The sequence below is a fragment of the Lemur catta genome, chromosome 13 (assembly GCF_020740605.2).
Source record: "Lemur catta isolate mLemCat1 chromosome 13, mLemCat1.pri, whole genome shotgun sequence".
Classification (NCBI taxonomy): domain Eukaryota; kingdom Metazoa; phylum Chordata; class Mammalia; order Primates; family Lemuridae; genus Lemur; species Lemur catta.
Genome location: NC_059140.1, coordinates 36,224,099 through 36,296,187, shown reverse-complemented (window position 1 = coordinate 36,296,187; position 72,089 = coordinate 36,224,099). Strand labels below are relative to the sequence as shown.

The 72,089-nt window shown below is 38.0% G+C and overlaps 1 protein-coding gene and 1 non-coding gene across 3 annotated transcripts; one reads left to right on the top strand and one right to left on the bottom strand.

Moving 5' to 3' along the window:
• The first annotated feature begins 13,542 nt into the window (after positions 1-13,542).
• On the top strand, positions 13,543-13,669 carry LOC123649574. The gene has a single exon (XR_006739074.1). It is a non-coding gene; the product is annotated as a small nucleolar RNA SNORA11 (small nucleolar RNA).
• Positions 13,670-30,272: 16,603 nt separating this feature from the next.
• Positions 30,273-35,807, bottom strand: SPRY2 (sprouty RTK signaling antagonist 2). Of its 2 annotated transcripts, none has more exons than XM_045567031.1 (2): positions 34,929-35,807; positions 30,273-32,042 (listed from the first exon to the last, which is right to left on the bottom strand). In XM_045567031.1, the coding sequence occupies exon 2, from the start codon at positions 31,989-31,991 to the stop codon at positions 31,047-31,049; it is 945 nt and encodes a 314-aa protein (XP_045422987.1). In that variant the 5' UTR covers positions 31,992-32,042; positions 34,929-35,807; the 3' UTR covers positions 30,273-31,046. The 2 variants fall into 2 exon arrangements, with proteins under 2 accessions (XP_045422987.1, XP_045422988.1); XM_045567032.1 differs by lacking the exon at positions 34,929-35,807 and adding an exon at positions 33,151-33,949.
• Between the last annotated feature and the right edge of the window lie 36,282 nt (positions 35,808-72,089).

Below are 72,089 nucleotides of genomic sequence, written 5' to 3'. Positions count from 1 at the left end.
TCTAACCACAATGGAATGAAACTAGAATTCAATAACAGAAGTAAATTGAAAAACGCACAAATATGTGAAAATTAAAGAACATATTCTTAAACAAGAGATAAAGAAGAAATCAAACTCATGGGATATAGCAAAAGCATCAGAAGGAAATTTATATGCCTACAATACAAAAGAAAAAATATCCCAAATTGATTACCTAACTGTACATCTAAAGAACTAGAAAAAGAAGAGCCAGCTAAACCCTAAGCTAGCAGAAGGAAGGAAATAATAAAAGTTAGAGTGGAGATATATGAAATGGAGAATAGAAAAACAATAGAGCATTAACATAACCAAAAGTTTGTTTCTTGAAAAGATCAACATCGACAAACCTTTAGCTAAAATGTCTATGAAAGAAGAGAGAAGATTCAAATTACTAAACTCAAAAATAAAAGAGGAGACATTACTACTCATGTATAGAAATAAAAAGGATTGTGAGAATACTATGATTCATTGGCAACTGCATACCAACAGGTTGGATAACCTAATAGAAATAGACAAATTCCTAGAAATGTACAAACTAAAGAACCTAACTAAAAAAGAAATAAACAGTCTGAATAGACCTAAAAAATGTAAGGAGATTAGATTAATCAAAAACCTCCCAGCCGGGCGTGGTGGCTCACACCTGTAATCCTAGCACTCTGGGAGGTCGAGGCAACATAATGAGACCTAGCACTCTGGGAGCCTGGGCAACATAGTGAGACCTTGTCTCTCTTAAAATAAAAATAATAATAATAATAATAATTAAAAAAAAAAAGACATGAATCCTAAAAGACAAGGAGTTGAGTGAGAACAGGCCTTGAACTTCAAGGAGGTAGAGAATTTCAGGAGATGAGGCAGCTTTATAAGTGGGTTCAGTCTGGGAAGGCCTCAGGAGCAGTGCAAAGGGATTGGGGATTGATTTTAGAGGTAGGAGGGGTCCCCCTGAGCTTTGTGAAGGGAGAGGGTTGTTTTATTTGTTATTTTTAAAGATAATGCAAGGGCCTGGGGCAGTGTCCCAGGCCTCTGATCCCAGCACTGTGGGAGGCCAAGGTGGGAGGATTGCTTGAGGCCAGGAGTTTGAAACCAGCCTGGGCAACATAGTGAGATGCTATCTCTATATAAATTTTAAAAATTACGTGAGCTTGGTGGCACGCGACTGTAGTCCCAGCTACTCAGGAGGCTGAGGCAGGAGGATTGCCTGATCCCAGGAGTTTGAGGTTGCACTCAGCTATGATGATGCCACCATACTCTAGCCTGGGTAACAGAGTGAGACCCTGTCTCTAAGCAAATAAGTAAATAAAGGTAATGCAGGCAGCAGTGAGAGGGGTAGACTGCAGTGGGAAAGAGAAAGGAAGTAGGCATGCATTTGAAAGGGTGTCATAATTGCGTAAATAAGAGTGAATGTAAGACAGAATCTTGCTATGGTGTTAGAAGGGTGAGCAAACAGCATTGGACATGGTGTTCTGGTTTATTAAAAAACCTTGAATTGTAATTTGAGATATTCATTTATGTGCTTTTCTCCTTGTGAAAGGACAAGTAACTTCAACATGTAGTTTGACTCATACCATTTACCAGAAACACTCTCTGATATCTTTATTCCCTTGGGGATCAGGCCTTAGATGTACTTGAGAACAACCTTTGTTGTGTTCAACCCTGACCAAGAGATGTGTGTTAAGAAAACAAAATAGCTCATTTTCATAAACTTTGACAAAGATTTTTTACTGGACCAAACTTTGGTCAGGCTCCTGAACCTTCTCCTAGGACTAACAGTGCACTTACTTGTAAGATCCTGGTTCAGCAAGAGCCCTGATAAGTCAGCTTAGCAAGAATCTCCATTCTCCATTTCTGCTCACCCTTGATATCTGATCAGTTTATCACCCTGGCCTGTCTTCAGTGAGAATCCTGTTAGGCTGGTCTAGTTAGAATCCCCCTTACCCTTGGTGGTACCTCTTAGTAATTTTCTACAGACTGACTCACATTCTGTTCCTTGGCTATAAATTCACACTTGCCAGTGCTGTGTTTGGGGTTGAGCCAAGTATCTCCCTCCCACTGCTGTGGTCCCTACATGCAGGACTATCGAGATGGTCCTGACTAAAGTCTGCCTTATTGTGCTTTAACAAGAATCAATGAATAATTTTTGCTTTAACAAGGCACTTGAAATCATGCACAACCAACTCTAAGATAGCCATTTAAAAAACGAAACCTAACAATTTTTAAAGAAAACACCTATTCTCTGTTCTTGCTAGTTCCTCTAATATATTTGTTCTTAGGGTGAGGCCCTGTAATCTCAGGGATCATAATTTCCATATGGGAATGTCCTAGCTACTAGCTTCAGAATGTTCTTTGTCAAACTTTGTCTCCAGAGTTTTGGGGGTTTTTCGTTTTCATTGTTTTATTCTTTCCTTATCTTTTATCTAAACTTCCATAGTTTCTTAGACATATGCCAAAGATTTTGCTTATTAATCTGTAATTGAATTATCTATGTGTCTCCTCTGCTAGACTGCAGTGCTATAAATGTGTAGTTCTTCCCAATATAATACCTGGAACAAAACATGTTAATGAGTATTTTTTTAAATGAATAATGGAATAAATAACAAATGAGTAGAATGGTCAGTTTTCAGCTCCTTCAACAGAGGAAAGGAACAAATAAATGCCAGACCCTTGGACTGATCTGACAGAGAAAAAAATCTATCAGGAAATTTCCTAGGCTGGAATCCCAGGGCAGACTGGGATGCTCAGAGAAGAGGCACATTTATTTCTGGGGTTCTTGAAAACCATGTTTGTCAGGTTAATAAGAGACTTCAGACCTTAACATTATTTGTTTCCATCCATCGTGAATTCCTGTATTTGTTGTGTACAGTGCACGCTTACTGCAAGCTGAGCCCATCGACTGTGTTCTCAGGATAAAAATAAACACAGCTTGCCAGGACAGATATTACTAAGTTAGGAAAATTGCAGAGGAATTAGGAATAAATCAACAAATACTTTTTGTACTATTAGTAGCAAGGCAATAATCCCTTTTTTGATATTTTTTTAAGTTATTTAATTTTTTTTCAGTATTTTTGTTATTCCATTTCTTAGAAATAAAAGTACTTAGACAAAGAGTTCAAGGATATGCTGAGTCACAGAGACAAAGTTTGTTTGAGGGGCCTGTACCTAGTAGATGAATGCAACATTTGAACAATGATCTCTGTTTCTGGCCTCTTACTTTGGAATGCTGTTTGCTGATTTGCTATATCCTGAATGAATGCCTTTTTCCCAAGATTCTTTTGCATTCTCCCTAAGGGTTGGATCTTAATTTTTTTGTGTATGTTGAATGATTTTCTCTCGTTTTCAAAAAGGGCCATAGAACAACCTCTAACAATTACTGATCAGGCAAAACCAATGATATTCTATGGCTAGAAGGTTGAATTAGAAGGTTGAATTTGGATATAAGTCTGGGAGAAAAATGAAATTTTCTTCTAGCTCATTGGTTAATAAATACATCTCCAGGTGGTGATGGGGGAGGTGGTCACAGCTGCTCCTTCTACCAGGTATTTTTAGTTAATTAAAAGCTAGATTACATATGCTAATTATTCATAATGGGGCTGTCTTCTTTGCACTGCTGTTTATTTAGTTATGAATATGAGAGTACATTGTTGTTTTGTTTAACAAATGGAAGATCGTATTTCATTCATTTAGTTAGACTGAGTTGTGCTCTCACAAACAGAATGAAACATTGGGTAGAACTAAATCAGGTTACTACTATTTGTAAACTACAAAGATCTCTGATAAAATTATTTTAATAAAAACGATTTTTTGTGAATTTTTTCTGTTTGCCATATTCTACTAATAATGAAGAAAAAGATACTCTCCCTTTATCTTGGTAAATATTTATTTTCCCTAAAAGCAGTAAATCTATCCCTTTCATGACTTGCAGGAGCTCTCTTGCAGCCACCATATACTTTCAAGATCTTGCACATTATTATGCTTTAATGATTATTATAATAACTAATTTCTCTAAATCCAGATTTCACTTTTAGCTAACCTATTTTGTTCTAATGTGCATATACACAGGAGTTTTCCCGGGGTGTCCTATTTCTCACAATCAGGAAGGCATTTTTAGAGGCTCTAGAGAGGCATTTAAGGTTGAAATGCAGCATGACTCTCCCGGTGAACCTAGCACCTTCACTCCCACCCCCACTGCAGCCCTCGTGAAGTCTCCTCCTTTCCCCTCCCCCAGAAAAGGAAGCTCATCAACATTAGCACAGAAATGCAAAATAACCATCCCGGCCTCTTCCTCCGAATACAAATTAGGGGCAGGTAGTTGAAGAGCTTAGAAAGCTGAAATCATTCACTATGAAAGGCTGAATAGATGAGAGACTGAAAGTGGGGTAAAGTGTTTAGCTTTTGTCATTTAAAGTGACATCTTTAACTCTTTGCCTTCTAGAGACTCCCCCTTACCAAACAATAGAGCTTTGCAGTCAAGAGTTCCAGGGTTAAAAAAAAAAAAAAAGGAATTGAGCTTCCTTTTATAAGGTATAATGATAAAAATTAGATATTGGTTCTACTAGGGCATATGTCTGACAAAAATATTAAATACAGTCAAGAGCCTGTGGCATTGGATAATTTATTAGCAGATTTTTTAATTTTTTTAAAAAAAGGTCTACATTAGCTGACTAGTGTGTTTCCCTTTTTTTTCTTTTGGTCACTACTTTTAGCTAAATGCAAATCATCTTTTACTACATTTACACTTGGCTGAGTTTTGACTTGGGAGATGAGTTTGGCTGGAAGCTTGAATCTGATTTTCTATTTAGATCTATCTTATCTAGTGATCAATGGCATAGCCTTGTCACGGCTTTTTGTAATAATTATGAGATAAATGGCCAAACAAGTCTTTTTCTAGATTGCTGAAGCTTTGGGTTTGTACCTTGGATATCCAGAAAACAATATTGCAGGCAGAACAAACAGCAATGTGCAGACACATTCTCAAGCTAACAATCTAAATATTTAAGCACAATGCTGCCTCAGTGGTTAAAAACAGGACTTCAGAACAGGAAGATGCCCTAGTGCCTTATTGTAAGACAACAGAGGAACACAGAAGTATAAGGTTAACTAATAAAACTCAGGGTTTCTACTACAATAGCATGTTCTTACCTGGAGTTAAAATTTTTGTTTAATTTGTTTTTATTAAGAGTTCATTTCCTATTTTGGATAGACCAATCTTTGCTTTAATGCTGATGTTAGGTAAACAGATAGGAACCTCCAGCCCCTCCTGGGGACAAGGCGGGAAACTGCCATACCTAGGAAAGGAGGGAATACCCTACTAATCTGCCAGTAACAACATAGCAGTGCCAACTGCAAAAGAATGCAAAGGACTCGGCTCATGGGCCAAGCAGCATAGGAACAATGGAGTCTGGAAAGTGACCTAGAATAACCAGCTCTCAGAGAGGCTCACGAGAAACCCGCATGCTCAGTAAGACCCAGGTCATATAACTTCCAACTATCTATCAAAGTGGTTCCATGAGGAAGTCTGAACCACGGGGAAGTCCCTATCCAGACACTATAAAACAAGACCCAGACCATGTTCAAGGTCTCTTTTGCTATGACAAGGGGTCTGGTTCTCATCTGTGGCATATGTATCTTGCTCTGTAAACCCATATCTTGTTCTTGATCTATAATTTCACCTCATGCTTGCCTTTCTTGGTGTGCCTGGTCATTCTTTGGCCAAGAGCACACCAAGAACCAACAACACAGGAGACTGCCAAACCCAACACTGATAGAGATCATAAATCATGTACTATATTTATTAAATACCTTCTGTGTGGTCCTTCAATCAGCCTTGTGCTTATCTCTAATCCTTAAGATTTTGGTGAGAAGTTTGGACAAACAAGTTATAGTTGCTGAAGAAGATACAATGTCATTGAAACACAGAGAGGATATGTAAAAAATAAATCCTACCTAAGATATTTAAAATGGTTATTTATATGATGGCATTAGGGGGTGGCAGGGAGATGGACAGGTTTTGGGGGCTGTGGGCGGCCATGCATACACTGAGTTTTTATATCTATTGTGGCATTATATTCACAATATTTCCATTGCAGAGGAGGGGAAACAGAGCCACAGAAAGTTTTGTTTTTTTGTTTTGCTTTTTTAATGACACTTCTATTTAAAGCCAATCCATATCTTGTTAGGTATTTTATTTTCTTTGTAGCTATTGTGAATGGTATTGAGTTTTGATTTGACTCTCAGCTTGACTATTATTGGTGTACAGGACTGCTACTGATTTGTGTATGCTGATTTTGTAACCTGAGACTTTGCTGAATTTATTTATCAATTCTAGGAGTCCTTTCATGAAGTCTTGGGGGTTTTCTAGATATAAGATTATATTGTCAGCAAAGAGGGATAGTTTGACTTCTTCTGCCCCCATTTGGATGCCCTTGATTTCCTTCTCTTACGTGATCACTCTGGCTAGGACTTCCAGCGCTATGTTGAGTAGAAGTGGTGACAGTGGGCACCTTTGTCTTGTTCCAGTTCTTAATGGAAATGCTTTCAACTTTTCCCCATTTAGTATGATGTTGGCTATGGGTTTGTCATATATGGCTTTTATAATCTTAAGATATGTTGCTTCTATTCCTAGTTTGTTGAGGGTTTTTATCATGAATGGGTGCTGCATTTGGGCAAATGCTTTTTCTGCCTCTGTTGAGATGATCATATGGCCTTTGTTTTTCCTTCTGTTTATGTGGTGAATCACATTTATTGTTTTCCGTATGTCGAACCATCTTTCCATCCCTGGGTTGAAGCCCAATTGGTCATAGTGGCTTTTTTTTTTTTTTTTTTGATGTGCTATTAAATTCAGTTTGCTGGTCTTTTATGGAGAATTTTTGCATGGATATACATAAGGGATATTGGTCTGTAGTTTTCTTTTTTTGTTGTGTCCTTTCTTGGCTTTGGTATCAAGGTGATACTGGCTTCATAAAATGAGTTGGGGAGAATCTCCTCCTTCTCGATGTTATAGAATAATTTCTGTAGTATGGGTATCAGCTTTTCTTTGTAGGTCTGGTAAAATTTGGCTGTGAGTCCATCTGGTCTGGAGCTTTAAATTTGTTGGAACATTTTGTGTTACTGCTTCAATTTCACTGCTCATTATTGATCTGTTCAGGAGTTCTATTTCTTCCTAACTGAGTCTTGGGAATTTGTGTGTTGTCAGAAATTTGTCCATTTCCTCTACATTTTGAGTTTATATGTATAGAGATTTTCATAGTATTCACAGATAATATTTTATATTTCTGTGTTGTGAGTTGTAATATCTCCTTTTTCATTTCTGGTGAGCTTATTTGGGTCCTTTTTCTTCTATTTCTGGTTAATCTAGCAAGAGTCTATCAATTTTGTTTATCTTTACAAAGAATCAATTTTTTGTTTCTTTGATCCTTTGTATTTTTTGTTTGTTTATTTTCCATTTAATTTAGTCCTGCTCTGACCTTAGTTATTTCTTTTCTTCTGCTGGCTTTGGGTTTGGTTTGCTCTTCTTTTTCTAATTCTTTGAACTGTGTGATTCGATTGTTGATTTTTGATCTTTCTGTCTTTTTGATGTAGGCATTTAAGGCTATGTATTTTCCCCTTAGGACTGCTTTTGCTGAATCCCATAGATTTTGATAGTTTGTGTCCCAGTTGTTGCTCATTTCAAGGAATCTTTTGATTTCCATCTTGATTTCATTATTGACCCAATAATCATTCAGCAGCAGGTTGTTTAATTTCCATGACTTTGTGTAGAATTGAGTGTTTCTCTTGGAGTTGATTTCTAGGTTTATTCCACTGTGGTCCAAGAAGATACATAGTATGATTTTTATTTTTTTCTCATATTGTTTAATAAACAACCCCAACTCATTAAAAGTATATTCTTTGCATGCAGTATCATTGGTTTCACCTTATGCTTATACCAAATTGAATAAAAGCACTTTGCAATCCCCTGTGTATCATAAAATTGAATTTTTGGCTTTATATACCAAATGAGGAAACAGAAGTTCCGAGGTCTTTGAAGGCATATTCTTGAGGGAGGGGATCATGGCCTATTTATTTCACTGGGCCCATCACATATATTGTTTAATAGATACATTGAATACTCAAAAAGGGAATATATTGACGGTACCAGATGGGGCCAAGAACTTCATCATTTTTTGCACAGGTTAGTGGAGTGTGAAACTAGGTACCTCACTTATCTCCTTTATCTTCCCCTACTGCCTACTTTGAGTATACCTATATATCTGTTCAAATCTTAGATAATTCAATATCTTGGAAGTATCAAAACAGGAGTACTTAGGCTCACTATTAAGATATTAATGCAATTACATTGAGGCCCTACTATGGACAAAATATTATAATAGGACCTCTCAGAAATATAATGATAAATGAGATATGATCTTTGCCATCCAGGAATTGACAGTCTAGTGGGGAAACTTGTTTGGAAGTAGCTCCAATAACAGTCAGTTTATAAAATAAGTAATAAACATCTCTATGGTATTATTCTATTCAGCAAAGATCCAGTCAGTATCTATATACTCAGTGCTATACTAGACGTTATTTGTACAAAGATTAGTGGTCCTCAAGACACTAGTGATTAAACCAGGGAAATCTCAGATACATAAAATTAGTTATACTATGATGTGATTTATTCATGTATGTGATGAATAAAATGCCATGCGGGAGTCCAAAAGAAAGTTGTGTCTGGGTAGAGAAATGAGTATAGTTCAAGTGACCTGGCAGATGATAATAAATTCAACTAACACGGAATGCAGGCAAAGGAGCTTATTTTTTTAAGGCTAGTCAAGTGCAGTAGTGAGAAGAAGGAAAGAATAAAATAATAAGTTTGATCTACAACTGATTGTAAACAGTCAGTTGCCATAACTCACTACCTTCGGACCTGGCCAAATGAGCTTGTGTTAGTGGTATGCTCAGAGAAGTCGTTGGAGCTGCAGATGTAAATTTTGGAATCAGTTTCTTTTTAGTAATAGCTAAAACCTTGGGGGTAAATGACCTGGCTCGGGTATTGAATCTGTAGGAAGAAGATATAAAGAAACAGGCTAGAATCCTGGGGCAAATCCAAGCTGTAGCAAAAATCAAAACAGGTGTGAGAGTTTAAGGAAGACAGAGTTTCATTCTGACTGAGGGCATCCAGAAAGGTGTCTTGGAGGAAGTGGAATTCACGGTGGAATTTATAGATGCAGATGAGGAAAGTAGTAGAAGATGAAAATTCCAGGCTAAGACAACAGTTTGAATAATAGTCAATAAATGTTGTTTTAGGAACTTAGGTTATACAGAGGAAAAGTGAAGTTGAAAAAGGAGATAAATCTTGCAGTGATTGGAACAGCTGGATCTTTTAAGGGGTCCACTTGTAGAGGGTATGTATTACTGTGAAAGAATTTTGAGCGGGAGAGTTTCACAATCAGTTCTGAGTTTCAGGAAGAAAGCTTATAGAAAGCTCTCCATGGGAAAGTAAGAAGCTCTGTCCTTTCTAGGCCAGATCTCCAAATGTCCGTTGTGTTAGGGAACCAGGGAGAAATATCTTTGTCTTTCCTAGCAGAAAAAGAAGATGGAAGGATATATTTTCTTTCTCAAAGACCCTAGGAAATCTCTAACTCAGACCCCTATCTGACCCATGAACTAAAGAAACAGACTCATTAATCATCTAATTATGAAAAATCTGGCTTTTAACTTGAGCAAATTTATAAACTAGTTATGACAGCATTGCAGAAGAAAAATATCTTTCATCATCTCTTTAACTTAAAGAACAGAGTCTTAAATTATATATTATTTACAGTGTTGAAAATTTGGAAATTATTCAAAAGTTTGTCACTGAAGAATAAATTATTTGTGACTTTATAATTATTTATATTTCAGATATGATATATTTGTTCTTACAAGTAGATAAATTAAAAAACGATTTTTTTAAGTCCAGGAAGTTCTGTAGCTTCCTTTATTTACACATCTCAGTGATTTATGAAACACATTTTTATGCTCTGTTTTATTTTTTTAAAAAGGAGAAAAATGCTTGAGAATTATTGTTATTCCTGGAAATAGTTCTGTTTATTCAAGACTATTAAGTTTTTTTAAAGCAATTTAAAGAGGTTTTTCCATTATACTTTGCTTTTCGTTTTATATTTTACATATTTTTTATGGAACACTAATATTTAAATGCTTTTGGTTGTGAATTTCCAGGGGAATATGGAAATGATATTGTAGAAAAGCATAAAGGAGAATAAAAAGTACCAGACAAGAGTCAAATGACATTTTAAATAAGGCTGTTGAAAGCTTCTTCATGTTATTTGCTATTTGCAAGAGGGGTTAGAAGTTTTTCTAGCTAATGTTGACAATTGTTTAGAAAAATATTTACAGGAGATTGGAAGGAAATGTGACTTTCCCATGAGGGTAGGAGAGCAGGTATTCTGTTGGGCTGACTTTAACCTTAAGCAACAGAGATGGAAATGGAAACTTATTCTTCTGAGAGAGTTCACAGTAGTGTTCAGTGCTTTGCAAAAACTCTCCCTGGAGAATCTGTTGCTAAATTTGTGCTCAGTAATTTTCATATTGATTCATGCTCTACAAAAGAGAGGTCAAGGGATATTAAAGTTTATTTATTTTAACAGCCTAAGAATTTGAGTCCAGTGGAATTAGAATCCCACCCCCCCCCCCCCCACCTCTGTTACGAAGCTGCGGGGCTGTTATTTCAGTAAGTTGTCCTGGTGTCTTTTGGTTTCTGTAATGCACTACAATAAGGAGAGATGCTATGATCAGAATCAGAATTCACTTACTAAACACATGCTTTCTTTGGACATGGACCTAGGCACTGAGTATTTCTATGAGCTGGCTTGAACTTTAATATTTATGACATACAGACAACAGGAAAACATTAGGACAAGACATACATAATCAGAAAAGCAGTCTTCCCAAACTGTTTTGAGATATGTTCCTATACACTCCTTTAAAAAATGAGTAAAATATCCATTCAAAATGAAGGATGGATCAATGGATTTTATTGTAACAGAGTATGAAAAGTTTATTGGTATGATTTTGAATTCTACATTACAACTAACTTTTAAGAAACTACCAGACGCCAAATTTTGGTATAATATTGCAGGAAAATCACAATTTCCTAAAAATGCTATTAAAAAACTCCTACTTTTTCCAACTACAGATCTGTGTAAGGCCAGATTTCCTTCAACTACTTCAACCAAAACAACATTTCATCACAGACTGCAATAGCAGATATGAGAATCCAGCTGTCTACATTAAGCCAGACATTGAAGAAATTTGTAAAAGTGTAAAAAATTTCCACTCTTCTCACTGAATTTTTTTGTTTGTTAAAACAGTTTTCATAAAAATATGGTATTTATGTTAGCATGCAATGAATTTATTACAGTTATTTTAAATTAATTAATTAATACTTTGTAAATTTAAAAACTGCCTTTTGGGACCAAATGCTTTTGAGAAATGAAGAATTAAATAAAGTTGAATGAGTTCTCTTACTTCAAGAAGTCTCAAAACTATTTGCACAGCAATGTGTTTAACAAATATCCAAGAAAAGGTAAGAATATGCAGCACTGGTCAAAAGCATACAGATACTTTTTCAGAAAAGCGTGCTGGAACAAAGTTTGGGAAATGCTACAGTAGCAACAATAAATAAATGAATAAAATCTTACACATTGACGTTTTGCATACTGACAAGCACTTGTAAAAAAATATATACACACACACATACTTAATCATCAGAAAAATCTTATACATTAGGTACCATTATTATTGCCATCATACAGATGAAGAATCTCAGGTAGTTTCCCAAAATCCCCAAAATAGTAGAGACGGCTTCCTCCAATTCATATTCTGAAGTTTTCTCTAACTCCATGATAACCAAACGAACATATTAGTTCATGAAACTATCAGTAAAAGTTTAGAGTCTACTATGTCATAAATTATATACAAGTATTGTTATATTGATATAGTGTGTCTATAATAAAATATAGTAAGAATAAAAATCAAGTAGGATATAATAAAAATAAAATGAATGTCTTTAAACATTCTTGATTGTATTAACAGTACAAAAACAAATTTGCTCTTACTACAAATAATAAATACTTGATTTTAAAATTAATTTAATGTTTTGTGACACAATGATTTCAAAATCTGATTGTACATTCAATTGATAATGGTTTGACAGCTATAAATGTTGAGAAAAGACATATCACAATTATATAAAATAACGCATTAGGTGTGTTTTGTTGCTAATGATAATGAATATAAGTTCATATTTCATGTATTCTCTCCCCTCCCATTTCCTCTCAGACTGTCATTTTCCCCTCATATCATGACTGATAATAAACTTGTACTCAGAATAGAAATATCAACTCTGTCATTTTCTTACTGCTCACTTGTGCTTACATTATTAGAATACATTTTTCAATCTTCATTTAGGCTGTGAGTATGAGATTAGGTCAGTTTAAACTAAATAATATACTGGACAAATACTCTTAACCCAGAACACTCAACTATCAAATGTGGCACATGCTGAAAGCAAAGCTCTAGTGAAAAAGCCATGATTAACCCTTCCCACCTCTCTTGGGACCACTCACCACCCATGAATGCCTGGCACATGGATCAGACCTTGCAGTCACTAGTATGTATCCTTATATTAAATGTTAATAAAGATTAATTTTATTATTTTTTAAATTAAAAAATAAGTATGCTCTTTCTATATGCCAATGATTCATTGTATATACCTTTTGGGGGACCCCACCTCATTTTAGAAACAATTCCTCTAGCCCATACAGGTAAAAAGAGGAAATCTGGTCAGAAATATTGGCTTCAATAAGAACAAACAGACAAACAAAATAAGCATAATTATAAGTGATAAGAAAAACAATTTTAGGTCAGGTGCGGTGGCTCACGCCTGTAATCCTAGCACTCTGGGAGGCTGAGGCAGGTGGATCGTTTGAGCTCAGGAGTTTGAGACTAGCCTGAGCAAGAGCGAGACCCCATCTCCTCTAAAAATAGAAAGAAATTATCTGGCCAACTAAAAATATATATAGAAAAAATTAGCTGGGAATGGTGGCACGTGCCTGTAGTCCCAGCTACTCGGGAGACTGAGGCAGGAGGATTGCTTAAGCCCAGGAGTTTGAGGTTGCTGTGAGCTAGGCTGACGCCATGGCACTCACTCTAGCCCGAGCAACAAAGTGAGACTCTGTCTCAAAAAAAAAAAAAAAGAAAAACAATTTTGTAGCCTCTTGAAAATTAACACTTTTAAACAGTAGTGTTTTATTCAAGATAAGTATTTTCAAAGCAAAAACTATTTACTTGAGCAAATGTTCTTTACTTTGGTAATCAGCCTGCCTTTACCTGTTTTTATGGTTGTATAAATCGAGCGTAGTGGACTCCATAGAATATCTGTTCATTCTGTGCTAAAAATTGAGTTTATGGTGTTCACAAAGAGCATGGAGGTTTGAGCGTGCACTTCTGGAATGGCAGCAGTGGGTAAAGAAATCAGAGAAGAATTGCTCCTTGGTGACTAGATAGAAAAATGATACAAGAGTTTAGCTTTTTTACAACACACCCAACAGGAATCTGGGGTCATTGTGATGAAGTGCACAAAACTTGTGACCTCCCTATGAACAAATGCCCTCCCTACGTGTGAAGAAGAAAAAATTATAGAATCTAGGTGGTGAGTGTATGGGTGATCAGTGTATAATTCTTTCAGCTATACGATAGGTTTGGAAAATTGCCTAATAAAATATTGGAAAATTATAATGCCAGAAGGCAGTTTTGTTGACATGATAGGGAAGAATGTGCTTGAAATTCAAAGCACTATGGTAATAAGACAGAAATATATCTACTATTAGTGAGATTTTATATCCTCCAATGTTGCCTGTAGGTCCCCTAAATTCCTTACCTATATCACAAAAACCTGCCAAGGCAGAATACGTTCCCCTGGGAAAGGAGCTCTGATGGACAAGCAGGCATCGGGTCCCATCTGACAACACAGTGATCACCGTCGGAGGCATCTAGGAAAGGAAGATGGAAACTGAGATGCTGGCGCTTTGGGGCCTGCTAATTGGCTGAAGGAATGGATAATTGAGGAAAGCCTTTTGATTGTACAGGCTTCCTTCCCTAGGACACAGTAGTTAATGCTCAGCCTTCTTGGATTAATGTCCTCTGAAAGCAATGCTTACCTGTGGGTAATAGATGATAATACTGGAAGGGGACACACCCTTGCTGCCAGCCATGTTCTTCTTGGCGGGCTGCCCACTTCTGCTGCAGAACTGATGAGCATGTTGTGAATGGAGAAGAGCCTGAGTCTAGAACTCAAAATTGGGGCTGGTTTCGTTTGGAGAGAATGTGGGGCTCCCCTTTAACAGCACTGGGCCTTGTTGTGTCTAGAGCACCTCACAGGGAAATGCCAATTCCTTTCCAGCTCACCTACTTTAAACGGCTACACACTTTAAACTTTAAGGAAAGGAAACGATCTGAACATATTCCTCTGGCATTACAAATCTGAATAAAAGAAAGAATATTTTTAAACATGCTATGAATTATTTGAAACATATAAACCCCCATGTATTCACTACCTAGCTTAAAAAGAAAACATTTCCAGTATAGTTGAACACCCTCACATGTACTCCTCCCAATAAGGTTAAAATATTTTTTGCAAAAAAAAAAAAAAAAAAGTTTAGCTTTTGTCTACTGTTTCCTTTACTAAAATCAGAATCCATATTGCTGCAAAGGACTTTAGTGACCACATAGTAATCCAATTCTACTTCACAGGAGGCAAAAATGAATTAAATGCCTTGCCCGCTGTTACACAGACAGTGATGGAATCAAGATCAGAATCCAGTTCTCCTCACTGTTAGTCCGTGTACTCCACATTTTCTCACTTAGGGAGACTGCCCCACAAATGCCCTTTTCCCAGAGTGCTAGCCCTGCAACCAAGGTGAAAACAAAGCACTTGTAGTACAGATTATTTACTGCCCATAAATTTGCTTTATTAAACCGATGAACAAAGCATTTATTTGAGCAACTAAAAAACTAAAAAAATAGTTCTGTTTTATAAGGTACCCTTTTTTGAGGTGACATTTGTTGTTGTCCTGGAATTTTATATGTAAGATATGTCTCTGCTTCATGAAACTCCAAGTTTCCCTAATACACAACATCCTCATCATTGCCTTTCAATGAACGATTTATACTCACAAGCTTCAAACTCCTACAGGTTATTAAAAAGAAGAAGAAGAAGAAGAAGCAAATTTGGGTTAATATAGTGACTTAAGATAGGACATATTCTAGGAAGAAGTTTTGTTATTTAGCTTACTCATGTTATTCCAGTAGACAGAAGTAATGGTGGCAGAAACAAGGTGTGTGAGAGTATATAAGGAAATAGGAAAAGCCAGTACAGTTACTGTAGCTTCATTTTATGTTAAATGTTGCATAAATGTATGCCTACCTGAATTTTATCTGAAAGATATGTCTCTTCCAAACTGCTTCACAAAACTCCAAGTTTCCCTGACACGAAAAAATCTTTATCATTGTCTTTCACGAACAATTTATACTCAGGGTACTGGTCTGCCATTGTCCTGTATGTGTGGCAGGTCTGATTGTACTAGAACTGACCACTCCTCTTGACAGCCCATAGCAAGGTCTTGGCCCCAAGTGTAGGAGAACATTCTATCAGAAAGGCTGAATTTGTATTTTAGGGCCATAACAGTATAATTATATCACAGGAAGGGAAGGGCTCCCATCAGTTGGATTTTGCAGAAACTGTGCAGGACGTCAGGGTTGCTTGAGCTTGGAGATCCTGTACCACGGTGATTATGCCTCAGATAGTGCTGACATCCTTCGTGTCTCAAAGCCAGCGTCCAGAGATTCACCCAGAGAGTAGTAGCAGTTGCCTCTCTGACAGCTGAACAGCTCAGGGTTGAGATGATTGGGAGAAGAGGGAGGTATAAGGAAAGTAATATTTGCCACCCACCCACCATGAGCTAGGTGCTGTGCTTGGAAATGCATATACTTTATCATGAATTCTTATAAAACTTGAGAGGTAAGTATTACTTTTCAATAGGGAAATTAGGCTCTCACATACTCCAAAGCTCATGTTCTTTCTGGGACACTGCACCAATGAATAAGTAGAATAAATAAATAAATGTAACTGTTTATTTTTGTAGGAAATTACTCCCTTATTAAAATAAACAAATAAACCAATAAATAAAATGACTCAGAGGAGTCTTAGTTATAGGTGTGCTCCCTACTGGCACGTATATTCCCAGCAAACAATCAACCCACATTGATGATGTTGACATAATCTTTGACAAAAACCTCAGTATAATTTATTCTTGTTCCATGTGAAGAAATGGGAGTGAGGAGTAACTCAGGGAAGGAGAGAGGATGAGAGAGGTGGGCATCTGGCCTATCCTTCCGAGGTACCTTCTTGGTTAGGCACTAAGACACCTGGTAGTCATCCTTAGAACAGCGACTACCACCAGGGCACTTCCTGTCTGCTCCTAAGAAAGATCCCCTGGAAATTTATTTCAAAAATTTAAAAGTGATTTGTTTCTAAGTGTCTAAGCTTTTCCTATCAACTGTCAATGATTATACTACATTAAACAATGAATTAACAATCTATTAATATATTTTCTCCCGCATTAAATGTTGTGTTTTTAATGCTAAATCCCACTAATAGAGAAAGAAACAAACCAAATACCTCAAAAGTCTGTCATCCTACTTAATGAATTGTGCAATTTAACTCTAAATTGATAAGACTGGCCTTCGGGCTGACCAGGTCTGTTGCTGTGACTCTACTCTCATTTTCTTCTCCACTTTTGTCTAAAATGATACCGTCCAGCTGCAAGATGTGTGAACTCTGGCTACAAAAGGCAAAGTGAGGAAGAAGGAGGAATCAGCCTGTCACCAACTCCTTTCAGCCCTATCTAAGTAAGAAGCCCTGGGAGGGAAGAATCTGAATTCTTAAACGGTGCTATAGTGGCTGCTATCAGCCTTTTTATGTGTTTAAACCAGAGATAAATTATGGCTAACTCAAAATACAACATGGTGATTTGGCATGGTTTTAATTGGATTTGGGCAATAAAAATACCCTTTGCTACTAAAAAAGAAATGCAAAATTTGAAAATGGAGGTTATATAACCTCTTTATGGCAAAAGAGCAGTCTTTTGAAAGATTGCCCTTCTCACAATAGAAGCTGATTTTATATTCCTAATGAGGCATGGGAGACACAATCTATTCTTGAAAAGTTTCAGCTCTCTTCAGTGTTCTCTATTTAATTAGAATTGCTCCCTATACTAATCTCCCTAGCTAGCAATCTAATAGCCATTAGCAGAATTTATTTACTGTTTAAATTGCTACTTAAAGTTTAGGCTTGGTTCCAAGGATTTAGGCAGGTAACCAAGAGAAGGTTTGGCCTTTTAAGTCAAATCTTTGTCTCATGTCTTCCTTCAATGTATACACAAGAAAAATAAATAAATATACTCAAAGTCCTAGGAACGGAGACTTGTTTTTTTTGGGGGGGGCAGGGTAAGGGAAGAATGATGAGTGAGGGTACAGATAATAATTACATGTGTCTAAATGTACCTACAAATTTGTTGAATTTGGAAAAAAATTAAGTAGATCCTTTTTCTCCTTTTTAGAAGCACATTTACAAATGTGGATCTTAGAGTTGAATAATATGCGAGACAGACAACAGATGAAAACAAAAGAAATAGATCTGCCATACTTAACAGGTTAACATCTTTTCCTTTACCATATGGGAGAAAAGAAAACTACAGGAGTAATCAATCTAGAATTTGAGAGGTTCACAATGATTATAACTCCAGTACTTTCCTTGGGCAACCTTACATTTAGGAGTTCTATCAAATTCAAATAGAATATGACCTTTGGTACTTTGGTTTTTAAATTCACAGCTCTTTTTTCATTTTTAGATTAATCTAATTAGAATAGCTACACAATAATTACATTCCATAGTTATTACAATTAGAAAAATCAAGAAAATAAAATGATATATTTTCAAATGATAATCGACCAGGGAATTGAATGGTAAACTTTGCATAAACCATTAAATAAATTACTTTTAAATTTAAAGACCATGAAAAAGCTCTTAGATTGCCCAGCTACTTTCTCAATTCTGGTTCATTAAAATGCAACACATACAGGAGATAGAAAATACATTTTCATGGCTTTCTCTTTAGGTATATTTCCAAATTAAGTAATTTATAAATCAAAAAATTAAGGTTTGTGTATTATTTCATTATTTATAGGATTAGAATTGATGAGAAGTAATGGAATAAGATCTATTACTAATCACTGACTTGAAATAGTAGCAAGGACAGTGACAATTGTAACAACCAAAGTATTAATAGTATTAGGCCTCATAAAACAAAATAGTTTGGAATAATCTAATGTTAAATAATAAATTATTGCCCATGTATGAAGACACCAGAACAAAAATATCATCCAGTAACCAAGAATGAATTTAAGAGAGATTTCTCTGCAAACATCAATAGCAGGAAACTATGATACAATCAGAGCATTGAACTTGAAATCAGAAGTCTAGGCTTGAATCAAGATATTTTCATCTGCTTACTATGTGATTTAGAGCAATTCTCACATCCACAAGAGCTCAAATTTCCTCTTATGTAAAATACAAATATTAATGTATGGGAAAGCAAGAAGTCAACAGTAGGGCACTATACCATAAAATGTAAAAAATTACTATGATTTACAGAGATGTAGCTCCGATTTCCATACTAAGATCTGAATCTAAAGTTCAGGGAAAAAATAGAGCTACAGTACACTGATAAACAATGATATTTAATCTAAAATGGCTTTATTTTAGATTCACCCTGCTTCACCCTACAATAAAAGTGAAATGGCTGTCAACCAAAGTTGCTATTTATGAAGTGCTTTGTTTATTGGCATGTATTTATGCCACAAATGTTGCAATCTCAGGCACATGCTAGATACTGGTTATAAAATATCCCTTGTCCTGCAGAGGATTATACAAACCAACTTAAAGAAGACAGTGGCAATATAGCATAGTTTTAATTATGAAACAACCCACAGAAAAAGCAGTTTTAATCCCTCTTTAATATGTGAATAAACTCAGAAAAGTTTAGAAACCACGCAAGTCCATTCAGCCAGCAAATTGTAACACCAATGTGAGATGCTATCTATCATGTTCCAAAGTTAGTGATTTTGGCTATTTTGTTTGTGTTGTATCATATTAAAATTTTTGGTGCTCTCCTAGAGACCCACGAAAGCTCTAATAGTTGGCTTATCAGTTTTCAGAAAAAATATATATATTTAATATATTTTTCTGTTTCATATAGGAGGCTTAGTTTCTCATTTGTTAAAGTCCCATCCATTTATCACCAGGTAGTTAATTTATAATATATTGGTAAAGCCCTAAAGAGAGAGCAAATCAGACGTAACTATTCTAATTAAGAACCAAGTCTTTCCTGAGAAAGACTTGCTGTTTGTGATGGTTTATTTTATGAGACAACTTAGCTGGGCCATGGTACCCAGATATTTGGTCAAATGTTAAACATTTTAAATATTTTTGTAAGAGTGTGTTTCATGGATGACCCATTCATTCAAATACATTTAAGGAGCATCTACTTTGTGTCAAGCATTGCAATAAGCACCAGACACACAGAGAAGCCCTCATCCCTGTCTTTTAAAACTTTACAATCAGTTCAGTAGAAGGATAGATGTGAAGGAAGAGCAGTAACATGAGACAGCTGTCTCACACAAATGACTATGAATCCAGTACTTTGTGGAAGAAGAGAGAAGGGAAAGACGTAAGTTTTTCTTTAACTAAGTTCTTACTCTTCTAATTCATTCCACATAAAACAGTCAGCTTTTTCCAAAATTACTACTTCTTCATACCCTTTCTGTCTTAGATGACATCAGGATATCTTTACTTTCTGTTGAATTCATTTGTTCATTCATTCATTCATTTCTTCATGAAATACTGAGTACTTCCTATGTATCAGATGATGGGCTTGGCCCTTGAAATCTGGATATGAACCAAATAAACAAAAGTCTACTGAGGAGAAAGAGACTAAACAAACATTACACAGATAATTAAATAACTAAATTGCTCAGATGTGGCATGAAAGAAAAAGAGTAGATAATAGGACAGCAAATCACAAGGAAACCTTACTCTAGACTAGGGTTTAGTAGCAGCTTTCCTAGGGAGGTAACATTTTCACCAAGCTTTAAAGGAAGAATAAGTTTTTCAGGTGGATTGATGTGGGAAGAGGGTTAGGGAAGGGGAGATTCCATGTAAAGGCAATAGTGTTTGTGAAAGATATGCAGAGGGAAGGAAAAACACTGAAGCTAAAAAGAGACCGAAGGCAGACCACTGCGGCTAGAGTGTAAGGGAGCAGGTGAATGGGTAAAGGGGTGGGGAAGAAACACATCATTCTGCGTCTTGAGAGAACTTGAACTTTGCTCAAAGAGCAAAAGAAAGTCATCAAATATTCTTTTAAAAGAATAAAAATGCTTAGAATACACTCTTAAAACATTCCTCTTACAGTCAATCAGAAAATGTCTTGCAAGGGCCAAAAATGGACCTGGGGAGACATGTTAGGGCAAAGTTCACGTTCTTTAGTCTGACATTCGGGGTCCTTAGAGTTGGGGCCAAATCTATCTTTTCAATCTTCTTTTTCATAGAACTCTTACATTAATGTGCATTTTAGTCCAAATGGTCTGTTCACCATCTCCTGAAGAGGACTTTGCTCAATCCTGACATTTGCCTTGTCAGAACACCTCCTTACTACCTACTTTTAAAGACCCAGGCAAAATTTCAGCTGTCTTCAGGACCCTGGTTGACCATTGCTGCTTTCTCTGAATATCCAAAATGACTGCTATATTTCTGCAAGTTTAAGACCCAACAGATTGTAAGGGACACCATTATTTTTGAACCATGAAAAAAATTAAAAGTACTGCTGATAAATTCATGACAAAATCTTAATGTTAGTCACTTGAGATCCGTAAGTCAGTCATGTCAGCTTATCATTGCTTTGACATTTCTCTCATCTATTCATCTACTTGTGGGTCTCTCCCTTTCTTAGGGTCCTATAAAGCACTTAGTTGTTTTTTGCAAAAAAAAATTAGAGTGCAATTCTTTCTCCAAAAACAGAAATTTGTTTCCTTACTGTTAAATGTAAGCCCAATAACATCATATTTAACATTTTTGTCATTCAAGTGCATAACTTTTCATTTCTATGCTGTTTCATGAAGACATTTTGAAAAACAATTACGATTTAAATATGTAAAATGCATATTAACTCAATTGAAGTGGGACAATATAAATAACCGTGATCAAGTTCAAGTACAGCAAACAATGAAAAGTATGCCCTGACAACTGCCTAGCCAATGGCAATTGTAAAACACTATTGATTGTAAGATGCATTCTAATTTCAGAGATGCATAAATGAGAATACAAATGTTCATCTTAGAATTAAATAACTTTCTTATGTCTCTAACACTCAATCAATATTTAAATTGTACCATGTATTATTATTCATATCCTTTCTTTCTTAGATATCTATAGTACACCTCTACTTTCTACTGAATTCATTCATTAATTCATTCATCAGATGCTCATCGAGCACCCCCCAGATGCCATGTGGTGGCAGCTCTGCTCAAATGAACAGCTGCCACTAGGCCTCTCCTTCCCTTAAAAAAAAAAAATCCCTAAATTGGTGGCATTGTTACAAATCCAGTTGTGAAGTTATTAATGGAAAGATGTACTACTTGGGACTATGAGTGAATTCCTAGAGTCCTTCTTTCTGTTTATGCCCTCAAAATAGATTAACATTGGATAAAACTAAAGTTTACAAGTCCATTAACATAGCTATTTGTTTTAGTAGGAACATTACAAAAACCCATTATGTGTGCACAAACACACAGACACATAAGTACATACATATATGCACACATTTTTCTATGGAGATATTATAGTACAGTGAAGAACATAACTATATTGTTAATATCAGTAATATCCATGTAACAGTTCACTGTTAACAAGGTACTATATTTAAAGAGGAGTATCTCTTTTAGTTGTCAGATCACACATGAAGTACATATTATTAAGCACCAATTTGCAGGGAAGAAATTGAACCACAGAGCCGTTAAGTGACTTGCCTCTGAAGACACATGGCCTATGACTCTGTAGTCAGCGTTCTTCCTATTAAGTCATACTATGAATTTTGCACTATTGTTATCTTATAGATAGTTGCTATGGTTTGAATATGGTTTCTCCCCACCAAAATTCATGTTAAGATTGGTCCCCAATGTAACAGTGTTGAGAGATGTTAGGACCTTTAAGAGGCTTTGGGTCATGAGGTATCCGCCCTTCTGAAGGGATTAATTGCTATCTCCTAGGAGTAAGTGAGTTCTCACTCTCAAGGGACCAAATCAGTTACTGAGAGAGCATGGGTTGTTATAAAGCAAGGTCACTCCTTGTGTTTTGTCTCCTCTGCATGCACCCACTCACCCATGTGATGCCCTCTGCCATCTGCCATGTTATGATGCAGCTTGAGACACTCACCAGATGTGGCTGCCTGATTTTGAGCTTTCCAACCTCCAGAGCTGGAAGTCAAATAAATCTCTTTTCTTTATAAATTATCTAGTCTCAGGTATCCTGTTATAATAACAGAAAATGGACTAAGACAATAGTAATATCCAACAATAATAGTTTCACACACTTTCCTTTCCAGACTTCTATCTTAGTAATGGATAGTCTGATTTCAAGTTATCTGTCATACAAAAAATTTCATTGCTTTATAAAAGGAATTACCTATGTCTTCTTTCAATAGACATTTATGTTAAAAGTATGTTTCAGTTTGTCAATTATTTAGGTAAACTGGCAGAAAATAACATGTTAGTACCTATCAACAATCAAAGATGAGTCTAGAAAGAAAAAAAGGAGCTTCTTAATACATCTTTAATCAATAATCCGACTTTTTTTTATTAGAGTATTATATATAATGATTTATACTCATCTTTTCCTCAAGAGCTTTAAAATAACTTAAAATAAAAAATAATATGCATGTCATAAATTAGTTAAAACTAGGGTAAACTAATAATTTCACTTAGCAAACCATCCTAAAAGTATGATTTTCATTTGGCATAGGTTTTAGGCAACAAAAGGGTCTTGTGCATCTTGTGGGACAGTTAACTAAGTTTTGGTGTAAAAGGTATTATGATAGGTGGGGGTGGGGGAAGCATTCATTAGGTCTGTGACCATGGACAAGCAAATGAAGAATATGTGCTCATAGCCCTTTGGAATCTGACAATCTAGGACTTAGATTATAAATCATAGAAAATGGCCATTAGTATTATCAACTTCCTGACCTTCCCCAAAGTATCAAACAAATTTACATCCAGTAAGAAACATCAATAAACAACAATTACAACATTAACAAACTCTCAAAATACATATCTCTTTATACATGTATATGTATGTTTATATTGAATTATTAGAAGCTAGTTTTTAGAATCTGAAACCTCTTATAAAGAAACATTTATAAGAAATGTATTAATTACTTTATTTATTTATCTATCTTGAGACAGGGGCTTGCTCTGTTGCCTGGGTCAGAGTGCAGTGGTGTCATCATAGCTCACTGCAACTTCAAACTCCTAGCCTCAAGTGATTCTCCCACCTCTGCCTCTCAAGTGCTAAGATTACAGGCATGAGCCATTGCACTTCACCTGAAATTTATTAATTCTTTTACTTCATATCCATTATTTTTTTTTCTCTGTTTCAAGAATGAATCCCCTTCTCTCCACCCTTGGCTGTCTGTGGACTCCTACCCACCACTCCACTTTTGGAGAATCATCCAAGTCCCTTTGCAACATTACCCTCTCTGGGAAACTTCTCTGATCCCACTTACCACATCCAAGATAGAGTTAATTGCTTCCTTTTCATATGTCTTTAAAGTCTATCACGTGTATTATAATCTATAGTCTTATTTAGTTGTCCTACACACAGGTTCTAGGGAGGCAGGAGATAGGGTCTTGCATCTTGAGTATTTAACACTGTTCCTGAAGAAGGGGGGTAGTAGAGGATGGAATTCAACTGAAATATAAAATTATAGTTAATATTTCTTTAGTACTTACTTTTTAATCAAAAGGGCTAATAATTCACACATAACTTTTTAACTTTCACAACAACCTTAGGAGCAAGAACTACTATCTCTCAGAAGAAGACATTAGGCTTGGAGAAGGTAACTAACTTGCCTTTTATCACAGAGCTAGTAAGTAACGAAGAAGGGCATTTTTACAGGGTAGCTTGACTCCAAAGCCAGTGAGCTTAAAGCACTATAGGAAAGTAGATGCATTAGACATATACAGATGTTTCACAAACATGGGTCTTTTTTCCAATAGAGGAATTTCAGAGGCTTAGCACTCAAAATGGAAATTCCAAAGTTATGGTCACAGCAATCTCCACTTGTGCTTTAACCTCATCCTCCCTTGCATAGCTTCCTTGCTATGTGTCAGATGGATATATTACATTTTGCCCATTACTATCTCAGCTTCCTCTGTGGCAGGATTTCTTAAATTCAGCATTATTGGCATATTGGGCTAGATAATTCTTCTTTGTGGGAGGCTTTCCTGGGCATTGCAGGATGTTTAGCGGCAACACTGGCCTCTACTCATGAGATGCCAGTAGCTTCCTCCTCCCACTCCTAGTAGTAAAACCCAAAAATATCTCCAGATCTTGATAAATATTGCTAGGAAGTCAAATCACCCAGGGCAGGAAGTTGATAATGCTACCGGTCACTTTCTATGACTTAGAATCTAAGTCCTAGATTATCAGATTCCAAAGGGCTATGAGCAATTATTCTTCATTTGCTTGTCCATAGTCTCAGATCTAATGAATGCTTTTCTCCCCCACCTACCATAATACCTTTTACAACAAAGATGCACAATAAATATTAAATCAGTGACAAGTCATTACACGCTTGGCTTGTAGTTTTGATTATTCATATGGCAGGGCAAAGACCCAGATGACATATTATTGCATTCACGTCATGTGACTTTTCACAGATGATTAAAATAAACCAATTGCCTGTAAAAGAATCTATATTTTCAGTATTTCCATAATTATGGCACAAACAAAACTAAATCAATTAGGCTCTATCTTAATTGTGTAGGTCAGAGTCCAGGTGACATCTGGACCTAAATGTGAATGTTGATTGGTTGCCTACGTTCCTGGAGTCTGGTCCTCACTAGCACAGTCATGAGTCAGAGACAAACATCTCTCTGGGCATCCTAACCATTAGCTTTGCCATGCCAACAGAGCAAGTACTAAATTTACCCCAAGGCTCTGTACGTGCTGTTGTTTGATACATGCTAGGCTAGTTGGTCACTAGGTTTTATACTGTTTATAATGTTCATAGTGACCATTAGCTATGCTTCCTTAAATGCTGCTCTGAATTCATAAAAGATGACTTTCTAACAGGAATTGGAGGAAGAGTTTTCCAGTGTGAGCAGCCACAGATATTAGGGCTACCTTATGCCTGCTTTGTAGCAGGAAAGCTGGGTTTGGGCCAGGATGGGTGCACTGAACCTGTTAAGAATCTGGAGAAAAGAGAGATGATATGAATATGGTATTTATCAGAACCACCCTTGACTGCAAGGACTATTGAGGCAATTCAATCAATTCAATAAACCAGATGTTACTTGGAACAAAAAACATCAAAAATGGAAGTTGCCTTATCTCAGGTACTGGAGAGGGTTATCTAGGTTTTTGAAAGCCATGTGAACCTCAGCAGCCAGGTCTCTGGTGTTTTTTTATGGCAAGAGCAGAATTGCTCCAAAGTTCATCGCTGCTTTTCACAAGATCACCTATACTTTTCTTCCACCCACCCTCCCAGCCTGATTATTTCCAATTCATTCTTCACAAGTATTCATCCTTCTCTAGGTGCAGAAGCAAACTAAAATTATGGGTTAATGACAAGAGGTAAATTCCAACAAGAACTGGAAGAGCAAGAATAGATGGCTCTTTTAACTTATTTCTTAGTTATATATTTTGAAAAATGTATTTTGAAAAATCCATATTTTTAAGGGAAGGTTTTAGTGAGTCATCAATCTCAAAACTAAGAACAAACACAGCAAAATACAGTTTTTCAAATAATTCCTTAAACACTTCTATATTTCAATTACGATATAGGATACGAGTATGGTGAATATAGTTTTATTTACTGAGTAATGTTAATTCTGTTGCAACTGCCTTAGCAAGAACTCTTTGGCTATTTAAATATCTGCAGCCATTGTAAAGACATGGAGACCAAATCAACTAACAAGAATGCATCAATGTTTCCCCCAATTTCTGTACTCCTGTAGCATCTTGCTTGTACCTTTGCTATAAGTCTTGTCTTGCATTAGAGTTGCTCTTTCCTTTGCATTAGATCAATTAGCCCTGTAATTCGTAAGCAGTAGACATTCAAAGAATATCTGTTAAGTTGAAATACCATATTATTTTGGTGCCCAAATTCCATTCCAAGTGAGCCCTTTTATTAAGCCAAATTATTTATTCTTCTCTGTACATTAGCAACTCTTTTGGGAAATAAAATCATAAGGTATGCTGAAACCTTACATGCCCCATCTAGCCAAGCCAGAGGCCAAGGCTTCATTCTAATCTCCTTTAATAGTTTATTAAAAAAAAAGTATGAGTTGCCAAATAAGATTGGCTCTTAAAAATTATTTAAGTGGATCAAAATACAATATTAAATAAAAATGCTAGGCATGGAAAAAACTTTAAGTGCTATTTCTTTTTCTCATTTGCTGTATTTCTATCTCTCCCTTTTCTTTTTAATTATAGATTAAATGAACATTTTAATTTTGACCAGAAGTGCAGTATTATCAGTGGTATTCATATTTTGTCTGTTATTATTCACATGGTGGTCTCTTGTGGTATACTGAGTATGGCAGGGTTACATCCAAATAAAATTCACAGTATACGATATATACAGCCTGACTGCTTTATCCTCTGTCAATGGCCAAACCAGTGATTAAATATTCCAGATGGACAGCTTCACTCTGATGACTACTTTTAGTCCAAATCAGATAGGCCTTGTTAAAATTCTGGTCTGGTCTTCACTCAACGGAGATCCACGGAGAAGTGACATATTAGTCCAAATTAAAACAGAAATTAAGATGATGTTTGCCTTAATGGATATTGTCAACCAAAGACTAGATACTGATACAATATTGATGTAACTGGCCAATAGTCTATCTTTATATTTTTCTTTACTAAAATAGTATAGGCGGAGAGTGGTGGCTCACGCCTGTAATCCTAGCACTCTGGGAGGCTGAGGTGGGAGGATCACTTGAGCTCAGGAGTTCCAAGACCAGCCTGAGCAAGAGCGAGACCCCCTTCTCTCTACCAAAAATAGAAAAAAATTAGCTGGGCATGGTGGCACACGCCTGTAGTTGCAGCTACTCAGGAGCCTGAGGTAGAAGGATCCCTTAAGCCCAGGAGTTTGAGGTTGCAGTGAGGTATGATGACACCTCTGCACTCTACCTGGGGCAAAAAGTAAAATAAAATTAAATTAAAAAATAAAATAGTATAAAATATTCTCCACAAGATGACAAATTTGTTTTTGATGTATACAATTCAGCCAATTTTCAAAGTTGAGATTTTTGCATCTATTATCTTGGTCCTTTTCCACACTTAAGAGGGGAAGGCAAATGGCCAATTGTATAAAGTGCAAGTAAAACTCTAAACCCATTAAACCTTTGAAAATTTTGGCCTATATACTCAAAAGTTAATAAACTACATCAAACTCATCAACCGCCTATCAAATATCTGACAGCGCTGAGCAAATTCATTTATCAGACATCATCAATCAATACCTCAATTTATATATCCTGGAGTCAAGTAGTCCTTGACACAGAAGTGTACTTGAGAAAGAAGTTATGCACAAAGTTTGGTTGAGATTACTTCCCTGGATTTTGGCTTTCTTCTTTCACAGACAATCCCCAGAGCATGCTCCAACATGGCAGAAATTTGGCAGGGCCTTAAAATCTCCTTCTCAAAACACATAAATGAATGTTATAAGTAACAACAATCAAGTTGTCATTCTTAAATGAATCTCAAATATAGAGCATCCACAGATCTTAAAAAGAATTTAAAAAGCAAGAAACCAGAAAAAAACATTTATTAAAATTCCCCGAAACGCTTATTAGCAGTCATGTTTGCTGAATCGTTATACTTTTAATCTATCACATCGAAATAATTGCCATTGGATTGTAAACTCATATTGTGATACACATTTTCATGAACTTTAAATAGAGATTAAGAACTTGAGGTGGTTATTCCTTCATATTTTTTCCCAAATGAGATAACTTGCAACATTTAAAAAACTCTAACACTGAATGAGTGAGCACCAACTGTTTTCAATCTGTTTAGTCATAAACTTTTAATTTTCCATATTCTGAAAATTAATTCTATACTGGTTTATAGATAGACTCAACATTTAAATAGGTTAGTTGAAAGCTTCTAAGGAATCATTTTCTCATTTATCTTTACACAAATTATTTTCATCAGAACTTACACCAAATTCTCTTCTAACTTAGTTGGCTATCCCTATAATGTCAAACCAGTGACTTATGCTTTGAGTCCATTTTTCTAAAAGTTAAATTAGAAAGCAATTCCTAGGCCAGTAGTTCTCATACTGTCTTATCATCACTTGTAGAATGACTAAAAATGCAAATTCCTAGGCCACACCAGTGATTCTAACTTAGAGTTCTGAATCTACAATCTACTTTCTCAATAAACACTCAATGGCATCTGATGCAATTTGTCTATAAAACACTTTGAAAACTGCTTATGTGATGAAAAGAAACATTTAACTCTCACAATTTTTATATCAAAAAAGCTCTATCAATGCATGTGGCAGTTTTTGATGAATAAAGCTAGTCAAAATTTTTGTGCTTTACAAATCTTGAAAACTATGCAGTAAGAAACCTGGCCCTATTTTCCAACATTCTAATTCCTCTTTAGACCACCACGGCAAAATGTTAAGAGTATTAGAATCAAAACATTCAGCATCCTAAAGTTGAAACTTAAGAGTAAATAATTTCTAAATTAATTTAATCTTGTGTTTCTTGGAGAGAGTTCAGAAGGAAATGAAGGTCCTTTAGTGCAATGTCAAATGTGGGAGGCTATATGTATATAGTTCCTTGAAAGTCAGTTTAAAAACAAAACAAAACAGAAGACAACTTGTACTAAGACTTCTTAACTTAAGAGGAGCCTCAGAACAGGAAATGAGAGATTAAACAATAATGACAGGTAAATTATTTCCTAGACTTCCGGTAACTCTTGGCAGCAAAACGTTGTCCTTTTGGGAAAAAAAAATCAGCCACAAAGTGACTAATCAAGTGACTTAAGAAAACCTAATATTTATCAAGATGGGCTCATAGCAGCTTGCTGTGTCTCTGCTCTCAAAAGACAACTCCACACACACCAACTTTTTGCCATGTTGCATTGTTTTCCCAAAGCAAAATTTAACAATTTTCTGGATAATTTGATTAAATAAGTCAGGGCCCTAAGCTGGCCTTCTAGAGCTTGACTTATAAGGTCAATATAGGGTGAAATTTGATGATATCAGATACCTGAATCCAGTTCTATTTTTCATGGCTTTTCTAATATAAGGAATTTGGTATGATGGTGAAGTTTCAGAGTTTAAAACCAAACAGACTGGAAAAAACACCTCCATGGTCAGCTAAGTTAAGAGTACATTTTTGGCTAAATTGTAAGAATTGATCTGTATATATTGCATGCCTGACACACACATGACATTCAACAAATCTTTGTTAAATTAAACCCATTCTTCTAGTTTTGAATTATCCTCATGGCATTCATTCTTAATACTGTATATAAATAAAAAGTCTAATTGTTAATATTTTAGGCAAGTCTCTTGAATAAATCAGTTTTAAGATAAAAAAAAAACCTGCAAAATAAAGGCAAGTCAGCAAATGTGCAAAAAACAACAGGAATAGTAAGAATGATATAGACAAAATAAGCTTTCATATAATAAATACAGATTACTAGAATTATCTCTGAAAATCATCAAATCCAGCTTACTATAAAGCAGCAATCATAAAGTAAAAACAATCTTACAGAGAATGATTAACTATTTCATTAAAATGTTAACCTTAACATAAAATGTTTCTTGCACTTGAAACAGAAGATAAAAGAAGACAAAACAGCTCAGTTTAATTTCAAACGTTAATATATTTTCTATTTTATATTGAACATATGCATCTGTAACCCCTCATTTGCAGCAACTATCACATCCTCATAAAAGGGGCAAAATTTGTAAGATGCCTCTTAAAATAAATATTCTTTTTTTATAAAATAATAAAACTTCAAATAAATATTCTTTACACTAAACAATATGTTGAAAAAATTAGAAAATAAAGGTTGAATTTTACTGTAACTGTACAATATACATGAAGTCCAAAGGGAAATCAGAGTCTTACAATAAAGGCTTTCTGTAAGGCAAAATACAATCTAAAAACATACTGATTGATTCACATTCTTCCGAATGTACAACATATTAGTATAATATTTTGTGACTGTGCCATGTAGTATGGCACAACTTGTTTTTCACAGTTGCAAATATTATTGTATATACAAAAATATAGCACATTATCTCTGGAGAAAACAATGAAAAAAAGTCATCTGCTAATTTACAAATTTTGCAAGTACTATTCACAAACAAAAACTTTGCCTAGGAGTGTCTGTGTTGCTTTAGCTTATGCAATACGTGGGTCACCAAGTTCTGTATCTCATTCTTTGAGCTCCATTAGCTGAGTTCTAACAAGCATATCAGTTAAAATGGCACATGGACAAAAAGCATTTCACTGCAAACAGCAAAGACTATCCCAACCCTCTATTAACAGTGCCAAGATTATAACTGTTTTAGTCGGTTGCATATGTGGGTTAAAAAGTATTCTTATTACTGTAATATTCCTGATTAATGATGCTATGTTGGTTTTTCAAAGTTCCTGGGGGGGACAGTGGGAACTTTGCAGCAAACTGTGTTTGAATTTTTACAACGGCATCCAGGCCTGTTAACCCGGTCGTAACACCCCTGGCACAATTTAAGGCAACCCTTGGCTGGAAGGTAACACCATAAACAAGGCAAAAAGAGGGACATGACACCCATGGCCGACCATCGTGTACAACAGTGAGACTGGCTGCAAGAACATGGGTTGTCAGCACAGTTGTCCTCATCATCATTAGAACAGTGATAGAAGAGACCTTTCACACAGCACACACAAGTCCCATAGTCAATCACGTTCTGGGCCGAGCAAAGGCACTGCTTGTCGCAGATCCAGTCTGATGGCAGAGGCCTCGGGTAGGTGCACTCCTTACATTTGCACTTGCCACAGTCCTCACACCTGTAGGCGTGCAGGCCCAAATCTTCCTTGCTCAGGGGCTTAAGCTCACCTGGCTTGAGCTCAGATTTGGGCTGCACCCGGATTATTCCATCACCAACGGGCCCCGAGAAGGATGGTCCTAACAGTCTCTGTTCAGAGGAGCTGCTGCTGGTACTCGTCCTCGTACTGCTCCGTGACCCTGAGCTGACCGTGCTGATGGACCTGGACAGAGGGGCTCTCGCAGAAGAATGGCCCTGCGAGTGCTGGAGCCTGGGAGGCTGCCGGTGCTCGGGCAGACCATGGAGTCTCTCATGTTTGTGCTGAGCGGAGGGGCGAGGAGCAGGCTTGAGCCCAGGTCTTGGGACCACAGTAGGCCCCTCTGTGTACTCATTGGTGTTTCGGATGGCTCTGATCTGATCCAGAGACAACACATGTACCTGCTGGGTGAGGGTGTCTCTGAGGTCGGGCTCTCCACGCTGCCTGCCACTGTCACGGGGTGCCTGCAGCAAGGGCTGCGACCCGTTGCCACTCTGAGCTCTGGCCTCCATCAGGTCTTGAAAGTGTGGTCACTCCAGTAGGCTTAGAACACATCTGAACTCCTGTGGAAATCAAGAGGAAAGAGAACTGTTGACATTCTTAAGATATTTCCCACTCTCCACCCACCTGGGTTGACTCTTAACTTCCCACTTCCCCCGGAGAAACAGGATTTGAAATGCAGTGGCAGTGGGGAAGTATTAGAGTAGCCATATGATCAATGATGTACTAAAAAGTAAAAATTATGGCTGGGTACTGTCAGTTCTGTAATCTCGTGATGCACAGCAACACAAAGCTGATCTTTGTTGGAATCACTTAAGTAACAATTATTCAAATAAACACAATTTGAAAGGCTCAGGTTCAACGTAAAAATTGCAAGAAAGTAACGTTGAAACATAACGTTGCTACCAACATTCAAAATTTGCAATAGGTTAATGTGTCATGGTCCTTATTTGCCTTAAAGCATCAATACATGCAATCTAGAAAATTCTTTCTTGGCTCTTACCTTTTGCTTCTACAGCAAACACTTGAACTATGATTTATCTAATATTCTGTAACTTTTTCAAATCCTATAGAATAAATATGACATGCAAAAGCAAATTATCCCCTAAGAACACTTATCATGCCATTTTTAAAATTAACTATATAGTAGCACAAAATCATAGAATTAAAAACAAATCAAGTCAAATATTTTTAGGGGGGGAGAAACACATTAAAACAAACAGCACAACAAGTAACAAGAGAGGAACTTATTTTCAATACCTGAGGATCAACCTGATCCCCCCAGAACACCTTAGATTCTGTAGCTAAAAGGCTGCTCTGTTTTAGAAATAAAGTATGTTAAAATCTTAATTTCTTTTCTAGTTTCAGAAAATAAATTGACAACATAAACCAACTGGTAATAACAGGAACAGTGTTTTAAAAATTCAAGCGTCACATTTCAAACCTACCATTCTGTCAAGTGATTCCTTAAACTGCAGAACTGCAGTCCCTCTTAAATTGCAAAACTATCATTCCCTTTCCCAAGCCTACATGAAAATAAAAAGTAATACAGGCAAAAGTAGACCTTTATCCAATCTCTGCTTTTTAGAAAAGAGGGCCAGAGCGAACAAGGCAGGTGACAAACGCCTCCCAATTCCGACCAAGGCTGAGCTGGAAACCGGATCTGCTCACCTCCAACAGAATGGCAGACAACACTGCTCTTAGCTTTCACTCGGTTTATCGCCTCTATCGGCGCCCCAACACCGTCCCCAGCAGGTGGGACACAGCCGGAACCCCGGGGGACTTTTCTTCAGGCGGACTGACGCTGTCCAGGGGCCAAGCTGGCCCCCCTGCTCACGACCAGACGCACAGGACAGGCGGGGGCCGCGGGCGCCTCCGAAAGGGACGTGTCCCGAAACGCAGGAGCACACTTCCCCCGCCTCCCTCTCCCTCAACTCCTGAGAACTGCCCTCCAGCCCCCAGGAGCCACTCCACTCCCAGGCAGAGGTCACGCAGCCCACCGCACGGCGCTCCTGCAAAGGCCCTCGGACGCCGGGCACAGGTTTCCCACCCCGACGCCGCAAGAAAGCAAGCCCTGCCTTAGACACGCAGCCGGGACACGCAGGTCTAACCCACGCGCACACAGCGACTCCACGATGCACTGAAGGCGGGCACTGCCTGTAATCTGCACACGCCTATCTCCTTTTGGGTCGAGAGAAAAAAGATATCATATTTCTTAAAGTGGAAGAAAAACTGCATTTTAAAGAAAAGATGTTTTCCAGGGTCCCACTGCACACGCCGGGCGTGCAGGATCCAGATCCCTGGAGTGGAAACTTTCGGCGCAAATTTGCTTGCAGTGGAAAGTAGTATCTTTGGGAGCAAAAAAAAAAAAAAAAAAGTATTTTTCTAAAGTGATTTCTTCTGATCTCTGGCCTCCTCCTTCGCCCCCCCCCCGGCCCCCCCGCCCCTCTGCGCTCTCCCAGCTTCCCCCTCCCCTTTGAAAGTGCTTTGAAACCCCATTAAGAACAGTGTGTGATCAGACTAAGGATTAGGGGGAAAGGACTTCAGCACTAGGGTGGGGCAAACCGACACAGAAACCGCTTTGTAAAAACCGCACAAGACTCTAAATTAAAAAAAAAAAAAAACAGCAGCAACAACAAAAAAGATAATTAAAAAACTAGCGTCTTTTGCCATCTATTTTCAGGTAATGGAAAATGATCGTGACCACTTGATGACTTTCTTCCTGCGCTGGGTCAGCCCAAGCTTCTAAAAATAAAAAAAGTGTGACCTAGGCTGACCACGCAGAACGGAGAAGAGAAAGCTGCACTTGCGAACCACAGAGACCCGGCGCCAGGCAGGGCGACGCTCCCACCCGCGCCGGGCTAGACTCTGCTCACCGGGCAGAGGCGGGGGCCTCTCTCCACCCGGCACCCTGCCGCTTTTTACACCCTTGGGGTCTCCTGCCCCCCCGTGAGGCGAGCAAACCGTACACCCCAGCCCCACCGGCGACCCCGCCTCGGGAGAGCCTCGTCCGGGACTTTGCCTTCCACCGAAAGGAGGAACAGGTTAGAAATGCGGGCGCCTGCAACGGCGACCTGGAAAACACAAAGTGTTTTTTCCTCCTCCTCCCGGTCTCAGCGCGCATTTCGCGGCCAATGCAGGGCCGGGAGCCGATTCGAGGCGAGTTGTCCTCCGCCCCTACCCCCTAGGACGCGGGCGCACGGGGTCGCCAGCCGGGGACATTGCAAAGGGCGCACACAGGAGCCCCTTCCAAGGAAGGCCGAGCCCGAGCCCCGAGCGAGTCAGATCCGCGGGCAGCTCCTCGGACCCTCCTGGGGAACCTGCAGGGTTAGAGAAAGGGAGGCTCGGGGAGAGACAGACCCCCACGCCCGGTCCGGTCGCACCTACTCCATGTTGCCCACAACGCGCCGGCCACGGCGCCAGGAAGGGAAGAGCCAAACGCGCCTCACCGTGATCGCGGCTTTGCAGCAACCCCTCTCCCTTGGATTCTCTTCTACGATGTGCAAATAAATCCAGCCCCGATGCAAACTTTTTTCTCCTTCTTTCCAAACTCTGTCTCTGTCCAACTTCCGAGCAATCGGCGGGAGGAAAAAACGAGAGGAAAATTCGGAGCCAAATCCTCCGCCGATGAACACTCCGGAGTTCGGGGCTGGAGGCGACCCCCCTTCTAAAAGCACACGCGGAGTATTTCCTCTTTTTTTCTCAATGAACGAGAGGCCGAAGCACCAACTGCAAGTCCTTTTTCCCGGCGGATGAGCGAATGAGAAAAGAAAACGGCCTCACAGAGAACCTAAAGCCAAATCGCCAAGTGGTGCGGCCGCGGCCGTGTCGCAGCGGAGGCGGCGCGGGGGCGCGGGCCGGGCCGGGCGGGCGCGGGGGCCTGGGCGCTGCGCGCTCCGCCGGCCCCTCTCGTCCGCTAGCGCTGCGGCGCGCAGCTCTCGGCGGTGCAGACTGGGCGTTGGGGAGGCGCGGCAGCCAGGCCGAGGCGGGGGCGGTGGGTGCGGAGGAGGAGGAGGAGGAAGAGGAGGAGGAGGGTCTGGGGCCCGGCCGGGGGGGGCTCGCCGTTGGCCTGCGCCCTCGCCTTTCCGGAGGAGGCAGGGAGCTCTGCGGCGGCCGCGGCAGCAGTAAATGGCGTCATGTGGATCCGAGGCGGAACAGAGCAGTTGTTGTCCCAGAGGATATATCGCATCCGGTCCCAGCTCATTGGCTCCGCGGGGCTACATTCACTCACACTCCAGCGCCCGCCAGCGCTCCGAGCCGCAGGAGGCATTCAAAAGGGCAACCACGCCGCCCCGCGCGTCCCCAGGCCGGCCCTGCGGCCCGGGCGCCGTCACGCGGGGCGCCCGCGGGGCCGGTCTGGGCACGGCGGGGGCAGTTTATGTAGTTTCAAGGGGACACTGACCTTAAGGTTTCCCCAGAGGCAATGAGGACGAGCCGCAGGCTCAGGCTGATTGAGGGAACTTTTTCCTCGCCACCAGGAAAGGGGGGATGAACGTTTAAGACTAATCCGGACCATGCAGTGTTAGCATTAAAAACAAGTTGCAGGTTTTAAGACTTTATCTGGAATCCATTTCAAGTCTACCGCTCCCCTTTTCTGTTCCCCTTCGCCGAGGGGGCGACGGGGGTTGGAGAAGGGGGAGGGGAAGGGGAGCGGGAAGTGAGGTGGGAGGGCTATTGGTTTATTCTTTGTCTACTGGATTAACCCGATTATACACCAGGCACCAGCACAAACCGCCTCCCCCACCTCCGAGCCTTGTACGGGAGGAACGGAATGCAGATTCGAGTTTCAAGTACCTTCTGCTCTTGCTGGGATTTGCTTTTGATTGTGTCGACTTGTAGTTTTTAGGCTTATTGGAGTTTTACTTTTTAAGGGGGGTTATCTGTGGATGGAGGCTTTTTGAAGATCTTCCGTACTGTGTTGCTTGACGCAATAGCTGAAGGAAATTCTACAGTCTAAGCCTTTTAAGTTAATTCAGTAATACACACATACATGATTACTCAGGGCGACGGCACGGACTTCCTAAATGGGGGGGGGGGGGGAGGGAAGTTTACTGGTTCACTGCATATTTCCTACTTCGCTTAACCAGAAGAGTCATCCTTCATTTCCACTGTCCTTGCCAACCCAGAACATTTCTCAAGGTTCTGTTGTCCATGTTGAAAGTGCACTGTATTGTCCCACTTAAAAATATAAATTTAAAGCTAGTAACTACATATGCACTGCTCTAACTGCCGTTCTTTTACTAAAAACGTGCCTGCACGTGGCAGCACCAGTGGGAAATTAAAATGCGCGCAAAAACACGCATAATATTGCATTCTACCTAATGACTTACAGAATGCTTTTGCTTTACAGGGAAGTACCTGTTTGTAGGGTCAAAACCCCTGAATGGCACCTGCGATCTTGCCCCATGCTGGGTAAGAATTCCTGAAGCAGTGCTAGGAAAGCGTGGTGCTTGGTTTTCCTCCAGCTTTAGCCCCATTCACTCACAGCTACCCTGGCACCAGCTGCCTTCTCCTGAGTTCTTGCTCTAGAATGTCCCCGGCGCGTTCCCCGCCTCGCTGCGCTCTCGCCCTGCCTTCTCCATGTTTCTCTAGGGCTCTCCTCCTTCGCCAGGGTTTTGGAACTAGACATGGCAAGGGAAGTGGCATGTGTTATTTCCGGGCGCTGGCCTGCGCTTCCCCACCCCTCGGGTGAAGGTGGACGAGGCTACGTCTGCCTGCTCGGCGGCGTCCCGGGGGCTGCCGGCGCGGGACAGCAGGGCCTCTCCGGCTGCAGCCGCTCGCGCGACGCCCAAGTCCATCGAGGCTCCAGTGAACGCAGGCGCCGCTGCACTTAACGGCCCGTCCTGCCACCAGGGGGCGCCCGCCCGGCGCTGGGCTGGAGGGGTTGCCTTCCAGAGCACGCATTAGGCCGGTTGATTTAAATTGAATAAAAAGATATTTATAACATAAACTATAGCTTTCCCTACCTTCTCCTAGGACACATTTCGTTTTGAACGCGAGATGAGGTGCTTCGGTTCGGAACCCCAGCTTTTAGCAAGGGGAAAGAGCTGGGGTCAAAGCCAGGGTGGTTGTGCAAGGCTGGTGGAGAACGTGCTGCCCGTGTGGGGACAGCAAGTCTCTGGAGCAGAGCAGGTGAAAGAAAGGCCTTCTCTTCGTCTCCTCTGACCCCTATACCCGACTGCAGCTTTTTTAGGAGACACTTGTGCCCATGGTGTTCTCCCAGCGCTGCAGGAGCTTTGCAAAGACATGTCGTTAGGTATCAAAGCACGAAATGGAATTTAGATCAGGAACTTCCAGCTGGTTAGAGCACCTCATTTTTTATTGAGTTAATAGGAAAGAATCTAGGAATTTAGATCTATCTTCCATGAAATAGAAGGAATTCCATGACTTCCAGTGCTCCCCCTTCTCCCCCCACAACCTCCAGTTTGCTGGCTGGGAAAACATTTAACCTGTAACTTAAATATGAAATAAACACAAGAATCTGTTGGATTCTATAATAATTTACTCCTTTGTCTTTAATTACTGCAACTATTATTATTTTCTAGGCAGTGAAGTGTATAATAAAGCTACCATTTTGTGCCTCCAAAGTTTACTTAGCGAGTGATAATCCAAAAGAGGAATTATGTTTCTGTGTATGTGTGGTGCATGCACAGTGAGATGTCTGGTGCAGCTATTGTAATGTGTTTACAAATTGATTCTCATGTGACATTCCAAAATTATAACTGGAATTAATTTTTGAAGATACTTCAGAATTATGATAGAATGTTAAGCAAAACTTCACAATGAAGCCCATTTTCAAATGTCTTATGGGAAGTTCTAGAGAGGCAACCCTGATGCATGAACAGGTGTTACCATTTGCCTAATGTTGGAAAATACCAAATCCATGGAAATCTTTGCTGCACTAGTACTCACCTCCAAGGTGAGTCTTGGGATTCATCAAGTAACATACCTTCCTAGTCCTTGACATGAAATAGGACTCTGTGTCATAAACTTGAGATCTCTCATCTCTGGCTTTTTTTTATTTTGAATTCATTTATTTGTATTTACTTCATTTTATAACTATAATCTCAATTTTTTAAAAGATGAGGCAGTATATAAAATATTTGAATTTTGCCTTCTCCAATCTTTGGTGGAAGGTATAGTATAGAGAAATCATAGAAAAAATTGCCTTTGCTCACTGGCATAAACTTTGGATTTATGTCGTGGTGATGGGAGAATGTAGCATTTAACAACTGTAGTTTCAGTTTCTTTCTGAGATTGAACAAACCACTTGGCTTTACTGGGTTCAGTCTGACTTATGATAACCAGAGACAAATCTTGCAATGATATGATACATTCTTGCGACAAAGAATAAATTGCTATTTGGTTATTTTGTTCTATTACCAAGGCAATCTATTTATATATTAACATTTAAAGACAGCACAAGACATGGCAGTGTGTGCTGCTTCCAGGAGTAACAGTTGGGGGCTTTCAACCATTATTTCTCCTTAGAGCCCAATTGCAATAGTAAAATTAACTTATGCATGGATTCTTCAGGGAACTCTCTGAGGCAGAGGGCCTTTGCAATGACTGACCTTTTGATTTGGCAGCCATGACTCTTGTCATTTCTCTTTTGAATTGCTTTGATTTCCCAAATTCTGTTGATATTGCCTCCAGGAGGGAATTGGGAGTGGCTGTAACAAAAAGATGCAAAGGAATTCAAAATAGACCACTTGAGTTCTTATCTAGATTTCTTGGAGGACTGGGGACAGTTTATCTCTGGATCTAACCTGCTTTGGAGTTGTTCTTTATCCCTAACTAGGGGGAAAGCTCTGAAGTTATCTCTGAGTAAGAGGAGTGGTCTTGAAGAGTGACCTTGAGCTGGAGGCTCCTGTGGGTCTGGTCCTTTTCAGAGATCTTATTATAGTCTGGAATCCACCTGGTGGTTTTTACTGATTAATAAATACTCCTGCTAGATTCATGCACATTTTTACTACAATTTACGCAAAGTCAGATATGGACTGAAGTTCTGTTAACAAAGTAAAACAGAATTTCTCAACATGATTTTTCTCATTATTTTTCCCATATATTTGTCCCTTGACCTAAAGATCAAACTTCTTCCTTTGTGGGACTGATGAGTGCAGAGAAATCTAATCAGTGAGGAAGCTGCAGTCTTGCATTGCCTTTCCCTGAATAGCCCTAGGTTTATTTGTTTTTCTGTTTTTTTTCCTTAACATTTGATCCCCTTTGTTCTGGAATCTTTTTAACCCAGATGCTAACGCTTCCATATAAGTGAAAGTCATGAACTTACTATTTGGATGTTACTGGCCAAGTTTAGGGTAGCAGTAGGAAGATGTTAGCCTCTGAATAAATAGGAGGTCTTGGTTTTATGCCTCCCATTATGTGGACACTTGATCAAAAGGGCATAGGAAGTTCAACCTGTTCTCTAAGGAAGATGTAGTCAAACAGATTCCACTGAAGCCATTCTTATGGTCCAGATGCCACACAATATCGAGGCTGCTAGCCAGCTCTAAATTAATCTCCAGTAACAGAGCAAGTCTAAAAATGTTCAAGTTGGTAAACGGACTATGATTGCATGCAGATTTAGTTTGTTTGTTCCTTTGGACAGGAAGTGTTTTGAAGTTACATAGAATCACTTGAGAATAGTGTGGGTTATGTAAAACAGCTTTTTTATGCATACTCTGTGTTGAGTATAACGCTAAAGGATAGAGTACTCTAAGGATCTGGGGAGCCTATATTAGGGCTGCCTTGGTCTTCTTATGAGACCTGGAATGGAAACAACAAAAGATTCTTCACCAACTCATTCTTAAAAAAAGAAAACACTTACTCTGATCTCTGTAAACATTAGATACTCAAATAAATGCTTTTCACTGAATTCATGAAATCAAAAAGTGTAACTACAATAAGTGAGTATTTTTCCAGTCTTAATTTTATAAAAACAAACTCACAGTTTTTGAATTTTTTAATGACAGAATTTGAGTGATTCTGCTGCCCTGGAAATTAACATTGTGTTTTGCATAATTATTAGGTAGTGACTGAAACAAGTTTGTTAAGTCAATAATTTTTAACAGGCGAAACAGTAAATATTTATTAAATTAAAAAAATAAAACTTTATGGAAATTTTATGTAATTGGAAAGAACACTGTAGGGAAAAGCTAGCATTAAACTATATAATAAAGAAATTAGCAAACAAACTGATGATGAGTGGGTAGAGAATACAGATAAAAGTACACTCAGGAATTTTTTACTTTGAAAAGGGCATTTGGCAAAAATTGACACACTATTAGTGAAAATTAAGTATGAAATTGTAATTTAAAATAAGTTAGCACTTAGCTTTCAAGACCGCATTTTAAAAATAGCTTCAAGGAAGCCACCAAATAAGGGACAATGTTTGTCATTCATGTCCTTTGTCAAAATCCCCTTGAAATTTTGAGAAATATTCTTCTCAAGCTCATTTGACACCACAGAGACATACTTGCATTTTATCCTAAAAGTTGTTGAAATAATGTGCTAGCAAAATGAGAAATTAGATTTTCAAAATCATTGCTATTTTCCTTTTTAAAACTGTAATTCCTAATTGGAAATGACGCTCAAGGTTGAACTTTTATAATATCATAATAGGTTTCAAAGGCTTTGGGTGTTCAAGAGAACTGGATTTGGATTCAGTCTAGACCACTTTGGGCAAATCTGATTACAACCCCCTGTTGCTTACATTCACTCCTAGGCTCACATTACTCCTAGAATAAAGATCCAAGTCCTTTACACAACTTCAAGGTCCTAGGGGATCTGGCCACTTTCCACTCCCCTCCCCCCACTCCCAGCCTCCTGTTACACCGTATTCCCTGCATTCTACCCTGAAGCTATGAAGAGTGCTTTTCAGTTGCTCAAATGTACTTCACTCCTGCAACAGGGCTTTAGTACATGCTATTTTCTAATGCACTTTTCTAGACAATCCCTTTTGCCTTATTAACTCCTACTTATCCATCAAATCCCTGTTGTCATACTCTCAGGAAGGCTTTTTCAGACCTCTCTGACCGGGTCAAATCCCCCGTTTTCTTCTCATGGCCTTCTCCAATGCAACTATTTGTGTAACTGAGTGATAATTTCATTAATAACTATCTCCTTCACTGAATTTTAAGCTCCATGAGGGCTGGAATCCAAGTCTGGTTTTGCCTGCATTTTATCCCGAGCACTGAAGGGCCTACTACACATATAAGGAGCTCAAACATTACCTTTAAATAGGATGAGTAAATACATGACTGAAATAATTAACTTTAGTTATCATCTGTAAAAGAGGGGCCTAGGGTTGCTGTGAAGATTGAGTGACAAAGTATCTACAAAGCCTGGCATATATGGGAAGTTCTCAATAAGTAGCAGTAGTAATTTCAGTTAAATTAGTTTTGGTAGTTTATTGTGTAAAAATAGCTGTTTTGCCTCCATACATTCCAAAAGTTTTAAACTTAATTAGTAAACACATATTAATTTATTTTATGTATCTGTTTGTACTTATATGGGAATAAAAATTTAGAGATTTAGAGCAAATTTTAACTATATTTAGCTACATTCAGCTAGTAATAGACAATGTCTATAGAAACCTTAACCTTACATTGATTTTTGTTTTCATGCATAACTTTTTCAAAATAGGTTTAGTGAAGAAGGGACCTATGTATTGGATATGGTTGTTTCTAACTAGAATGTCTACGTATTGAATTATTTGTTCAAAAAATCTTGAGGCTTGAGAATGTGAGTTCCTCTTTTCAGAGTGGACTGAACATCAGAGCTATTATCCAACCATGAATTTAAGCGTATATTTTTGGGATGGAGCCCTGTGTCTGAAATGATGTTGAAGCTCCATCCCCTGTTAGAAAAAAGATGTACATTCACTTAAATTACATTATGTAATGGCACAGGTTATTTGTTGTACACTAGAATGCTGTGATATTTCATCATTCTAACTTCTTTGGCTTATTATGATCCTATAAGGTAAATTTGTACATGACTTAGAATGACAGTAATACTCAAACACAGTTCTTGGGTTTAGAATATTGTACTACACAAATCACATTGCCCAGTATTCTGGGGAAAACACATACCAAGTAATTCCTCTTATTTCAGAACAACATGGTATGGTCTTTTGGGGGCAGGATACCTATTTTCATGGCCATAGCCTGGGAGCTGTGAGCCCCATCACTTTGCTCAGTGGCTTTGAGATGAGAAATATCTAGTTTTTGACTGCAAGAAGCCAGAAATCTCAATGGGGTGATGAGGCAAATTTCTCATGTAAATAGTAGGGACTCTAATTAATCAGTTTTCACCTGTATGCTATTGATACTTGAAGAATTTTTTAGCCCCGCAGAGTTAAGGAAGCTCATAAAGGAGGCAGACCCTCAACAGGGCAGTGGACAAGTTCTTTGATTGCTTTGGGCTCTGGCTTACAGTTCTGTCATTCTCTCATTTTGGCAGTACAAATTTTAAGTGGTTTATTAGGAAGCTAAAATTCTCTGCATACCAAGGGTGTGGATGAAAAACACTTTAATGTTTGTAATACTGTAACCTTATAATGGAACTCAGATAAGACGGTTCTAGACAGAACCTGAAATACTTTGAGTTTCAAGAAAGAATCCTAGGCCAGGCACTGTTGGGGTCATGGCTGTAATCCCAGTAGTTTGGGAGGTAGCGGCAGGAGGATTGCTTGAGGTCAAAAGTTTGAGACCAGCCTGGGCAACACAGTGAGACTCTCCTCTCTACAAAAAAAAAAAAAAAATTAGCCTGGTGTGGTGGTGTGTGTCTGCAGTCCCAACTACTTTGGAGGCTGAGGCAGGAGGATTACTTGAGCCCAGGAGTTTGAGGTTACAGTGAGCTATGGTTATACCACTACACTCCCACCTGGGCGATGGAGCAAGACCATGTCTGTGAAAAAAGAAAAGAAAAAAAAAAAAAAGAAAGAACCCTATAAATATATTCAAGACATCATCATGGCATTTCAACCTCAGGCAGGGCCAGGGTTTAGAAGTATAGGCAAACAATTATTTTCATGTATTTGACATCCATTTCCTAAGAACCTCATATAGTTGAAGAATAAGTTGTTTTTATTCTCTACCTTCTCAATTACTTTTCAAGTTATTAGTCGATCACGCGATACTTCTAAAATCTAAGATAATGCCAAATATCCTGTCAGCCTGTGCTATCTGAGGAGCAAAGGGCCTCTTCCATGTGGTAGTTATTAGCATCGTGGTTCAGCAGTTGTTATAAATCGAATCAACTGGGATCTGGAGGGATTTAGCTTGCTTTCAGTAATACAGTGGGGATTTTACCAAAAATCTCTAGTATACTTTTATGACCATTTTCCATCAATTTATATTGAGTACTTTTTACTCCAGAATCATCTGGAAATACCTGACCTTGTTCTACTTTTTTTCTATATCACTGTGCCAAATGACAAATGGATTTATTTATTTTTCCTGAACTACAAGCTCACTACAAGGAAAAAAAAAACAATTCATAAAATTACAAAAACAAAAATCCCACTCATAGATAATACTTGGTGAATATTTATTTTAAAAATTCTGTATTTTTAGTCATTAGATTCCAGATATTTGAAGGTTTGAAGACCGACTGTTTGCTGGAGTAAGTAGTGCAGTGATATGCATGTTTATTTATATATATTTGCACATTTGTCTTAAGATACATTCATGAAAATAGAATGAGTAAAACTTATTCATATTAAAACTTCTGATAATATTGTTAATATGCCCCCAAAAGATTATTCCAGTTTACCTTTCTAACCCTAGTTTTTGAGAGTGATTGTTTCCCCAAAACCCTGACCAACAGTGAGCTTTGTCAAAATTTCCAATCAGTAATTATCTGGTAGATGAAGTAGGATATCTCCTTGTTTCATTTTTTTCTTTGTTTACTTCTGAAGTTGAGCATATCTTCTTATATTTATTGGACATTTGCATTTTTTCTGTAAATTCAATTTCATATCCTTTTTCCATGTTTCAGTTGAAGTGCTTGTCTTTTGTTTATTTTTTTGGTCTATCCTATTTTAAACTGCAAATATTCTCCCATTTTCCATTTATCGTTTAAACTTACTTTTATTTATTTATTTTTTGTTTTGTGTTTTGCCATGTGAGGCATTTTCAATTTGTATGTACACTCGTATCTATCCATTTTTTCACTTACGGTTTCTGTCTGTATTCAGTTGCTTAAAACAGCTTCTGGGCATCCAAAGTATAAAAATATTGGTCCTTCCAGGACTTTCATAGTTTAACATTTAACATAAAGGCCCACAATCATTAGGAATGCAACTGGTATAAATGATAAAGCGATGTTGCTTAGTGGCATACTCATAAGGCCAAGTTTGGTGGATGGGTAAGTTTGGATGATGAAAGATAAAAACAGAAGACAATCCTGTGTGAAATTTTGGTTCAAAGCATGACAATTCTGGCCCCAAATTAATTTTGATTTGCCAAAGGAAACAAATAAAAATACAGGACACTCAGTTAAATTTGCATTTCAGATAAACAACAAATAGTTTCTTAGTTTAAGTGTGTCCCCTACTGTATTTTATCTGGTGAAACAAACTAAGCAAAATGAATAAAGAAGTCTGATTTGTAATAACTCTTCAAGTGAAAGTCATTATAATATTATAATTTGAAACCATAATAGGGATTCATACCTCATGAAGAAGAATGGAAAGTAGACATCAAATGAAGTGTGGATAGAGGAACGGTGCTGGAACACGCTCACACCTGCTTGCAAAAGCTGATTATGCCCATCTCTTCCCATCTCCACATTTAGTGAAGTCAAGTTTGAAAAGTAGCCATAATGAGTGTATTTACAACACAGACATCCCCAAATGCTGAAATATATATATATATATATATATATATATTTTATCCAGGAAGCTAGTTACTAACAGTAGAGGCAGCTGACAGGGAAGTCTGAGAAGACACCAAACATTATTGCCTTTACTTACTTTGTGGCTTGGCCTGAGCTTAGGCCTGGCCAGTGATGGCATCTGTCATTCATGGAACAGTGAGCTGAACCTCAGGTCTCATGGCGGACCTCACCTGGCTTTGAATATCACCAGGCTGTGATTAAGCTCTCAACCAATCTTAATTTTAAGACTGTGGCAAGTCATTTAACCTGCTCTCCAAAATCTCAGGTTTTGTGAGGATGTGCCGGGGGCACAGGAAGCCATGGGGTAAACACAGTCCATCTGACTTTATTTCAATTTATGTACATGCTTAAAACACAGACCAAAATAAATAAATAAGTAATAATAATAAAAGCCCACTTAGGCCTACTTTAGGTTAGTTTTGGAACTCTTCAGTTACGTGTTCACTGACCTTCGCCTTTGTTGAGTACTTGGGTGGAAATGAATGAAAAGTATTAATACTGTAGTATCTCCACACTTCAGTTTCCTCATTGAACAGAACAGGATGGTTGTCAATATGAAATGAAATACTAGATGTTAACCACGTAGTATTTGTGGTTAGTGCCTCTATTTTTAGGAATGTTTGTTGGGTCAGTTTATGACCTAGGAACTCAAAGATCAGTAAGCACCCAACTCAGGGTCTGAACTTTGACTTCAGGGGTCAGTAGCCCTAGGTGCTCTTAAGAACACAAATCCTAGTAGACTAAACATAGATAGGGGTAGAGAGTCCCACTGCCTGAAAATTTATTTTTGCTGATTTCTACAAAAATCAGCATTTGCTATTCAATTTTACCTCCATTTGACTTGTTTAAGAAACATAGTAAATATTTTCTAAAAATGATTGAAACATTCTTCACTGATGGAATTACATTGTCTTTGCAAAAGGCAGCTCGTATCATTCTGCTAATTCACAATAGATTAAAAATGTGCAACACTGTTATTTTGGATTTTTTTTCCTATTAATCCATGTACAAAATCATGAATTTTTTTTAATTCAATATGACACTTTTAACTTCTTAATTAAAAAAGCCTAGACCGCAATTTTACTATTTTTGCAAGAAAAATAAAACCCCAAATACCTACCTATCCAGTTAAATTCAACCAGAAATTTACATTTTCACAAATTCTCTCCTTTGGAAGCAGCAGATACGTAAAATCATTATATATTGTGTTCATACTGCATGCACATAAAATTGACTAGAGACCCCAAAAGTAAACTCTTGGGAACCCAGACTTTGTTCCAAAGAGGGAAAACAAACCCTCTTTGTCTGAATATGTGAAAGGTACCAAAAGAGAGTGAAAACCAGTTCCTTTTGTAGGAGAACCAGCAGTGGAAGAAAAGATCACTTCCTTTGTAGACACTTTATGGGTTTCGGATTCTGTAAACTCTGGCATGTAACTTGACCCCAAAGTTAATGAAATCCTGTTAGACTTTCCCTGCCCTCCTTCCTGCTTCCATCCTTCTGGTTGTCTCACCTTTTAAAACTCGATTTGTATTTGTATACGTGTGTGATCCCCAGGTCATTGTTTGGCTTTTTATGCAGGCACTTTTCACCTACATCCTCTCTCCTTCCCTCATTTGGCAGCCGGTTGGACTTCTTCCTGCCTTGAATACCACATTCCCTGGTTATTCAAGCTCAGTCATTAGCACCCTGTCCCCCTACTAAAATTATGAATGAAAAGCCTTGTTGTTCTTTACAAATAACTCAGGCTGCCTCAGTCAGTCAAATTCGAATGGAAGTGACTGCCAGACAAAGGGGCGGGATGATGGACAGTGCTCACAGCAAGTCATCAATGCCCACAGGAAGTTTTTTAAGCCACAATATAGGTAGAGAGGCTTGGGCGTTCCCGGAGGACAAGCCTACAGAAGGGGGTTGAGAGCCCAGTTGCTCTTTGTGTCTGTTTGGATCTTAGAAAAAACCTGCACGAAAGCTCAGAGATAACAATGTACAGAGTCGGTTTTGCCCTAGAAAAAAAAAAAAAATCTGTGCATGGAGACATCCACACCTTGCAGCAATTCTGGTCTGAACTGACACACACAGACAAAAGTGAAGGCACCAAGCATTTACTTGGTTCTGAATGCCAGACGGTGCAAGAGTGGGTTACACACTTGGAGCTGCACAACTCCCTGCTGAGAAGTTGCATTGTCTTGGGCCCCTCTTTCACAACAGGGGAAAAGGTAATTGACAGCCCGATTGTTTGGCCAAGACCCCTGCTGTTTTAAAATCCTGGAAGGCCCCAGTCACACGTTGTCAATAATAGCCCTCGGAGGTGAGGAGTGAAGAAGGGCTGTTCAGGAAACAGTTTGAGCCCTTCAAGTGGACAGGCCTCAGTGACTTCTGCACTCTGGCTGCCACAAGCAGCTCATTCAAAAATAACCTTTAAGTAATAAATCAAACTTGTTTCCTGAACTATACAAGGAACAGCTGGTTATTTTTCCTCACTTTTTTTTCAAAGCCAAAAAAAAAAAAAAAAAAACCCAGGAGATTTTACTACAGGAAACCAAGCATGTCAAAATTTGGCAAAGCAATTTGGATGATTTAACAGTTAAACACTTCTCTTTTTAATGTTATGCTTTCATCAGTCTTTTTTATTCAAGCTTTTCTTTTTTGCATTCTGTTTGCTGCAATTAGTGCCCTTTATCTGTTCCCCTCCTACTTTTGAAAGGAAAATGAGGTTCGTAACCTGTTCTTAGAGTATTTGCTATGTTATTTCTAATGTATTGGTCAAGTAGCTCAACTTATTTTACAGGTAGAATTTGTTTTCTTCCTGAGAGAGAGAGAGAGAGAGAGAGAGTTTGGATTTAGAACTAGAGCTCCGCATACTTGTTTCTCCTGAGATCCATATATTTTGGAGTTCTGATGACAAGGCAGTTTTTCTTCAGTCTATTGATTTAGGAACCCTGAACTAGTAGTGCATATGCTGTAACTGAAGTCGTCTGGTATTTTAAGAAAGGACATTTTGCAACTTTTCTGTCTCTTTGGGTCTCTGTTTGTGCCTTTCTTTGTGTGTCTCATTCCCTCCTTAAATATGTTTGCCCTCCAGACTCTGGAAAAATCTGTCAACTTCTGATTGACTTCACCAATAATTAAAATGCAAGCATAAATAAATAACAAAACAATTTCTTTCTGTGATGATTACTTTTTATCTTCATTTTAACAGATGCCTAACATTTTCAACAGAAATCATCTTGAATGAAAATGTTTTCTGATCAATCAGAGTGTGCATCTGAGAGATTAGCTTTTCACAACTTGTGGACATCTAATATTAAGAAAGAAATGTATTTCAGGATCTGTCAGATTTTACCGTACTATGTCTATTTTGATCAATTTAACTATAAGTAAACTGTCAATCTTAAAATTAGGTGTAAGGTTATGTAAAACATCTCTTTTCACATGATATTTTGATCACTATTTAATGAATTAAAGAATTGTTGGTCATAATTTGACAATATATCAGAAATTACAAGTTATACTTTGGGATATTGTTCTATGTGTATGATAAATTTATTTTTCTCCATTTTGTTAAAGAGATTATCCATTTGTGATAAAACACCAGCAATGAAAGGTATGTTTACAGGAAGATAACAAAATTCAATTTATAGTAGAATTGGGTCGTGGTACACTTCATCTTCTTTTGTATCTGCAGTAAATAACAATGCCACAAGAGCACAAAATAATCCATCTTTGTGGTATATAGTTAGACTAACACCCACTTTATATACATACAGTGTCTTGGCTGGTACAACTGTGAATTCAGCAATGGGTGTGGTTTCCATATAAATGTTTCTTCCATATATGGTGGATATTCATACTGAACCTGTTTTGATGCAACATTTCTTCACTTTCAGCATTTTAAGCTCCAAACATGTGATACGTGACTAGATGGAATTCCTTGAGAACTGTATTAACATGTTTTAAAGAGCTGAATTAACAGGTTAGTACCACATCAGAAAAGAGTGTTCCTTGAAAAGTTGCATAGTAATTATATACACAGTTCATGAACGATTATATAATAGAACTCATAATTCCTATGTGAATTGTAATATAAAATGTTATCTTTAAAAGGTATAAAATATCCAGTTCCATAGATGATTCATTTCTTTCTCATTATGTTCCAGCCTTGTGTTTTGCTAAGAGATACTGAGGAATTGATGAGTTAAACGGATCCTCCTGCAGCCTCTGCAACTCCTACCCTCGCCCGCTGTGGACTCTGGGCCATAGAAGGGATGAGATAGCAAGTGTAGACTGGAAGTGTTCTGCACAGACTTGCTTTCTGGCCTCCTGTTCAGCTGCCACTCTCACAGCTTGCCCTGAGAATGGACTTCCTGTGCTGTCATTTACACTCAGTATCACACTAAGCACTCTTTGTCACTCAGCCTTTGAGAGAGAAGGGGGCGAGATAACAAATCTAGACTGCCTGTGTTGACTTTGTGGATAAAGTAAAGGGCTGGAGTCAAGAACCCCGAGTCTTAGCCTAACTCTGCAACTGCCTTTCCTGTGACATTGAGCCAGGCTTTTGACCTCTCCATTCCTCAGTTTTCCTCATCTATGAAATGAGGATCCCTATGCTGTACTCTCTCGTTTTATCATAAAGGTGTGGTTACTGTAAGATTTTTTAAATCCTTAAAGCCCTTAGCAAAAGATTAAAAAAAAGAAAAAAACAGATAAAATGACTTTTTCCTGCTCTTGGGAGGTGGGAAGGAAACCATAGCTGACTAATTACTCCTAACTCTCAGAAATAATTCTTTATAATCCTGTAAGTAGGGCCTTTCCTTTCTACTCTTGCAAGTTGTTTTTTTTTCCTCATCATTTCCCTTTGTGTTCTCTCTCTTCCTGCATCATTTTCTTCCTTTCTATGTAGGAAAGAAACCACAGCACCACGCTGTGAGATCAAGGTGCATAGCAATTGGCAAATATGAAGAACACCTCTAGGAGGTTGTGTCCAAAGTGCGTGTGCAGAGACACAGAGGCAAACAAGGAGGGCATGCTGAGTGATGGCACCGGACGGGGAGGCACAGGACAGACCATGGGGGCCTCAGCAAATTTACTGGGTTCAGAAACATAAACCCACAGAGACAGCTACCAGCTGGCTAGATAGGTCTCTAGGCTCCCACAGATCTTTCAGTCCTGGGAACACTAATTTTGCAAAGAGATGAGGTTGGATAGGGGTCAGAACCTATAGTGAAATTCAGGATTCTCTTTATGGAATGGGATGGAGTATTTCTTCTGGTGATATCTATGGCTACATTTTTTACTTATTTATTTCAGTTATGCAAATGATGGAGTGTAAGTTCGTGACAAAAGGGATCTGATCTCCAATTCAAATTTGTAAAATATTGTAAGTTTTAAAGAATGCATTTTAATATATTTCATTTTTTAAAAAGTGAAGCCACTCAACCTTGCGTGGTTGAGTCTTGTTACTGCTGTTTTGCTTTGATTTTGTTTTGTGAAGAGATTGGTAACATAAATTGTAAACCAGAAATTAATGCACCTAATTTTCCTCATCACAGTTTAAGAGAGGGGATTCTGTATTCTGATTTATTTGTTTTTCCAAATCTGCATATTCATTTACATGTGGTCAGATTTTTCATTTGGAAGGCAGTGATATCATTGCAGTGTTACATGCTTTGACCCTCTGTCCAAACATATTATATGGCCCGACATTGTGTTTATTTCACATTTCTTATTGAACACACTGTATATACACGGATATTTTATGCTATTTTGTTACCTGTAGATAAGCTTCTTTTGTATGATATCATTTTAACACAAACAAGCAAATAAACGGCTCCTACATAAGGATGTATATACATTTATATATGTTTCTCCATGTAGGAGTACACATATGTGTGTGTGCATACTTTGCTTTTACAAGAAGAGTATGAGAAGATGCCTGTTTATAATACATTTCTGAAGAAGACATAGGAGAATATTAACTTTTAAAACTTTTTAAAATTTGTTTCACTTTGTAAAACAAACATGTATTACTTTCTTAATGAAAACATTAATAGAGTGTTTCAATACTGATTTATTAAAAACAGTTAAAGAGACTATTTAGCAGTGACAAATAACATTTGTATTTTATGACAGTTTTGCCAATCTTGATAAAGTATCTAAAAATCCATAAAAGAAGACAATCCCTTTTGTTTTTAAGAGCACACATACAAAACAAAAAAACCCACAATGGTTAGTGCTCCCTCTGCTGGTTTTCCTGCAACAGTTAGCTGGATGATTTGGGAGGATGAAAAGACAGCAAACAAAATTAGGATGTTGCTTTGGTCTTTATACAACACTGCCACGTACAAGTTTTGTCCCTGATTGGCAGTAAGGGTCAGTGTAGTTTCTGAAAATGGATTCTTTCATAATATTTAATAGTCATGTTGCAGTTGGATCAGATAATTATAATCCTTTTTAAATTAATTTTTCCTTTCTTGTGTCATAAAGTAGAACATAACAGTAAACAATTCTTATTTTACTGGAAATTGCGGGGTGGGATTTAATTTTATGTAACTAACTCTCAGTAACTTGATCTAATAATAGTAAAGTAAGCTATTTGAATATCAAGTTCATGCTAGTAAAAATTGATGGTGAGAGTGACATCATTGAACAATTTTTTTTATTAAACACTTTGTTATATAATTATTTAAGTCTACATCATCCTATATCAAAGATATTTGACAATTGCTTAGTTTAATTTATCTTGATGTCCAAACTAAAATTAAAGATGGTTAGAATTCATAGAATTCATCAGCTTGCTCTCTGGGAATCCTGACCTTCATGGATCAGAGTATGTTGATCCATACAGAGTGAGTGTTCATTTAACCAATTCTTATATTAAATAACTCCTAAATGTTTATTATATTCTGTATTATAGTAAATAATTCTGTGTCTTAAAGGTGCTTAATGTGAAGATTTTCTCTGTATACTTTCAACTCCTTCTATGCTAGCTTTTGCCTTTAAGTAGATATCAGTTAAGACACGAGATGATAGAATATATGGAAATATTTCCTGAGGGATATATTATGTATTCCATAGGGAACTCTGGAGACTCTACAAGCGTTTAAAGGAAGCATTTTTAATCGTAGGTTTTAGGGAGAGAGTTTGTATTCAGATAAAATAGACCAGAGGAAGGTTACTTCTAGAAAATGGACAGGCTTGTGGGATCAGGGTGCAGAATGAGGAGAACCCCAAACAATTCAATAAGCAGTGAGGAGAGGTAATGTTCAACAGGGAAGAACAGGAATTGTATTTCCTTGACTGAGAGCTGCTGTCCTCTTAAAAAGTCATTTTTGTGAGAAGTGCTTACAGAATGGTAAAGCAGAAAGAAAATTAAAGGATAGAAGGCCAGATCTCCTAAATCAACCTTTCTCATCACTGATGTGCAATATGCTATCATAAGATCATTTTAACACCCTGGAAAACACCAAATTGTGGGTTTAGGCAAGCAATAGTTAACATCAGGGAGAGGCAGTTTCTAACAGAAGAGATCTAGCCATAGCTACTGAACTTCAGGTGTGGGAATGGGAGGCTCTGGAAAGTATACGGGTAGAAATAGGGTAGATTCCTTTCGTATCCATCATAAGGATCATGGCTGACACCCTTATAATAAAGACAGGTTAACAAGAGAAAAGCATAACAAATTTATTTGAGTATAGTTTTTCATGACATGGGAGCCTTCAAAATGAAGACCCAAATGCAACTCCATTTTTATGCTTAGGTTCAATGAAGTATGGACAGCCGTGTAGACATAAGATTGGACTAAAAGGGTATACTCTAATGCTAATAGACTGAGTAGGGAAACTCAGCAAGGGCTGTCCAGATTTTTCTTGGCTTCTGTATATAACATTCCTTCCTCCTGGGTATGGGGCAAGACTCCTTTGGAATGAGGGTCTTAATTTCTTTATGGTCAGCTGTTACATAGAGAAGCAGGGGGAAGGTTAGAGTAATATTTTCAGGCATTATGTCTGGCTTTGGGAAAGAAGGGTTTTAGTTTCTATGGCTTGCTTCAGGGGAGAATGAAGGGGGAGAGATAGGAGTGCAGGAGAAAGTCAGAGAGAGACTTTTTTCTTTTGAGGTTGCTTCTTAGGCCTTCACTTCGGGGTGCTGATTTTTGAGTCCTAACATTCTCAGTTTGAAATTTCCTCTAGAAGTTTCATAGCCCTAAAATTGATTGGTGGATGGTCTCATAGGCCCCTGAATCAGTCCCAATAATAGGCCAGCCCAGTTACACAGTTAACAGTTGTGTCTCATTTCAGGCAGTGAGTGGTGTTACAGATGGGCTTCCATGAAAATCAGGCCTCTGTACAGTGTGAGCAATCAGATATTTACTTTGGGTTATTGCTTTCCGAGATCCAGCAAAAGACTGTGGAGAGGGGAGGGTGTAGAGGGGATTTATTGAGGGGGCACAAATTCTTAGATTCCAGCACTGGAGGACCTGGAGTAAACAAACAATGAATGAAAGCAAAAACAAGACTCAGTACCTAAGGCTGGGCTCTTAGATCAGGAGGATTCATGGTAGGATCCCTGCTCAGGAAGACGGGATATGAACAGTCACAGATAAGGCTGATTTGCTACTGATCCCAATGTACTGCTACATTCTTTCATCCTGAGTCTAGAGAGGGTTTTGCACACACTAGCACACGGTTAGTTAGGACCTAGAAGCTACATGGACAACTGAACCAAAGAGGGAGTTTTAGGAGATGTTATTGGATGGGAGGTCATGACCCTTGCTTCTCAAACCATGGTGTATGCCCTAATGCTTACTTAGCCTGCTCATAAAATCATTCTGCATTAGAGGTTAGAGATTAAAGAAACCAGAACACTCCTTCTTCAAACAACTTTTACATTTACCACCAGTACCACATAATTGTTCTCTAATTTTTTTATTTATTTGTTTTCAGTTCTGTCTCTTCAGATAATATATTTTAAGTTTCTTAAATGCAGGACTCTTTTTTCCTTTTTTTAAAAAGATCTTTTGCATTTCCCCAAGGGCTTAACGTAATTTTCTACCCAGATCATTCTAAATGACAAAGCTGTTAGGGGGTGTTTTTTTCAATGATGCTCCATAGAACTGTAGTGAACCCACTGAGTTACTACTGCATGAGGGTGGGGGAGGGGAGGGATCTTTGATTTTACATATTTGGCTTCTGTATAGTATTTTCCCTTGAAGAAAGTTTTCCCTTGAAAAATTTTAGAAAATTATGAGTGTGTTGTGTTGATGAAGATCAAATTAATACTTGGAAACAATTGAATGTAAGGAAATTTTCATTGAAGGCCTACATTTCCAAGATAGGTTATTCATGAATTGATTTTTTTTTAAGACTGATTTCTTTATGTATAAACTCTTTATGAATTTATTGGTCTTATATAAAACAACTTAAAATTAATTTCTTTTCTTATTTTGTTCATGATAGCTATTTTTAAAACTATGCCTCTTATTGTTAGAAGAATTGTTAGTCAAAAATTCTCATCTGTTCTTAAGCCTCATAGTCTAGGCTAACGAACACTTTGGAAAGGGAAAACTTCCTCCATATTTCCTAGGAGTTCCACGTGGAATAGATTATATGTTTTGATGGATGCATGTTTCCCCCACCCTTGGACCATATCAAATCTGGCACTAAGCAAAGCATTAATCTAAAGAAGGTTAGGAAGCATATGAGATCTGGTGGACTTATTTCAGGCCCTCTTTAACCATAGTTACCGTTTAGTTTTATTTATATTATTTGAGAAAAAGAAACTGAATTACTTACCTTTTCCCTGCCCTCCATGCCCTTCTGAGCCATAAGGGTGGAGATCCTCCAGACCCGCACTATTTAATACAGTAGCCTCTATGCGCATGAGGCTATGAGCACTTGGAATGTGCTGAAATACATACCATGTTTCACAGACTTAGTACAAAAACAGGTAAAATACCTCAACTTTTAAAATGTTCAGTATATGTTGAAATATTATTTGGGTTAAATAAAACATTATTAAAGTTAATTTCACCTGTTTCTTTTTACTTTTTCACTACTCAAAAACTTTAAGTTACACATGTGGCTCACATTATATTTCTATTGGACAAGACCTATTGGTCTTAAACTTCCTTGAATAAATGACAGATTTTTTGGAGAATCTGATTAAAGCTCAATAAATTATAAATATAGAGCGATACTGTCAGTTTTGCGATATCCAACACACGTGTCTTAAGACACATTGTGCTATGCAAAATCATGCAATAGAAACCACAGGGCTGGAATTATTATTAACGTTCAAAAATTTTCTCACTGGTACATAAAGGAATACGGACATACTGAAAACAGTAGAACAGTTTTATTTATCTATGCTAAATGGTGAAGATATATTAAATATATCAATACTACAATAAATAAAACGCTTTACCTTGGAAAATACCTCGCTTGTTTGTGGAGCGGATGCTCAAGGCAACTGCTGTCCGACAGAAGCATGCCTGTCCGTTCCCACGCCGGCCGCCCAGTGTGCAAGAGGAGATAGAAAAAGAGTGGGGAAAAGAGAGAAAAAAGACAGAGAACACAGAGGGAAAAGCCAAAATGGACTAACAGGAGAGAGGGGAAAGTTAAAGGGAAGGCGTGTGGCCACGTGGCCAGTCTGTAAGGTTGCAGCTCTTGAGTTCAGGGAAGGAAGGTTCTCTGAAATCCCGTAGCAAGTTGCAGCAGTGGATGGAGGGATGTAGCCTCTCACTGTCCTCGCGGGGTCTGCGCATGTGTGGATTCCTGCATTGGGTGCTGTTTTCTGTATTGGCCTAGTGATGGGATTGGCAGATGAAACTGGCATAAGCAAATGAGAATTTAGCTCTGTGCTAAGAGCTTTCCTAATATATCAGTCACATTAGAACAGATTCGCAGTTTCAAAGCAAGCGTTATAGCAGAGTTCACTGTAGACACACACCCATATGGGTTCATGTGCAGCCCGAGTTGGCAACCTCCAGAGCAGGCCAGCGTTAGGCATCAGTGCAGGAATGCCAGCCTCAGGTGTTTCCAAGGCCTTAAAGGGACGAGAAATTAGGAGAATGGAGTTTGATGACCCATTTGTGGAGCCCTGAGTGGACATGTATGGTAAGGAAATCCGTGGTGGTAGGAAAGATATGTTCAATTTTGTGGGCAGGGAAGGTGGATTCATTTAGCTACCAACTGGGAAGGATCTAGTTACCCAAGCCTTTATATTTTATGCCAAAGTTGCCCTGAAAACCCATTTATGAATAGGATTATCAAATGGTCCCAGTGATAGTAAATGAATACGTGAATTGTTGTGTGGGGAAATTCCAATAGGTAGCAGAGAAAAAGAGCAGATGCTGTTCCAATTTCCTGCTCTTACTTGTTCTGGGATTTAGTTGCAATTCATAGCATCTGGTTCCTGTGAATGTACAGAAATAGGCCCAAGTCCCTATCAAAGGGAAGTGAATTAAGAGAATCTTCGAATCACTAAGAACAGTGAAATAGCTTTGAGAATTAAATCAAACCACTGAAGGTGGGGGCCTACTAGATATAATGATAATGCTGATAAACTATAAGCTAATAGTTATTGGGCTCTTGGTATACACTAGAAACTACACTGTGTGATTTTTGTGGACTATTTTATTTAATGTTCTTAACATTTTGAGGCAGGTTTTATTGTTATCCTTTTTTTTTTTAATACAGAGTCTTGCTCTGTTGTGCAGGTTAGATTGCAGTGGTGCCGTCATAGTTCACTGCAAACTCAAACTCCTGAGCTCAAGCAATCCTCCTTCCTCAGCCTCCCGAGTAGCTGGGACTGCAGGTGCATGCCACCACGCCCAGCTAATTTTTTCTATTTTCAGTAGAGACTGAGTCTCGCTCTTACTCAGGCTGGTCTCGAACTCCTGAGCTCAAGTGATCCTCCTGCCTCAGCCTCCCAGAGTGCTAGTATTACTGCGTGAGCCACCAGACTCTACATCCATATTTTATAATGCATGTATTTGGATAGCATGACTTGAAAATGTATCTATTTTATACACATGTGAAAGGTGCTTTCTTTCATATATAGACTCTTGAGGGAACTCCTTTTGCCATAGTATACACTGTTGCCACCCTTAAATTATAGTAACTGTAGGTAATACCAATTTTAAATTGGTGTTCGCTTATATAGAAGAAATATTTAATGTTAGGCTGTTAGAATACTAACAAATGCCATTCACTATTTTTCAGAAATGAGTAGAATAATCATTTTTTCACATTTTCAGTTCAATTTGTGTGTGATAAAGGTGAATGTTATATTGTACTGAAGGTACATTATTCTGAAACCATAAGTTATATGTTTGTTAAAACTATTTTTCATTTTATTACCTCTGCTCTAGATTCTAACTTATAACAACCATATGTAGTAAGGTATTTTATATATAAGCTACATCTATTTAAACCTATTTTTAAATGAAAATATTTTTCATCAACTAGCTATGAGTAATAGCTCATTTTATTTTCTTTGTTTTATAAATTTATTGTTTTTTTAGATATCTGGTTTCTTGTGAGTAGATTCGAAATGGGAGATTTTAGCAATGAGAGCAGAAACCATCCCTCCTTTCTGCCCACACTCCCCCTCACCCCTAATCCCTGATTTCAGACATTACATGCCTTGGCCATGTCATTTCACAACCTTTTTGTCTGTTGTGTTAGAGGAAATAAGAATACACATTTGCAAATGAGATTTCCCAAAGGAACTTTTTTTTTTTTATTTGAAAGAATCCCTGTAGGAACACATTTTCTCTTATCATTGGATAATAAACACCCAGTGAGGGACTCTTTCTCTTCCATGGATGCCTCTTCAGATTTTCATAGAGAAGAAACATGAACCTGATTTGCTGTCCGCATTCCATTGCCTAATTTCCCAAACGTTCTTTCTGGTTGCACTTCCCAGAACGATGGACCATCTGGGAGTACTCAGGGGAAACTGTTAGGTGCAGCTGCTCTCTCCTCCAGTACTGGCAACTGTTCAGTTCCCCTGAAGGGAATATTCCTACATGGCTTCCCAAGTTGTGTAACAGAACTGCCAGCAGCCTAAGCCAGGGGCCCAAGGAGAGGAAGGAGGAGGAGGTAGAGTCTCCTTTGCTACCCCAGAGGTATCTTCCTGTCCTGAGAGCATAAAGCAAACTTAGTTCATCCCATAGTGTTTTGGACAAAAGTAAGAGTGGCGGGTGGGAGCTAATCTTTAATAAGGGAGCATGCTGTTCAGAAAAATATGACACTAATAATTTGTGATGAAGGTTTGAGTTCTTAGTGAAATAAAGTTGATGGCCATGTATTTGTGATCTCAAGAAATTAGGGCAATTGAACTGACAGTTTCTTTTGAGTCTGGGAAAGTGGCAGCACTGCTCTCAGAGGCTGAGTCACCCTTGCAGTCTTGATCATGAATCGAGGCATTTCTTGACTGCCCTGGCATTATCATTCCCCTTGTCCAAGGGACCAGGAAAATGCTGCCTTATCAAACTCGTCCCTCGACAAGGAAAAACAAAGGCTGGTAATTGAATTAGAGGACTGATCATTTACCTGGGAAACTCAGTAAGCCTGATAGTTCCAAGTTTTGATAATAATCCAGAAATTAGTAAATATCATAAGCTACCACTGTGTGCACAGAGTGGTAAAATCATTTTGGAGAAATGTTCGGCAGTATACACTAAATTTAAACCTTGAGTCTTCTCAAGAAAAGAAATTCTGGCCGGGCGCGGTGGCTCACGCCTGTAATCCTAGCCCTCTGGGAGGCCGAGGCGGGTGGATCGCTCGAGGTCAGGAGTTCAAGACCAGCCTGAGCGAGACCCCGTCTCTACTAAAAATAGAAATAAATTATCTGGCCAACTAAAATATATATAGAAAAAATTAGCCGGGCATGGTGGTGCATGCTTGTAATCCCAGCTACTCGGGAGGCTGAGGCAGTAGGATCGCTTAAAGCCCAGGAGTTTGAGGTTGCTGTGAGCTAGGCTGATGCCACGGCACTCACTCTAGCCTGGGCAACAAAGTGAGACTCTGTCTCAAAAAAAAAAAAAAAAAAAAAAAAAAAAAAAAAAAAAAGAAATTCTTTGGGACTGCAAACTAATACAACCTCTGTGGAAAGCAATATGGAGATACCTCGAAGAGATACAAAGTAGAACTACCATTTGATCCAGCAATCCCATTACTGGGCATCTACCCAAAAGAACAAAAGACATTCTATAAAAAAGACATCTGCACTTGAATATTTATAGCAGCACAATTCACAATTGCAAAGATGTGGAAAGAATCCAAGTGCCCATCAATACATGAGTGGATTAATAAAATGTGGTATATGTATACCATGGAGTACAACTCAGCCTCAAAAAACAATGGTGATCTAGCACCTCTTGTATTATCCTGGATAGAGCTGGAACCCATTCTACTCAGTGAAGTATCTCAAGAACGGAAAAACAAGCACCACATGTACTCACCATCAAATTGGTGTTTACTGATCAACACTTAAGTGCACGTATAGTAATAACATTCATCAGGTGTCAGGCAGATGGGAGGGAGGAGGAGGAGATGGGTATATTCAAACCTAATGGGTGCGGTGTGCACCGTCTGGGGAATGGACACTCTTGAAGCTCTGACTCGGGTGGGGCAAGGAAAATATATGGAATCTAAACATTTGTACCCCCATAATATGCTGAAATAAAAAAAAAAAGAGAGAGAAAAAAGAAAAGAAATTGTTATTCTTGGTAGATGCTCCAGACAAATGCATGTTTATAATGGGAGGTATATCTACAGTAGCCATGCCTGTAATTGCCCAAATCATTGGGAAGGAAAAAAAAATGATCCTTTCATAAGCAATTTCCCCACCAAACCATCATAACATTCTATATAGGAAAAACAACTTTTTTTTCTACTCTACTACTCTCACTCACAATACTTTACAGTTGTGTGGGTTTTTTCCCCCCTACACCAACCAATTCTCTAAGACCAAGTGAGTGTCTAACAAGTCACTTCAATTCTGTCACTAACTGGAATTAGCACACACCCCACAGACTAAAGGCTCTGCCCCACCAGACTGCCTGCTACTTCAAAGGTCAACTTTAAGTCATAGGTCCCCAGGTTACCCCCAACTCCTGTCTGACGCGGCTACATATTGGAGGTTCTAATGACCCCCTCCCTCCGGTTCAGTAATTTGCTAGAGTCCCACACAGAACCCAGGAAGACTTTTCACTTATGTGAAAGTGGTCATAATCAAAATGGAGTCACTACTGTTAAGAACACCCTGACAAACAGAGCCTGGGAAGACCATGAAGAGAGGGTTTTCACACTTCTTTGCCTGATAACAAAAAAAATACAAAACCCACAACCTTGCACAAAGGCCAACACAACTTTACACAAAAAATACTTCTGCAAGGACTTCTGCCCAGCAACTGCCTTTTCAAATGTGGATTGTCATCACCCTTGTTATTGATTTTTGCAACCTAGAATAAATATTTCAAAACAATTGTAGAATCCTTATATTTTCCTTTAAAAACTTTTGTCTTCCTTTACCTCCCTGAATATGCACATAGCTTACGACAGCATGTGCATTCCCATTGCAATGTTCTATTCTCAAATAAATATCTTTTAGAAAGCCTCTATCTGTTTGTTATTTAGGTTAACACTATTGCTGATTTATTTCAAAGGATATTTTAAATAATAAATATGAATAGCCAGACAAAGTGGTGCATAGGACAAGGTCTGAAAGGGTCCCAAGCACAGCAGTTTCTGTCCCTGTGGAATTGGGGTTAGCCAGCCTCCCAGAATGTGAATGTGTTCATCAACCTGGAAGCTCTCAGAATCACTTACTTTTGGAATTTTCATGGAGGTTTCATCATGTAGGCATGATCAATTATTAACGACATTTCTACCACTCTCCCCTCTCCAGAGAATAGGGGATGGGAGCTGAAAATTCCAAGTTTCTAATCATGGCTTGGTATTTCTAGTGATGAGCCTCCACCCAGGAGACCGTCAAGAGACACTTCATTAGAACAACACTCCTATCACTGAGGGAATTCCAAAGTATTGAAGGGCTTTGTGTCAGACACTCCTATCACTAAGGAAATTACAAAGGTCTTAGAAGCTCTATGAAAGGAACTGGTGTCCAGGTTTAAGTATTGGAACAAAAGATTCTCCTAGAACCCCTATTTACAAGGGTTTGAGAGGCTCTGTGTCAGGAACAAGGGACAGAGACCAATGTATATATTGCTTATTGAGAGTCTACCCGCTGGTCTCTGGCCACAAAATGATCATATCTGCCACATATGGTATAATATTTATAGAATGGATATGGCAATAGTACCAACACAAATATGCCTAACATTTGGAAGCCAGTGTGGAAAAAGAATAAATTTAAAGACACACTAAATTGTCACATAAAGCCATTATATATGTTTTCATATTCTCATGCTACTTTGATTATTCTTTTTCCCCTTCATCCGCTCCCATTTGTAACTTAAGATAAGCTTATGTTGATATATTTAGCACAGAAATGAGCCGATGGTGTGTGTTAGATGAAGTTCCTCCTCAGACTAGTCATTTCCGTAGGTATTTCATCCTGAGGAGGCTTTAACTGAATCTCCCAAACATCTGATCATCAATTCGAGTATATCATATTACTTATGTACATGACATAGTTGAATCTTACCAACAAAGCCAGAATTATATCTTTTCACAGTGTGATCATAGTGCAATTCAGTTTCATCACGGAACACATCAGTAAGAATTACAGAGACACTTGCTTTTCCGTCTCAACAGAATCAACCCTTGACCACATACCAGCTATTGTTAAGAGAAGACATCATTACAATCGGCCACGACACAGTTATTTCTGGGTTTCAAATTAATTGGTAACAAAGCCACGCACCCCGTCTCATCTCACAGGCTTGTACTGAAGCTAGTTTCCCTCACACCCATGGGGAGGACACAGTGGTATTCACAAGAGTTCCTATCCCTTCTAACTGTGCTGTGGGATATATTTTATTCTATTTTGCCCTTATTATGGATATGAGGGCAGTCATACTACATCTATGGAAATTTCAAGTGTCCCCAGAGACTTTCCGCATGTTTGGAGAGCCTTAGAACTCTGATAGGTGTGTCCCTGGAGCAGCTAGGGTAGAGGCCCAGTGGCCCATGCCCACTTCACCTTCCACTTGCGTTAAATAGTCATGAGGGCTTGTTGGGTCAGGGGACAAGCCCTTTCCCAACACTAGGTTTTAGCAGTGTCCAGCATTATTGTTCAGTCTGCCTGACCCACTTTGTTAAAACCTCACTATATTTCCAGGCTGATATCCATCCTTTGCCTTTCTCCTCTATTTTAGTTAATAAATCTTTTTCTTCTGAATGCCACTCCTCATTAAAAAGCAAACTCAGATTATCCCAGGATACCTAGACTAGCATCTATCTTCCCTAAGGCTCTTTTCTGTGGGCCAATGTTGTTTGAGTCACCATGAATTTTGTTACTATTGTGCATTAATAACATGAGTGCAGTAAGGATACATGTTTTGCACCCAAAAATGTTGGATCCCCCATACTAGGCTTAGATGAGCAGTGATCACACCTAGATGTAATTTAGTTTGAGTGTGATATGAAGTCTCCCAAGACTTACTCCTCTCAGGCTGGGGCCATTCCCTAGGGGAACTTGGATCCCCCACATGATGCTTTCTGCTTTAATTCCATCCAGGTTACATTGTTTTTCCTCCTATTTTGCTTAATACCTTTCCATCCACAAAAACAAGGGTGGTATACAATTGTGCATAGCACACTGTGGTATAGTGAACATCCTATCATTGTATTTTGTCCACTATAACCAGGGCTTAAGCATTGATCATCCAGGTTTATAGTCATAGTTACACAGTGATCAGTTTGGAGCTGCACACTACATGGTCTCACTAGAAAGCAGTTCTCAGGAATTCCTTTCCAAATGATATCTTTTGCAGCAGTTATCATATTTGCCTTCTTAAATCAGAGTCTTTCCATCTTCAGGTCTTAATGCAGCAGCTTTCCAAACAGGACACCACCCATTCGTCTTAGAACTGCCATCCATAAACCTAGCAGCTGTTTGTTAGTGAGTTGAGAGCTCTTCATAGGGCTCTCTCTGTCTATGTGGCAATAGATTCTGACAGCTCCTCAGGTGGTTCCAAAGTTGATCCTGAGTCAGATTCCTCAGCATGTTGGCTGCCATCTGACTCTTGGGCAGAGTAGGGACCCAGGCACAGCGGTCCCTATCCTGGCCCTCTTGTGGGTTACCCCCAGTGGTGTTGCTGAGCCTCAGACCCACCTAGGAATAAGGAGGAAGGGGAGCAAGTCTGGTGATAAAGATGATGCAGAACTAAAACAGTTTTTTGTAAAAATTTGAAATAACCAACAAATATATATTTAGGGTAGAAACAAGCAGTTTCTACTACATCATTGATTTTTAAAAAATACACATCCCACACTAAGTAACTGCCAATTTTTCCTTTTTCCATAATTTTCCAATGAGGAATTAATGCTTTATTAAAAATACCCTCTTTCTGCTTCTTGAAATTGTTTATTTAATAGTGCTTTTTAATTGACATGCTTTAAGATTAATTCAGATATTACATTCTCCGTGACGTCTTGCTGAATCTTTTAGTCTGTTATTTGCTTCCTCTACTTTTTGATTTTCTTCTGCTTATTTTTTTCCCATTTTACAACTTCATTCAATTACTCATTCATTCATTCAGTAAATATTAAGAATTTATGAAGTCTCGGTTATTGGTATGCATATCTATAACTATTTGTTTTCACATCTATTTCCTCCAGTGGGCTATTGAATTAAAACTTGGAGGGTAGGACTTGTATTATTCTTTCTTATATTTATCTTGTCAGTGGCATTGCCTGGCACATAGTAAATGCTTAATGAACGACTGCTAAATGAATGACAGATTGATCTTGGAGAGCTGAACGGTTAAGAGAGCTAAGTTCTGGATAGTTAATGAAACAATCACTATAACCAGAAATTTTTGGAGTACATCAAATCCTTTTGATGGCAGAAATAGCTCCATCTTCATATTTTTATAATGGAAACAGGTGGCACAAAAATACCAGTTCTGGTTCTGTTCATATAGGTGGATAAGTAACTTTTTATCTTAGGAAGAGGAAATAAAGTTGCAAGTTGTCCCTCTGTAACAAAGTAATACTATTAACATATATTGAACCTTTACTCTGTGCCAAATAGTATTTTGAGCTCTTTAAACGCACTAACTCAGTTAATCCTCATAATAACTTCCTCATTTAAAACATAAAAAATTTGAGGCGCAGAAATTTTAAATAACTTGTCAAATGTCACAGTTAGTAAAGGATTGCAGATTTGAACCCAGGCAATTTGTGTCTTGTTTGCATTCTTAACTATGATGCTATATTGCAAAGTATCAGAATAATAAAGTGTGCTCGATTGTTCCACATGGTTTTGAACTCAGCACCATGGCCTGTTTCCAGTGTAAAACTCCAGGACTTGGCTTAGCACTAAACTTTGGGGTGTGTAGCTGTGTTCTCTCACAGACCAGGAGTGTGGCAAATATATCAGGTTCATTGTACACATCTCTGTCCTGTTCATTTTGTATCTCAATCTCTAATCCCCTACATTGATGTGGTCTCCTGGGCTTAAATAAAATACTTGAAGAGGTACCAGAAATTATCCTGATTTGATTAATGTAGAAAGCTCTATGGTAATCAAACCTGAAGCCTAGAGAAAAATGAATATCGTCAATGAGCCTCGAGGCCAACAGTGGCTTCACTTCATGATAACTCATCCCACACAAACAGGAAGCGATCCAGCACTCTTTACTCTAAGAGTTGTGTTGGTTTGCTAGGGCTGTCATAGCAAAATACCACAGACTAGGTGGTTTAAACAACAGAAATTTATTTCTTATAGTTCTGGAGGCTCTAAGTCTAAGATCAAGGTGGTTTCCTCTGAGGCTTTTCTCCTTGACTTGCAGATGGTCAACTTGTGTCCCTATATGGTCTGTCCTCTGTGCATTATTTCCCAGGTATCTGAGTGTCCTAATGTCCTAATCTCTTCTTATAAAGACAACAGCCAGATTGGATTACGGTCCATCCTAATGGCCTCATTTTAACTTAATGATCTCTTTAAAGACCCTATCTCCACATACAGTCACATTCTGAGGTCCTAGAGGTTAGGGTTTCAACACATGAATAGGGAAATAAAATTCATCCTATAAAGAGAATAAAATCCCTTTGTGCTTCACATAGAACACCTAAACAGTAGTAGGCCTGGACTCGACACTTTCCTTCTGAAAGGCAGGATGGAGCATGAACTTTGAAATTAGACTTCTAACAGTGTCCATCCTGACTTGATCACTTACTCCATCTTTTACTTTGGGCCTCAATCTGGGCCTCAGTTTTCCCATTTTTAAAATCTGTGTAATATCTACTTGAAGATTAGATGAAATGATCTGTGTGTAAAATGCTTGGGGCAATGATGTAGGAGTAAGGTTAAGCTCCATTTCCCTCTATTCAAGGGTGAGTAGAGATTTCAGTTACTATCATGGGAAGACGTTCTTCTCTGGCTCCTCTGGTGGGAATTCAGTATTTTCTCAAGGGAAAGAAAATGCTCATTGTATTTGTAAGTAGTTGAAATACTACATTTAGGTGTGGTATTAATGGATTTCTTAGGCTTTGTGGGTTGGACCTGGGAACTAATAATTATTTAGAAGCCTGTATTTGGGGAACGGTATTCCATTTGGGAATAGGAAACAAGGTAGCAGGGCCTAAAGAAGGGGGCAAGAGATGGCAAGAGTTGGATAGAAAATTAAAAACCAACTAAATGGTTGCTGAATAAACTAATATAGAAAAACCTTGTAGAAAGATGAAGCAAACAGGGGAATTTATGAGACAGCTATAGCTCAGTGGGTTTCAAAGAAAACCACGTTTTCAGACAACTCTGAACTTGATCCTATTGATGGAGCTTGAGTTTATGATATATTCCTCAGATAACCTGGGCAATACTCACTTGCAATTATAAGTCTATAGAAATCCTTAGAGTGAGGCCAGGAACGGTAGGATCTGGATAGTGGTCTGCCATTTGAGGGCAACTAATGAGCATTTTCTGAGCATAATTATTGCTGATACACTTTGCTCTTTTATGTCATCACAGCAATAACAGACTGGATAAAGTATAATTTATGGTTTATTACCATATTTCTTTGGTTTTTAGATCACTTCTAGAAAACATTTCTGATGCTAGCTCTTTTTTCTAAAGTATCATAATGATTTACAGTGAAGCTGTATGATGAAAAAAACGAAGGAATAAAGTTAAGTAGAAAACTCTAATGGACTGTGTACTGGTAATTTTCCACTACTTAAGAGAAAATGCCACTTTCCTCCCAAACCACCCAATCCTTACTCTTATCACCAATGTACATAACATGATTGATATTGCATATCTGCTACGTAAATATTGCTTTAATATTTTTCATTACTTTTGCCCAAATGACCCTGAGTAAATGTAGTATCTGGCACAATGTGCTAGAGTTGTGGCACTGTGTCAAACCCAGTGGCTTTGTTGCACAACAAGGAACTCTTAGAACTTTGGCATAGCTAGAGCTTGTTTGCTTTTTTTTTCCTTAAATTTTTTTTTATTGGAGATTTCACCTTTATTATCCATGAAGCTCTATTGTCTAGTAATCAGACACTAACAGCCAAAGGGAATCGAACAAACAAGATACTTTTAACTCTCTAATGGAATAGCAATTAAAAACATACTATACTTGAGAATAGTACCCAGTAGTTGGCAAAGTATTTTCATTCACATACACTCCACCTTTTGGGTAGAAGTAGGAATTCATTTTAAAAGGAATAAAGCTTACCTTCTGAAAAAGAAGGAATGTTAGCCCCTCATTTTTTCTCTATAAATATCCTCATATTCACTGATACTAATGTTTAGAGAGAACTTTTTTAAACATCTAAGTCATTGTTGTATTATTATTCAATGAAGGCAAGCTATCTGCTCTCTTCCTACTAAGGCAGATTTCAAGGATGTTTAGATTTCTATGTTATACCACATGGAGCCAAAGTACACAACATTTTTTTATAGTGGGAAATTAAATAGGAACTGTTTTGACACAATATTTAACAATCCATTTAAAAAATAACTTTTCTTCTTCTTCTCCGTGTCAAAAAGGGATGAGTGTATATACATTGAATGATCCTTTCTAGCTTACAAAGTGTTTTATTACAAGTTTTTACTGAAAAATTTTTAAAAATAAAAGCTAAGTGAATTGTTTAAAGAAACCTCTCAAATGTTGATCCATAATGCTCATAATAAAATAATTAATTCTTGGAAAAAATTTTCAAAAATACACTAACAGCATTTAATCAAGTTGGGCATGAATCTCCATGATTGGAAAGGTAAGCAGAATTACACAAACACATTAGAAAGAATTGACAGTTATTTTTATCATCATCATCATCACCACCGCTACAATAATCATCAGAGTTTATCCTTCTAGATCCTGTCAGGTAGAACTCTTCAACAGAAGCTGTTTCCTTATAAAAATATCCTACAATTCTCATAAAATCCAAAGTAGTCCAGTTTGACTTCTGCATGAAAGAAAACTGTTCATCACAAGTTTAATTAGGTAAATTGAGAAAGAATTTAAATTAGAGGCAATGTATACGCTGTTATGATGGAGCTGGAATATTATGAGTAGGAAGTCTCAATGCCTGGCTTCTAGAGTGGACTTTACCACTTGGAAGTTGTTTGATCTTAGGTAAATCATTTAATTCTTCCTCCCCAACCACCCACAGCATTGTTTTCCACATCTGTAAAATGGAGCCTTGATACCTTGTTCTGCTTACTTCATAGTACACTCGTAGGATCAAATGAGATTATGCAAGTGAAATGCTGTCAAAAGTTCCAAGTGTTATGCAAACGTACGTGGTGGTCAGTATTTTTTGAGTAGAGGTGAAAAGTTGGTGGACTTGCTTGGAAAACCTGAGTCCAGATTCCTGTTCTTCCACTTAATAGCTAGGAAGACTTTAGAGTATTAGTATACCTTTTTCCATATCTCTAAAAAAGAGGTAAACATATCTCCGTCACATATATAATATATAAAATCTTGATAAAATCCAAGGTAGTCAAGTTTTCTTCCTGTATGGAGGCAAAATTGTTTGTCACAAATGAAATTAGATACAGCATGAAAGAATTTGTGTAAGAGGTAATGCACAAGCTCTTACAGTGTTTTTTAAACTGTAAAAACAGTAAAAAGAGTTTTTTAAACTGTAAAACTTGCAAACGTTAAATCCACTTGCTGACAACTCCTAAATTTTACTATAGGATTAACTAGCGGTGAGATCAGGTTTGAACAGCAACTAAATAGCACTTTACCTGAGAGTTAGCAAATGTCCACATTCCTCATCAGGCAATAGTAGAGAAAGCCCAGAAGAGATTAACTGGGAGGTCAGCAACTAACTCCATTTGGTGCTGCTACTGGAACTGTCTGTTGAAAGCCAGGCAGATGGTCTAGGATTTCTTTGTATGAAAAAAATCAAATCTAGCTCATTAAGAGATGATTTAGAAAACAATGAACATGTAAGTGAAAATTTCTAACTTTCATGTCTTTTGACTAAGGCAGACTTTAAGAACTCAAACAAAAACAACTATGAAACAAAAATATGCAGTTGTTGATAATATAATTGACAAAGCAATTTCTAAATTTAAGGATAAGTAAATTCTTGCTAATGGTTGTGATGTAGACTTTTTATATTGGTAAATCACTGCTAATGTTGCTTTTTATATGGCAAAATTCAAAGGGATTGTGTGTTAGATATATTTGAGTTTAGCCTCATACATTTGCACTAGTTTTACGCCGAATTACGAAAGCTCCAGTGTTTTCCTGGTTGTTTAGTTTTCCTCAGAAAGTAGTTCTCATAGTTTTCCAGTTATGTAATCTTCCTTCTTCAGCTCTTTAAACTTTGTGCCAGCAACCTGCCTATTTGGCTTTTAATATGTTTTAATAAATGTTGTGCTGTTTAGCAATAGAAAGCAGGCAAAGAGTCAGAAGACCTTCAACCAGATAGCCTTTTATGGTTGTGAAAAATACTACAGTTCCCCCTCCCCCATTTTCCTTCTCTCTTCTGTTTTCGATAAAATTACTGAAGTGAGAGCAGAATTATAAAGAGTCCAAAAGCTTCAAAAGATACCCTATCCCTAAAGGTCGCTGCAGAAGAGAAGGAACAATGTCTGGTGTGGTAGTTACAGCAAATTTCCCCACTTGCTTTTCATAATTCGGCCAATGCAGTGTCCTTGGTGCACTTAAAAGGTGCCCAGTAGAGGGACATCCATCTGAGGCCGTGAGCTACCTGTTCTGACAGATAAAAAAAGTTAACATGATCACAGATCAGCAGTTGTAGTGACAGGAGAAGAACAAATACTTTCTTCATTTTCAAGCGGATTGAGCTGTCCCAAGCAGAGTGACTACAAACAAACAAACAAACAACGCCAGACAGCATTGATAATTCTGACTGGGAATGATATTTCCAAATCAGTCACTGGTTGAGAAAAGTTTCTTCAGCAGTTATGGCTGCACAGCTGTCATTGCACAATCTTATGATAACAGCACTTTAACATTGAAGGAATCTTCCTTCCATCACCTTAGTCAGTCCATGTGGATTGAATGGACTGATGCTATTTTGGGATGTTGAAGTATGTTTTACTGAATCCTAGCCGATTGGAGCATTTTATTCCCATGGCTAAGTGATTATTTCAGAAATGTATGTATGAACCAAGGCAAGCTAATGAGACAAATTCCAGAACATTCTCTACAACTATCAAAAAATAGAAGCTCTTTTTGCTGGGATTGCTAAGCTGGTAGAATGTAAACCTGACACTGTTGAAATTCTTCACGTAGAGAGTAAGTGTACAAGACTAAAGTTATTTTAGAGGAAAGCAAAGCAAGATATAGAAAAAATGACTTGAATCCTGAAGATATTGTTTGAGCACCTGGATCTAGAAATGCTTGAAGTGAAACTAATTTGACTGTAATAGTTAAGTGAGAGAATGAATTCCCTTTCATTTTTTAACTTCAGCTCGTTCTTAAGACAGCTTTAGTGTTTGATTAACATTTAAGAAACAAACTGATTTCCAAAGTGATGTACCATTTTATATTCCAACTAGCCTTTTGTGAGAGTTTCAATTGTTCAGTTCTTCTACGTTCTTGTCAACACTTAGTATGGTCTGCCTACTTAATTTGAGTCAATTTAATAGGTACATCATGGTGACTTTTTGTGGTTTTTGCATTTCTCTAATGATTACTGACATTGAATATTTGTTCATGTGCTTATTGTCCATCTGTATATCATTGTGGGCAAGATGTCTGTTCGTTTTTTTTGCCTTTTTTTATTGGATTGTTTGTTTTCTTTTTATTATTCCTTATTACTGAGAGGCCTTTATATATTCTCATTACAAGTCCTTTAACAGAAATATGCTTCATCAATATTTTATCCTCATCTGTAGAATTGTTATTTATTCTTCTAACAGTGTCTTTCAAAGAGTAGATTTTAATGTTGATGAAATTCAATTTATCAATTTCTTAATAAATTATGCTTTTGGTGTTGTATGTAAATCTTTGTGTAATCTAAGGTCATAACAATTTTCATTATATTTTCCCATAGAAGTTTTGTAGCTTTAGATTTATTATACACTTTGAGTTAATTTTTACATTAAGTTGCAAGCAGTGGATGAAATTCATATTTTTGCCTATGGATATCCAATTGTTTTGGCACTATTTATTAAAAAGACTATCTTTTCTACATTAAATTGTCTCTGCACTTCTGATTGTCAAAAATCAGTTTTCTGTCCAATGGTGGGTCTATTACTGAATTTCCAGTTCTCTTCCTTTGATCTTCTTGTCTATCTTCATGCTAATACTTCAGCAGCTTCATCACTAGAGCTTTTTAATAAATCTTGAAATCACGTAGTATTAGCCATGCAACATTATTCTTCTTTTTCAAAATTATTTTGGCTTTAAAATGTCTTTTTCACTGTCATATAAATTTTATAACCAGTATTATCAATTTCTCTAAAAAAAAGCCGGCTGAAATTTTGATAAGATTTGTGTATAACCTATTGATCAATTTGGGGAAAACTGACAGCATAACAATACTGAGTCAGTCTCCTGACTCATGAATGGGAAACTTTGGGATGAAAACCCAAAGATACAGGGGAAGTTGTCCATTTTTATGCTTAGGTTCAACAAAATATGGACAGCCATATAGAAATATGATTGGACAAAAAGGATATGATCTAATGCTAATAGACTGAGTGGGGAAACCCAACAAGGCCTATTGAGATTCTTTTTGGCTTCTTTGTGCAGCAGTTTTTCCTTCTGGGTATGGGGCAAGACACTCTCTGGAATGGGAGTCTTATGACCTGCAGTCAAACAAGGTATATCAGGTAATTTATTTATGGCTAGTTTTTACACAGAAAGGTGGTGGGAAAGTTAGAGTAATATTTTTAGGTTTTGTGGCTGTCTTTGGGCAAAAGGGGCTTCTGGTTTCTATGATCCACTTTGGGGAAGAGGGTCTTGTACATTTTTTGGTCAGATTACTGTCTAAGTGATGATAAATAATGATGAGAGCATTTCAAATCTTCTAGCTGTTTGGAAATATACAATATATTATTGTTCATTAGAGATATTTATC

Coding starts and splice junctions, on each gene's coding strand:
- SPRY2 (XM_045567031.1), bottom strand. CDS start 31,991: ATGGAGGCCAGAGCTCAGAGTGGCAACGGGTCGCAGCCCTTGCTGCAG.